This window comes from Mustela nivalis (genome assembly GCF_964662115.1).
Source record: "Mustela nivalis genome assembly, chromosome: 5".
NCBI classification, from domain to species: domain Eukaryota; kingdom Metazoa; phylum Chordata; class Mammalia; order Carnivora; family Mustelidae; genus Mustela; species Mustela nivalis.
The window spans coordinates 104,517,847-104,589,935 of record NC_139024.1 but is presented as its reverse complement, the minus strand read 5'-3'; the positions used below and the strand labels follow the sequence as shown (position 1 = coordinate 104,589,935).

Here is a 72,089-nt window from a genome sequence, read left to right as displayed (position 1 = left end):
AGAGATCACAAGTAGGTGGAGAGGGAGGCAGAGAGAGAGAGGGGGGAGGAAGCAGGCTCCCTGCTGAGCAGAGAGCCCGATGTGGGGCTCGATCCCAGGACCCTGGGACCAGGGCCTGAGCCGAAGGCAGAGGCTTTAACCCACTGAGCCACCCAGGCGCCCACTTTTTGGTAGAGCCTTTGCTATGCTCCTGTTCTTTTGGCCTTGCCCCCATTCCTAGAACCCTGAAGAAGTCAACTACTTATAAGGAAATGTTCTTGTCTCTTTGTTAACAGTGAACTTGCCCAATAGACTTGATGCCTGGGACTCCTGCTTCTGCCGAACAGGTTTTCTCACTTCTCAGGCTTGAAGCTGAGGCTCTTCTTGGTAGAATCAACCCAAATAGTTTTGTCATTATTGATTTGTTTCATGGATTTGATTTGATTAAACTTTTATTCAATATCTTCTCTATGCCAGGTACTCTGCAAGATGCTGGGGGTTAAGAAGTAAATAAGACAAGGGTAATTTTTTAGAATGAATATGAAATCTTTATCAAAATTAAGTAGAAATATATTAGCAGAGAACTACGTCTATGTTGAGAGCAAGAAAATCCTGAAATTAATGAAGCAGTCACAACTTTGGTGCTAGAGAATGAAACCAGCATTGTTGTTTTTATGCATTTTTAAACATTAATATAATTGATTTCTTAAAAGAAGGCATGCACTGGAGAGAAACCATGCATCCCTGTGTGCTTACAATGCCTAAGGTCCTTTTCTGAGAGGTTTCTGTGTTCACAGCCTCATTTTGTGAAGAAACAAAGCAAAGCAAAGCAAAGCAAAACAAAGCAAAACAAAACAAAACAAAACAAAGCAAAGCAAAACCAAACCAAACAACCAGCCAGCTCATCAGATCATCACGCTTTCGTGTCACTTGACTCCTGCTATTATAGGTCAGTTGACTTAGTTGAAAGGATTAACCTGTAAAGCAATCTGGAGAGTGAAATCCCTAGCCATTAGCCGATGAAATGCTCTGTTACTAAACTGTGCCCAATTAGGGTGGTCAGTATTGGGTGGTGACTAGCTCTTTTTGGAGAAAAACTTAAAGGAGCAGAAGCCAAGAGACCCATTTGAGGCTCCAGAAGTCATAGGACAGTAAAAGCCTTAAGACAGGTAACCTGAAGCGAGAAAGGCCAAGTGGGGAGACTATAGGTCGACAGAAATAGTTGAAGCAGAGATTAAGATCAACCTAGTCCAAGTTGGGACAGAGTCCTCGGCACAGACAGCAACAAAAATTTACTACTGAATGGACTTCTGAAGGTTTTCCTGTTGGTTGTAAGAGCTGCTGTTAGTCCTCCAAGGATATTGTATGTCCTGAATGACCTACAGTTCCAACTGCCTGGTTGAGTAGTTGCTAAGGCACAACTTGTTGGTCCTTCCCCTCCTTGCGTTTCTTTAAGCCAAAACCAACTAAGATAACTTGAAAATGTCATGGTTTTTGAAACCTGAATAAGACTGACAATTAAGAGCATCTATATGTTACAAATAAATCATATAAAACAAATATGTCTGACAGTATTTAGTCATGTTACTTGTCTGTTAAACCGAAGCTATCCGTTTATTTTAGATTACCTGTAATCCAAAGGAAAAGTAAAAGTAGTGCATATTCTCCAACTCACATTGTTTGGATTCAAATAACTGCAAGTGAATTAAGAAAGTGAGAGGATATTATCTGAACTCATTCAGTTCTGATTTTCAATAAAACAAATTCAATTTATTTGTAATATGGTCCCTACTTAATAAAAAACTTTAAGTGACATCGAGTGGCAAATTTGGCAGTAAATCATGTACCTTGAGGTAAGAGTGAAACCAGTTTTATGGAATCTTTCTCGTCCTTTTTTCAACTATTCTAAAATCTAGTATTTTTTAAACTTTAGATTTTTGTGCTTCTCTTTTAAAAGAACCCACCTTCAGTAAACACACTTGGTAGCTCAATAAATATTATGTAGCAAAGTCCAAAGAGGGTTATTCACAAAGAAGGGGCCCAAATCCCTCAGCTTTAGAATTATTCTTTATCTTTATGCCGTTTCGGAGACCCTTAGGGTCTTTTCCCTTCCTTTTCCCACAGTCTCCCTACTTAGCATTCACAGAAGGTACCTCTCCTTCAGGCTAGATTAATTTCAACATAAAAAAAATTTCTCTCACTTTTTTTGGCAGGGTGGGGGAGAGAGAAAAAGGGAGTTAAACTTGGAAACGTGTACTTATCACTAATGTGCTTTATTTGCAGAGAGCACTGACCAAATTATTTTTTGCTGCCAAAAATAATTTTAAAATAATTGCACTTTATGATCTTGACAATTTATTTCTTCATGCACCATCTTTGAGTATTCCTGTACTGAAATAGTGGTGCTGACATGATCTTTTCCATTAATGAAGGCAGATTTGCAAAATATTGTTGTTTATTCACTGGTTTGCATACTTACTATTGCAAGAAATCATGTAGCAGTTTCAGAGCACATAGTAGCCACCAAGAGTTCTGTACATAAATAAGATTTGAGGGAACCACAAAGAATCATTGTTCAAAATATAAGCCATGCTTTCAGGAAGGTTAAACCACACAGTTCATTCAAATTTTCCTATTCCTTTCTCTCCCCCTATTATACCAGATTGTGTTTATTTTGCAGTGGGGTCAAGGGTACAAGCCGAAGAAGACAATGGGTTGTTTTGCTGGAACAAGCCTGGCATGTACTAAATTGAATGTGTGTTACATTTGCTTATTTAAAAAATGAGTGCAGAAAAATACAAGAAGATAAGAAATGAATCAGCCAATATCCTTCCCTCTCTATCTGAAAATGTAAAGTAAGATAAAGTTCTTTTCTGTTCTGTCAGTAACAAAATGTGAGAGTAGTACTAGCAAATAGAGGCTTTTTAATTTTATTTTTTGTGATTTTTTTTTTCTTATGGATCTATTTATTCTAGCTTTTCCACTTACTGTGTGATTCCTGGCAATTTAGTAAATCTCTCCATGATTCAGTTTCCCTCTTTGCGAAGTGGGGACAATAATATTAAATTTAGTTACTCATAGGCTGGTCCTAAAAATGGGGTTAACACGGGTAATTTTTAGCTCTTTCCTGTCCCTGAGTCCTCCTCCTCTTCTTTTTCTTCATTCTCTTTGTATTTCATTTTTAGAGACTAAGCAAGAGTTACCACCTCCTGTGCATTGTGCTTAAACATGTGCTTCCCAACATGACTTTTGAGTGAATATACATGGCGCATTAATGCACCAAGGATAAGAACATCTACTTATTGTCTCGCACTGCTGAGTGATCTGATGGCTTTTTTGTCTGTTAGAACCGCATTAGGCTGACCATATATTCTCTTTTGTTTTTCTGAACCCATTACTCCCTATTATTTATATTCTTTCTGTCTAGCTCTAGACCTGTGTTACTTCGTAGGGGCTGCCACAACAAAATACCAGACAGGGCGGCTTGCACTGAAAATGTATTTACTCAGAGTTCAGAAGCCTGAGATCCAGGTGTCAGAAGGGTTGGTTTCTTCAGACGTCCTTGTCCTCGGCTTGTAGATGGCTGGCTGCTCCCTGTGTGTTCACATGTTCTTCCTCTTGGACATGTCTGTGTCCAAATTTCCACTTCTTATAAGGACACTAGTTACCTGCAATAACCTCATTTTAAGTTAATTACCACTTTAAAGGCTCCACCTCCAAACACAGTCACAATTCTGGGGTACTGGGGCTAGGGTTTCTTTCACTGCACGAATTTTGGGGAGAAGATAATTTAGTTCACAATAGAACCTTACCTTGCTTACGAAGAAGCTCAAATCTTGATTTTTCTGACCAACTTGATAACTTGTGAAATTTCTTAATCTTTTTTTTCCATTGGGGCTCCATGCTCAGTGGGGAGTCTGCTTGAATATCCTCTCCCCTTGCCCCTCCCACTGCTTGCGTGTGTGTGCTCTTTCAAAATAAATAATAAATATATTTTATAATAGATTTATTAATAATAATAAGGGAGTTTATAACTCAACACCCCAAAGAGTCATTAAACATCTGGCTATTTGTAAAATTGATGGGAAATTTTTTGCATTTCTATAATCTCACCTTTTAATTCTTTCAAAACTGTTGAATGACTACTCTCTGGTCCCCACATATAAACACCTTATTCATTCATTCATTCTTAGAACAAAGGAGATAATAAAGCATTTAGTAGTTAAGAGAGAAGCTGGTATATGGAAGGGGATTTTAATGGATAACCAGAGAAAATTGAGGTAAAACGAGTTCAAAAGTGTAGCTCAAGAAACAGTCACGCAGATCCTGACTTTCAGGACAGGTGGTAAATTGTGCCCTAACTGGGCTATGTACCTCTTCAGAACTTTATTTACTTGTAAAATGGGTATGGTAAAAACAATTATTTCACAGAGTTGAAGGATTAAATAAGACAACTTAGATGAAAAAAGTTATGAAGCTATGAAGTACTATACAGATATTAGAAGTTATTTTAATGTATAATTACAACGTTTATTCTAGTTCTTTTGACTTGTCTTTGTCAAACTTAGCAGAATTAATATAATCTGTCATGTATCTCATTTTTTTCACAAGGGCATAATATTGCAATCATCAGGTAGTGGGAGATAGCGGGATTAAAAAAAAGCCCCTGTTCAAAATGTCCGTCTTTACGTTTTAGTCTAGTCTGTTCTGGTGTGTTCTTATCCCTAGTGAATATGCAGTTGTCAGTCTGGGCACATGCATGCTTGTGCATGTGTGTGTTAAGCAAGGTGTATGTTCCTTTTCTTCTGGGTATGAACCTATGAGTTGTTGATTCCTCTTTTGCCTCGGGAGAGATAGAAAAAAAATTCATCTTTTTTTAATTAAAACTTTTTTTTTTTTTTAAATTCAAGTATAGTTGACACACAGTGTTATATTAGTTTCAGGTGTACAACAGTGATTCAACTTCTCGGTACACTTTCTATGCTCGCTACAAGTGTATCTACCACCTGTCACCATATTACAGTATATCCCTGTGATGTGTCTTTTATTTCCATGACTTATTCATTCCGTAACTAGAAGCCTGCCTCTCTCTCTCCCCTTCACCCATTTTGCCCATGCCTTACCTCCATCCTTCTGCCAACCATCAGTTTGCTCTCTATAGTTATAGGTCTAATTCTGCTAAGAAATCCATCTTTTTTTAGGTACTTAAAATTTTCATTCTAAGCAAACAAAAGCAGGGAATGTTAAGTGGTCTTTCAAACTTGAAATACATATGTCTATGACTAGCTCATTAATTAGAATGTTTAGAATGTGGGTCTCACACCAACTTATGAGGATCATTGGCTCAAATAATCTCTTCCATTTGTTCAAGGCTAATGATGGTGATGATGTTGATTTTTACTCACCCCAGTACTGCAGAAGCCTAACAGTATGTGACTATTGTAAGTCCTATATGTAACCGTATACTATAGAGTTATGTCTTAGTTTGGGTTCCCCAGGAAGCAGAGCTCGAGACAAAGATTTGTTTGTAAACACTTTATTGAGGAAGATGAGCCTAGGGAACAAAGACGTCTGATAGGTGGAACAGAGCAGGAAATAAGAGGGATGCAAAATGAGAATGTACTGTCAAGCAGATATCCCCACAGACAGCTAGCTGCTCAATCATTTCAGCCACATAAAATGTGTCTTAAGACTGTCTTTCTCTGATAAGGACCTATTTGACCGACTGCTGGTCAAATAATTGGCTTTGCTCTTCTGGGTAGCACATGCATGGATGCAAAGCCTGCTTCTATTTCAGCCCACATAGTGGCAGCAATGCAGAACACCTGGGCAGAAGGCAAGAGGCTTCTGGGACTGGTCTGAGGCAAGGCACTGTCAAGGGCCACATGCACTGAAGTGTTTGAAGATACATGAACTGATTGCCTCACCCATGGATGGAATAAGAGAAGTGAAGTGAGAGAATCTGAAGGGGGGGTGCGTAAGATATATCCAACACACTGTATGTATGTGTGTGTGTGTGCATGTGTATATACATACAAAAAACTGGGGATAACTAAAGATTATTTTTTTCCCCCCAGTATCAAGAGTCACATGCTCTACTGACTGAGCCGGCCAGGTGCTCCCTGGACAACTAAAGTTTACTGTTGAAATCAATATTATTTCTGGGAAGGATTTATAGTGAAGAGATATTCTATATGCATGTATTTAGAAATATGAAGCTCTTTACAACATGGATGGTATTCTATGTATTCTAAAATAATTACCTACCCAATTTAATAGATTTTGCAGAGGAAATATGACATTCATGGGTCCAATTTTATGTTTTCCTTTTCTTTTTGAAAATTAGGAGAAATAGTAATGACTGAAAAATAGTGGCATTTGGGGAATTGCCTTAATAAGTTACCAGACAATTTAACATATGTGCTGGTAGGTCTACCATGAGCGGGAAAACACGATATAATATTTAAAAGGTGTCATGTAGTGAGAAAAGAACATCTTTGGAATTAAAGAAACAATATTATTCCTTAGTGACTTTTTGTTAATGTTCAATTGAATGGCATAGAGAGAGAGATTTCTGTTTTCCTAGAAAGCCCAATGCTTTTGGATATAATGCCATATTCTGGGACCAGTATCTGGGCTCCATTGCTTGCTTGTCTAGGTTTGGACAAGATGGACTGGTAATATCAACTAGTCACCTGCATTTTAACAAAATTTCTTGCTGTAATTATAGTTATCATGGCCATATATTGATACAACTTAAATTTTTTCCAAATGAATATGTGGCTTTGCAAACCTATGGTGAATGAAGTAACTTTTAGTAACCTTTGCTTTTTAGGAACAACAATTTCAAACAGCATCACAAGTTGTATTGAAAAGGCTCTCTATTGGATGAATTTTACTGAGAAAATCCATTTGTTTGATATTAATTACAAAGAAGTTATTTCCCAGATGAGCAGGGTCTAGAGAAGAAGGCAAAGTTTGTCTTGGTATAGATGTCATCTTTCAGTACCAAGGTCAAATATCTAATGATGTAATTTAAGTGTAGTAGTTACATTTTGAACAGAAGAAAGTATTTTCCTAGCCAGAAGAATATAGTGTATTGTGACTACCTATTTGCTACAATAATCTCTGACTCAAACTTCTTCCCATGTGACAGTGGTACACAGGTTATCAGTGAGTTTAAACTAATCCACCTGTTTATTTGCCATTATAAACTTTTTTCTTGAGTTGTAAATAATTTCCAGATGTTTTAGCCTCTCCTACAACTGTATGGCATATTTCCATCTGCCACAGCTACTAACGGACACACATTTAAAGAAGGGTGACTTACTTGCTTTATTATAATTATTACATGCATTTTAAATGATAAAAGTGATCTTACAAAAACTTTAGGAATAGAAAAAAGATTTAAAAATCATCTATAAGCCTGAAACACTTATAAAATCACTGTTACTCTTGTGGGTATTTTCTTGCAATTATTTTCCATATATATATATATATATATATATATATATATATATATATATATGAAAATATAGTTTACATAGCATATAGTTTACAGAACATATTGTTCACATAATTGTTAAGCCTTCTCTTTTCCAGCTAAGGAAATTTATACCTCCTCTCTTAGTGTGAGTAAAATGGGTTACTTTCTAAGGGGAATGTTGATAACATAAGTGACGGAAGACACAACATACTCTTTGGTTTAGCACTACCACGTCTAGAAAAATTTTGAAGGACCTCAAAGATATTATTATTTTCATGAATATTAAGAATATTTGCCAGTGCTTTATAATATTGAAAGTTGAGCATGAGCATAGTGATCTAAAAAAGATGAGATTAATTAAATAAACTGTAGTAAACAACACAATGGAATAACTTAATTATTAAAATTATGTTATAGGAGTGAGTATATTGATTAGGGAAAATGCTTATGGTCTATAGTTAAGGGAAGATTTAGACTAAAAAAACAGTGTACTCTATACCATTCCAGAAAAAACTTGTATGTATCCATATATAAAGGGAGACAATGAAAGGCTAATAGTGATTGCCTCTGGTTTATGAGATTATCATTAAGACAATTTGGGTTTAGTTGCAAGTAAAAAAAGGAAAGCAATGAATGTGAGACTTCAGTGTTCACAAAATCATTGGAAGAGTTAGAGAAGCAGATTCCTGACTGAGTTTCCAAAAATGACTCCTAGACTTGCTAAGTTGGCTGCTTTCTCTGTCATGATCTGAAAACTGCCACCATGATCACTGGCTCCAGGACTAGACGAACTCAGCGGAGATCCATGCCAGCAAAATGGTGCAGCCACGAAGGCAGGGAACACTCACTGTTACCTCTGCTAGCATTACTAACAGAAAAACCAATGCCAGCAGGACTGTGCCTGACAGCAAGAAGTAGAGGCGTAGACACAACCTCTTTCCATCTTCCAAATCTGTGTGGGTATATCTGCTTAGTGGAAGCTAGGACACACATGGACACTGAGCTCCGCATATGTTTTAATCTAGAGCTCTCCATCATCTGAAAGTGGCACGGGGCATTGGAATAGAGTTGTGAACCGATATGCCATAGCGGACCTAAAAACTGATTTCAATGTCATCCCTTTTGATGTGATGTTTTCTAAGGTTATCAGCATTGAGCATATTTTTGTGATGGGAAAGAAAAAAAAGATTTTATATTGGGATGTCTCACTGTTACTACACAGGCTAAATACCCATCACTTTTAATAGCCACTTCTTAGCTTCTCAACTGGAAAAAAAAAAAAAATTCCCATGCTTTCCCTCTGCAAAGTGAGGCCCAATTCTAAATAGTTTCTGTGTGGATGTAAAGTTCCTGAAAATATTTAAATCTGTATGAGACTTAAAACAAAACCACCAATGTAAAAGGAAAAAAAACTTGCGACCTGTAGAATGAGGATCAGGGGCACATGTATTTAGGGGAAAAAAAAGAAAACAATTTTTCATCTTGATGCAACGATGATGCACAGTATTACCTTGTTGGCCAACTTACAACATGACAAATAAAAATGCTTCCTTACAACTTTCCTATGAGGACTGAAAAAAATGTATTTAGAAAGTGACTCTTCTTGAGTCAATCATGTAAGATTCCACCTGTCACGCATGGCAGATTCAGGTTGGTGATGCTTATGATGTCTCCACCCAAAGAGAGCAGCTTGAATGTAAAAATAGTTTTGTGCTCTATGGAGGAATGCTATTTCTTTCCTTGTGATATCCATTTGCAGAGTCACCTCTCTCTAGAAAACCCATTCAGTTTGATTTTATTGCTTTTTAATCTGGATTTTTGAGGTGTTAGCTGGGTGCCTACAAATGTGCAATGTGGCACAGAAACTCAACAGTAGGAATGGGGTCTCTGGTTCTTGGAAAACTTTCTTTTTAAAGCAATGCGTTGAGACACCCACATTTATATAATGGGAAAAAACTGCAGATTTGGTGTAGTCGGGGCAGGAGACATGTAAAGTTGTGCTAGCCAGCAAGCCGTGGGTATATGTGATTGGTGTCTCTTCCAGGCTGAAATACATAAAAGACATTTGGGCATCTCTTTCCCTGTTGGGGTGATGAAGAAAGCCCACTGTTCCTGGTATTGCAGCTAGAAGACAACAGGTGGCCATCATCTTAGACCCCCAAAGTGACGGTGCACCTGACCGCACCACTTCTGACTTGACCCCAGCTTACACTGGACATAGATCGTGAATGAGACGTGACTGTTACTGTGTCACATCATCATTTGATATTTGGGTATTTGTTACTTGAGTATAACCTAGATAATCCTGGCCAATACATAGAACTTGCTTACCCTTCTCATTTCATGTTTTGTCCTCTTCCTTACATTCAAGGCTTCAGCCAGATCGAATTTCAAGTTTCTTGAACTTGCCCACCTCTGATCCTTGATCCTCTGATGCTAGCTCCTTTCTTGATTGCTCTTCCAGTTCTTCTTCATTTGTCTAACTTTTCGTCCTCCTTTCCTCAATCAGGACATCACTTCCTCCGGGAAACTTCTTTTGATCTTTCAAGTCTGCATCAGATTCCCTTTCTATAGCCACTTGAATTTCCCCTCTGCTTACCACACTATGAATTCTCTGCTTATTCTTCTGTCCCATATCTAACCATATATATTTTGATGACTATTATATTTCTCATATGAAGACTAATGCCCACCACAGGGTGAGCGCTCAGTAAATATCTGTTGAAAGAATGGCTGAATGAACAAACTCACCCAGCTGGGGCTAAGCTTGGAGGGCTAGGGCAGAAGGCAGAGTGGCGAGACAGCAGGGCAACAACTGTAAGGCTGCTATATATTTGCCTTCAGGGCACGTGGATTACAGTTCTCCATCTTTGCTCTCCTGCCTGCTTGGCTGCTGGGACCAAAGCACCCTTCCTGAGTTGCTCTCTCCCTGTTGGCTTGCCATAATTTATCGAAGATATTGTTTCGATTGCCAAAGATTAAAAAAAAAAAAAAAATCCAACTGGCTCCCGAATACTAAGTGGCAAATGTTTACTAAAAGCCAGAGGAAGACAGGCTGTTCCCGTGCTATATTTTGCTTCTGTGTAAGAAGAAAATTAATCTAAAATTTGATTACTATAATGTCAAGGAGGATCAGGACATATCTGTCTGTTTCTTTTTGAAGTATCCTTTGCACTCTAAGTAATTTTCTTAAAATGGGAGTGGTCTGCTCCAGATTGGAAAAGCTGAAAGAAGGCATGCCACATAATGTATTTTTCTTTGGTTTCTGTTTTCTTCTGGGTTTGGTAATCCAGGAACACCACTTCCCTCTGCTGAGTGATGTTGGGATAAAAATAGTGGTCATTTGTGAACGTATACCATTGTTAAAATGCACCCTGTATATTTTAGTGAAAGTCATTCACCCAGAAATCTTGTTCCAGCTAGCAAACTGACTCAATCACTGAAAGTAGATGACTTGATAAAAAAAAAAAATCAAATCAAATACCAATTTCCCATTTTCCTCTTCATTTTAAGCCTATTTGTTAATGTTCCTTTCTCATATTTAAAATTCTACTGGGCTCAAGTAAAATGCAGTCTGATAATTAGAAAAGGAACTAAAGAGAAATGCAATGGTTGGATGTTTTTTAGAAGCTCAGAAAAGGTTGAGCGTATCCATTGCCATTTACTTGAGTCTATTTAGGGAGTTAGAGTGCAGAATATTGAACCCAAGCCTTGAGATTTTTCTAGATGTCAGCTTTAGTAGCCAGAAGGCTTGCTCTTCATCAAGACAATCTTCACCCTTCATAAGCTTGGGCCTGAATAAATAGAAAGTATTGATTAAGAGAAGTGAGGATGGGGAATATTTTTGATGTTTCCTATTACTCTTGGGTGTTTTGTTATTTGCATTACTCTCTGTTGAGAGCCTCAAGGGAGTTTCTCCAGAAATGTTCTGTGGTCTGTCTTTAGTAATAAGCCCTTTGGGTAAGTAAAACAGAAAGAGAAAGCTTTTTCCCTGCCTTTGAGGAGTATATTGGAGAGACAATACACAGAGAATTCAAGCCCTGCTGGAAGACAGCAAGGGAATATGGGCAAGACAAACAGGTATAAAATAGGGTCTATGGAATCAAGAATCAGACACTGTGGGGAGAGCACTGCACTGTGTTTGAGAATACAGGATCCGGACTGCTTAGGTTCAAATCTCATCGTTGCTATTTATACTTAAGGTGTGACTTTAGGGAAGTCGCATAACCTCTAGACAAAATAGGGATGAGAGAGTCACCCAATTTGGTTCTCAAGATGAAATGAGACTTAATAGAAGATTCTGTTTTATTCCCAGTATCTCTTTTGCATGAAAACTGTAACAGGAGTAGTAGCATAACCACAGAATTTCAGTCACAAAATTGCCTATTCATCCATATGAATTATGTACACATCATTCCTGAAGTCAACAACTCGAAGATGAAGGTTGGGGAGGATTCTGCAGACATCGATGACCGTAAGCATAGATTAAAGAGCTTTATCTTGAAAAATGATAAAACTTGGAAATACTGTATTTATTCTACAAAAGGAGAGATTAAGGGGAAAATGTGTTTGGTGCTATAAAAATTGGAACTAGGAATAAGCAGTAATCTAACATAACTACTCTTTAACAGCACTACTATTTTGCTTTTGTTACTATTACCCTGGACATGAGAAATTACATTGCCCAACTACTAGAACCTAAAAGGACCAAGTGTCATTATCATTGGCTCATAGCAATCCAAATCATTCCATATTTGGCTACTATGCCTTTAAATTAATAAAACATGTATTGTTTTGAGTGCTGGTTCTCATTTACAGGTGACTGTAGGAAAAAAAAATGGTGACTATTTTGGCAGCTGCAGTGAACAGAGAACAATTACTTCCTTCTCTTTTTGGCTTTTTTGAGTTCTCAAGGAGATACAGCAGAAAAATCAAAACCAGATGGCTCTAAAGGAGATTACATTGATTTTTTTTTCTTATGTCCTATTTCTAATAAAAAGACTTTAAAGTAACTCAAAGTCTCAAATCATTTGCAGAGTAGAAACTTCTTAGTATTCTGGATGGAAGTCTCCCTAGAGGAAAATGTCATTACCATTGTTTTACAAAGCAAATTTTGTGTTCAGTGGTTTAGAGACTTTGTTTGGTTCTTGCATGATGAGGTCCAATGAATTTAATTGCTGTGTCACGAACCCCACCTTAGTCCTGTTCCAAAGCATCTAGAAAATAGAAACTGTCAGAAGAAAAGCATCCAAAACATGTTCTAGATTATCCTCAAAGTTCTTAGATAAAACTGGATAGAGACATGTCCATCAATAATTAACCACTTGCGTTGTTGAAAGGGAACAACACATTGACAGAGATGAAGACAATGAGCTTTTTTGAGAAAGTGGCTAGGCTTTCCACTCTGACAGAGCTAATCTATTTGTCTCATGTTTTCTTTCTGATGTATGCACAGAAATTATCTATGATACAAATCCGGTTCACAAGCAGCTTATGTAATTTTCAGGGCTCAGTGCAAAATGAAAATGTAGGCTCCTCGTTCAAAATGCAGGAAGAATGCTTTTTCTTCTTTTCCCAGGTTTGTTTCCCTACCTGTGATAGTCTTGTGTATTAGTTATGTAGTAACTTACTCCCCCGGCATGGAGTTACTTGTGGGGCAAGTGTAGACCCTTAGAAAAGCCCAGGGCTCTGCCCCGTGACTTGGCAAGCAGGGCATTTTAATCAGACCCCAAACCATGCCCAGGCCCAAGTGGTGTTGGGGGCCACAGTTGTTGCTGGTGAGAGAGGAGAGCATCCTTGAAAAAGTCTTCCAGGGAAGATGGGTACACAGGACCCTATGCGAACCCAGGCTCTAAGCATCTAGTGCCTTGTCCTGTAAGACCTCACTTAACCAAAAAAAAAAAAAAAAAAAAAAAAAAAAAAAATCAAAGATAAAATTATCAAGAATTTTAAGACCGTGACCACAAAGCAATAAAACTGCAAGCAAAAGGCCCATCTGAGTGTGGGACCCTGTGAGATTCTACTGGTCACATGGCCTTGCTCACAAGTCCTTCTGAGGTAGGTTTTGTTATCTTTTTTTTGATAAAGAAGTTAAATCCTGAATGTTCACACCTGCTAAATGACAGAATTAGACAGCCAACCCATGTTGGTTTGACTTCTGTGCCTGTGCCTGGGATACCGTGCCAGCACATCTTGTTCGTTACTCTCTTCTGGAATCTACCTTAGGGTACCCAGTGCAGTTTGTTCCAGCTTTGCAATGTGATTTCTTTCTCTTTCTCCCTCCCTTCCTTCCTTCCTTCCTTCCTTCCTTCCTTCCTTCCTTCCTTCCTTCCTTCCTCCCTTCCTTCCTTCCTTCCTTCCTTCCTTTTCTTCCAAGAGGAAGAGGGGATAGGGACAAAAGAAGAGGGAGAGAGAAAATCTTAAACAGGATCCATGCCCAGCCCAAGTCCTACACAGGGCTCGATCTCACAACCCTTAGACCATGACCTGAGCTGAAATCAAAAGTTGGATGCTGGGGCGCCTGGGTGGCTCAGTGGATTAAGCTGCTGCCTTCGGCTCGGGTCATGATCTCAGGGTCCTGGGATCGAGTCCCGCATTGGGCTCTCTGCTCAGCAGGGAGCCTGCTTCCCTCTCTCTCTCTCTCTCTGGCTGCCTCTCTGTCTACTTGTGATTTCTCTCTGTCAAATGGATAAATCTTTAAAAAAAAAAAAAAAAAGTTGGATGCTTAACTGACTGAGCCACCCAGGCACCCCTGCAGTGCGATTTCTCACTTGAGGGCAATGTCATACACAGTTCAAATATCTTTGTCACAGACTGAAATAATTGCATTTACACTCTCATAAATGATAATGCCTATAAATCTCTGTGTTGTAAATACCTGGAAGAGAAACATGACTTTTGCTTCTTTTCTTGAACCTTTCTGAAGACCCTATTCCTATTAAGACAATGTGTTTCTTGGAACAATTCTGTAAACTCAACTTACAAGTCTAACAGTACCTTGGTCATTTCCCAGAAAATAGTTCTTTACTGTATTGGGTCTCTACCTACATGCGCATTAGAATCACCTTGGAAGCTTAAGAAAATGATTGGCCTTACCTTACCTCTTGGTGGGAGAACTAGGCACCAGTGTCTGCAAATCTTCCCAGGTGATTCTAGTTTGTGAATAGTGTCAAGAACCACCGTTCTACTTAGAGCCCAGCCTGACGTGGACTAAGTTCTTCCACAATAGGAGCCTTTTCATTGTCAGAATAAATTTCAAGTCACCTAGCATCATTTCCAGCTAATATGTAATATTTACAATTATATCTACATAGAAATGTGGTCAAGCTAATGCCAAACAGTTTCTTCCATATGCACTAACTCATCATAGTGGACCTCTACCGACATTTTAAGAAGCAGCATGTACACATGCAAGTCACATGACTTATTCCATCTACAGATCACGCTGGGTGTTTGGTGAAATCACTATAAGACCTCCCTTGGTCAATCTCTCCAAGTTTTATCTGTGTATTAATTAGTTCATCATGAAATAGCTTACTTGAACTGAGCTTCCTTTCTTTATTAAGATTTAAAGACACACCCTCACCCTTTATAGAGAGAAATATGAGCAATATCGATTTGAAGGAATGTCTCTGAATTTTCCACAACTGTAATTGAAGAGAGTGCTCATTGTTAATTCAGATATGGCCTCCCTGCAACAAGCTGATAGCTGTCACTTGACTCTCCCTTAGCACAAATAGAGGGGCTGCTAATCCTAAGTTTAAATGACCGTTCCTTAAACAAACATTCATTTTGCAGTTGTTCTGTGCAAGGCGTACTTCTCATTCCAGAGGACATGGCAGTAAATTAAAACAGATATAAATTTTTGCCTTTATGAAGCTTACATTCCAATGGGGGAGACAGACAATAAAATAAATGAGTTTAAAAAATTAGATGATGATACAAGTTTTGGAGAAAAAATAACGCAAAGAAAGGGAATAAAGAAAGTGAGGTAGCAACATGGCGGGGGTGGTGGTGGTTATTTTTAAATGGGGTAGCCAAGAAAGACTTACCGAGAAGGTGACATTTTAATAAATATTTGAAGGAGCTGAAGCAGCTAGCCAAGAATGTATCTGGAGAACAGCAAGTGAAGAGCCTGGCGTTTCCCAGGAAAAGCAACAATTCTGTTTGGGGAGTAGAGGGCTAGAGAGTGAGAGAAATTCTAGTCGATGGTAAAGTTGGAGGGATTGTGAGCTTCTGTTGCTAAAGGTGTTGGCATACAATTCGAGCCATTTTAAGGAGAATCTTATCAAAGAATCACTATCTGATGAATACTTGGACCAGATAACTTTTATGGGTCCTAATGAGATCCTATGATTCTGGGTTTCTGTTAAGATGCAAGTTATTCTTACGGGGTAGGTTTCTTCAAATTCCCACTGGGCAGAGAAAGGATAAAAAAGTCAAACTTGATCTCCCCTTTATTGAAATGTAAACTCATTGAAGGCAGAGTGTTACAGTTTTGTTCACTGCTTTGTCCCCAGGACCCGAAAGTGTGCAAAATGAATATTTGCAGCAAAATAAATATTTGTTTAAAGAAAAATCATGTAAGCCTATAATCAATCCATATCTCCTCTATTCTTGCTAAAGATAAGTTAACTGAAAACCATCAACTTGTTCAGAGCTAAAAAGAATGATTTATGGTTGTAATATGCATAGACCTTTCTTTTATAATCATGAACATATTTTAAAGAATGAAGACAACTGGTCACATTACAATTTTGGCACTTAAAATCCTGTTTTTTTTTTTTTCAGGAGCAGATATCTCTTCTTTTAGTTCCCTGCACGCTCCAATTTCTCACTTCTTTGTTCAGATCTCACTTTATTCAAATGTCATTTTCCATGACCACCTTTTCCAAACATGCCTCCCCTCCTTTTACTACTTTCTCTTTCCTTTCCTTTTTTATTTTTTTCATCATATAGGTTATGAGCTGAATTGTGTCTCCACCAAAATGTAACTCCTAGCATCCCCCATTGCAAGCTTATTTGTTAATAGGGTCTTTGTAGTTGTAGCCAAGTTAAGATGAGATTATTAGGGTGGGTCTTAGTCTGAAAAGACTGGTGTCCTTTCGAAAAGGAGCAGTTTGGACACAGACATAGACACGGACAGAAAGAAGAGTATGTGAAGAGACAGGAAGAGATCACCTCTGTGAAGACAGAGGATGGAGGTGATGTACCTACAGTCCAAGAAGAGCCAAGGGTTGCTGGGAAAGCACCAGAAGCTAGGAAAGGCAAGGGAGTGTCCCTCCAGGTTTTGGAGGGAGCATGGCCTTGCAGAGAACTCTATCTTGGATTTCTAGCCTCCAGAACTGTGAGACGATAATGTTGGTTGTTTGAACTCGTCTATTGTGTGGCACTTTGTTGTGGCAGCTCTAGGAAATGAATATACCACTTGACATATACCATTTATTTGTTTAACTTCTGCCTGGCCCCGCTAGATTCCAAGTTCCATGAGGAAAGAGATGTGATATATTTTGTTTATTTTGTACCCCAAGTACTTGGAACAGTCCTTGGCACTCAGTAAGTATTTGCCAAATGTAAGGATAAAATATTTTATTTTTTTCCCTATCCTTTTCTTTGCTGTTGTTTGTTTTTTCTTATCTGAAGATAAGTCCAAGTTCAGGATTGGAGAGGTAGGAAAAAGTTTCAATAACTGTAAAAGAGTAGAGTGGAAAGTTTTACTTCATATTCTATTATGGTTCTCTCTAAAAAAAAAAAAAAAAACTCTGTGGTAGAAACTAATTCTTTGGTAGGGAGAGTCTGAAATATTTCTGAGCATGTCCAGGAAGGCCGTAGGACCAGGATGGAGACATTGGCTGTCCAGGAGACACTGTTGGGTATTAGGATTAGGATATCCTGTGTGTTGTCAGCCTCTTGCCTGTTGATTGTGCAACTCAAAGAAAGTGACAAAATTTCTGACCGGATTGCTCCATTTCCTTCCCCTTTGCTGTTACTGACCTCTGCTGTTATAAAGCAGCACCTCTGCTCACCTCTTAGGGCTGCCCTCTGATTTCCCACCAGGAAAATGCTCAGTAACAAATCTCATCGTTCTGGAAAATAAAAAATAACCCCTAAGCCTCAAAGGTCACAGTGACTTCCGCCACTCACCTCCTAAAATGGCTTCTTAGGTTTGGAAACTCATCTGTGAGAACCGCACACAGGGTCACAAGCCTTCGGCCTTCAGTGTTACCAACAGAATCAGATGTGCTCAAAAGAGAAAAGGAAACTTGACGCAGCTTCTGCCCTCCCTTGGCCCCTCGATGTGCCTCCTGTAATAATTTGCTGCAAACTCTAGTTATTGAGCTCACGCTACGGCTGGCTGGCTTTCTTTCTTTCTTTCTTTTCTTAAATGTAAAATAAAGCATCGTGTTTCCCCTAATCTTCACCCTTGTCTAACTCAACCACCTCATCTGACCAAAGCCTGAGGGGGAAAAAATTCTATCCCTTCGTTTAGATGAACAATCTAATATGCCTCACAAATAAAGCATTAAGATTAATGATTTCAGTGAAGTCTTTCTGATAAGGCGGCAGCACAATATTCTAAAATAGAAAGAATAAAAACAAAGAACATGTTCGTGCATAAATAGCCCTTTTAATACACGAGTTTTGGAAAGTCCCGTATTTCATGAATCATTAGCTTGTTTTATCTTGGTGTTATACAAGCATTTCAAAAACAAGACTGTGTAAATGTTGCCACCTACTGTTTGCCTGGAAACATACCCGCGTAATTCACTTTACATAACTATACTCTTCCTTCTAACTGCATTTCTTTTTCTACAAAGACCATTTATCTCAGTTCCTTCTACTTTTAAAATGCTTTATTGAATGACTGACTTTTACGTACTCTACAAAATAATCAGAAGAAATTCTTCCCTTGACATACTGGGAAATCCTGAGGAAGTGACATGATTTTTTCCTTAAATCTTCCCCAGTATATAGAAATGATTTTTAGGTTTGAAAATATATACAGTATGTGCAATTGAAACCCCATATGAAAAATACATTAGTTGCCAATCAAATTCAAAGAAATCAAGATTATGGGATTCCTCTTAGTTTTAAGACTCAAATTTAGGATATTTATAAGACAAATATCTGCTTTTCCCCCTGTAAACATATTTAGATGTCTCTGACAAGGTCTTTTTATCAGGATAAAATGCCAATTAGTCTACCAACCAATATTTACTCCATAGTTTTATGAGGTGTGTGTAGCCTTATTTTAAGTGTGGCGTTGATTCAAACTAGAAATAAAGTAAAAATTTTTAAATCTTTGCAACCCTATTTCAATCTAATTTAGATGCACTGAGATAATCTATGGCTTGCAGACAAATAACTGTTCTAGACCCAATAATAATCATAATTAAAATCTGTGAACTGTTTTACAACATATAATTTTTTGTTTTATTTTAATAAATTTGGTCCTAGTAACAATACTGTGAAGTAATTAGTACAAAAAATTTTTCCATTTTACATATAAAGTAAGACCAAAGGAACTCAACTTACTCATTGAATACTACTTGGCCAAAATAACTATAAATTCAATTCTCTTAACTCTTAAGCTTATTCACTTATTATTCCTTATGAACTAGTTAATTTACATGGTAGGTACTGAAGTCTTTTTCAACTTTTGCCTGTTGAGTGATTAATTTTAAAGTGTTTTAAAAAAATCATGCCATTCACCTCCAAATCTTAGAGCAAGTCTCTAATAACTGAAATTTACTGAAATTATTATTATCCTTTGAAACTGATCTGGAGAAGTGGGTCCCAAAATGCTACCCTCCCTAAGTATGTGCTTAATGCTTGGTTAGTGAAGAACAGATCTTTTAAAATGGTATAAAGTACTACATTTCATTACTTGTACTATTTCTTTTCTTTTCTTTTCTTTTTTTAAGATTTTGTCTATTTATTTGACAAAGAGAGAGAGAGAGCGCATGAGACAGAGGAGGCTTAAAGGGAGAAGCAGACTCCCTGCTGAACAGGAAGCCCACCATGGGGCTCCATCCCAGGACCCCGGGGTCATAACGGGAGCTGAAGGCAGATGCTTGACTGACTGAGCCACCCAGGTGCTCCTACTTGTAATATTTCTATTACTGTTAACAATTTACAAAAAACTTAGAGGCTTAAAATAACACAAATGTATGATATCACCACTTCTGTAGGTCAGACATCTTGACAAGATGGGAGTGTATTTTGGGCTGAAGGTATCAATCAAGACATTGGTCAGACTGAGTTTTTGTGGGGAGACTCTAGGGAACAATACACTTCCAAATTTATTCAGATCAGGGACAGAATTCAGTTCCTTTTCATTGTTAAGACTGAAGTCCCCATTTCTTTTCTGCCTGTTGACCATTGGGGCCCATATGAGTTCCCAGAGGCCACTGATCTTCCTTGCCATATGAATTCCCCTCCATCTTCAATGCAAGTAATGGAAAAATGTTAAACCCCTCTCATGCTTTGACTTTCTCTAACTTCCCTGTCTCTGATTTCTTTCTTTCTTTCTTTTTTTTTTTTAAAGATTTTATTTATTTATTTATTTATTTGACTGACAGAGACCACAAGTAGGCAGAAAGAAGAAGGGAAGCAGGCTCCCTACTGAGCAGAGAGCCAGATGCAGGGCTCGATCTTAGGACCCTGAGATCATGACCTGAGAGGAAGGCAGAGGCTTAACCCACTGAACCACCGTCTTTGATTTCTTAACGCAGATAAATTGAAGGGACTCATGTGATTTGGTGAGGCATTCCTGGATTTCTTTACCTTAAGGTCAGCTGATTTGGGAACTTATTCCATCCCCAAGTCCCTTCACAGCAACACCTTGATTAATGTTTGACTGAATAACTGGGAGAAGGTGTTCGCACACCAAGGGCTGGGAATTTGGGGGCCTTTTCAGAATTTTGCTGACCATGCTTGTCATCTGTGCAGCTACAAGGATTTTCTAATTTGGCCTCTAATCTCCAGTCTCTGCCTTAATACTCCATAAATTCACATTACAAAGTAGGACCCTCAATGAATCTTTCTAAAGCACAGTTCTGATTAAATTTAATATCTTGCTTAAATTGATAATAAAACAAGCAACATTTTGAAGGTCTTTCATGGCATGTAAGTAAGGTCATTGAAAATCAAGATCTGTGCCACCTGTTTCTCTCTACCTCCCTTCACACATCATTAAATCGAGAATTCACCCTGTTTGTCCTGTGTAGGGTAAGCTCAGTAAGCCTTGGCTTCTTCCTCTTTTCCTTACCCTTATCTTTACAAATATAAAATGTTGTTTAAAGGCTGCATCCCCAAACCAACTCTTCAAAAAGCTTTGCATTAACCTCTTCCCCTTCACATGCTTTTGCTTTATTATTTTACTTTATTTTTTATGTAGTGTTCCACCTTGGATTAAGGTAAGTAGTAAATGCCTTGTTGTTCCCATGAATGGTGAATTCTTCTAGGCCAGATCTGGATTTGGTTCATCTTTGTCTCCTTACCACACTGGATAGTACCTTGTAGAGGATTTATGTTGCAAAATGTTTGTTGAACCATTAACTAAAAATTAAAATAGAAACCAGAAGGGGTCAAAAATTCATACATCTTCACTGTAAAAGCTTAATTACATTTCCACATCTTTGGCAGTTTGGACTGATAATCTGTTCTTTCAAGAACATCTGTATTTCAAGGTCATTGACTCCAGAGCTGTGGTCTTTAAGTTAAACTGTATTCTTCAAATGCTTACCTAATAGTGAAAGATCAACTCATTTATGTTTCCTTCTATTTTTTTTTTAACTAGAGAAAAAAATTTTTTTGTTTAAATTTAAGAAAACTTTCAAGAATCAGAAACAGATCTTATTTTCTCATTCACACAGAGTTAACCATTATCTAATATTGGTAATATTTCTCTACAAGTCATTCCTTGACTAGTGGGCTCTGTTGTATGAGTCATGCGTGACTCAGCGATTATTCTGGATTTTTAAATGAGTTTAAAAATTTATTTAAGTGAGTTTCAGAAACATTATTAGTCATTCTGAGATGCAGCTTGCACATTTCCAGTTATGATTAATTAAAAATAAGAACAGAACAGATACATACTTGGTAACATTCTGCATTTTCAAAGGACTTTGGCATAATTATCTAATTTTATTTCATAAAGCATATAACTCATCAGCTGTAAAAAATGGTACCTTGGTTTAGAGATCCCTTTTAGGACATACTGGAATAAGTTATTTTGGAAAAAAAGAATTAGTTTATGAATGAAAAAAGTGAATGAACTTATGGAAAAATGGATTACAGAATAAACTGAAGCAGTTTCAGATGTGCTTCCATCTGAAGCGGTTTCCCTTTGGGCCTTGGGTACATTTGGGAAATTCTGTACCCCTGCCCATGTTTGAGATCCTCTGCTTCTGAACTACATCATTTCTTACTTTTAGTTTACTTTCATTGGGGTAAAGTACATTCTCGGCTAGTCTCTTGAGAAAGAAGGACGATGATGAAGAATGCTATTGCACTCTAAAATTGCATATTTGAACAACATTCAAAACCTTACAACTTAGCTAACCGCCCCGCCCCACCTTATTAAAACATGTTAAAGAGGAAAGAAAGAGGAAAGAGGGATGAGCCTAGGTTTCATCTCTTGACTGCTGATATAATAACTCTTTAAAGGGTTGTCTTTATTTTTGTGGGATAATGGTATATGTTCCAAAAGTTTATTTGCAAGTTTCTTGATTAGGATCTGGAATATATTTTCTCATAGAAGCAAAGTTACAGATGATGGTTGGATTCCCTTTAAGCCAGTTGCTACAGAGGACCATCGTGGGTTTTGATGAACACGCAGGACTTTGAATCGGAATACTGACAGTAGTGTGTACTTTTAGTCTTCTATCTTTCTAATATAATCACATTGGTAAGTTTATAGTATTATGTGTTTTTGTATTATCATGAATGCGAGAGTTATTGATTGCTTAGCCAAATATTATACTATCATCATTTTTCCTTTACCACAACTCTTTGTTTTCACTGGGGTGAATTACAGTTTACTTCTTTTGTTTGCTTATCTCTCTGTGAGCTAATTATTAAATTAACCCTACATTCAATCAATAGTCTGAATCTCTTAATACATTCAGACCCACCAGATATTCTTACAAGGCTTATCCTTTTGAAGACTGTCTCCCAGATCTTCAGATGTGCTTCCATCTGAAACGGTTTCCCTTTGGGTCATGGGTACATTTGGGAACTCTGTTTCCCTGCCCATCTTTGAGATCCTCTGTTTCTGAACTACATTCTTTCTTACTTTTAGTTTACTTTCATTGTGGTAGAGTACATTCTCGGCTAGTCTTTTGAGACAGAAGGACAAAAATGAAGAATGCTATGTTTTTTGAATGTCTTAGTACATCATCACACGTTCTCCATAGTCTGACTGGGTAGGAGATTTTAGATTTCTTTCCCTCAGAACTTCAAAAGCACCATTCCATTTTCTTCTACATTATAGCTTTTCTGTTGAGAAGTTTGAGTCACTCAGAATCCTTCGTCCTTTTTTCGTAACTATATTTGTTTTCTACTGCTGTATACTAAATTACCACAAATTTTAGAGACTAAAACAATGTCTATAATTATCTCATAGTTCTGTAAGTGAGAGGTCAAAATGCTTTTGGCTGGACTCTCTGCTTTTAAGGAGACACACACCAACACCAGCATGTCAGCCAGGCTGGGCCCTCAAATGGAGGCTTTGGAGAAGAATCTACTTCCAAGCTCTTTTAGAATTTTTGGCTAAATTTGACTTTCATTTGTAGGATTCAGGCTCCCATCTTCTTGCTAGAGCTCAGCTGGGGGAAGCTCACATTGCTTGTCAAGTGGTCTCTTCTATCATCAGTGAGCAATGAATGGTGTCTTGAATCTTTCTGGTGCTTTCCATTCTGACTTTCCCTTCTGCTGCTGGTCAGAGAAAATTCTCTGCTTTTAAAGGGCTGATGGGATTCGATTACCCATTTGGATAATCTCCATATCTTAAAAATCTGTGATTTGGAATTTTAATTGCATTAACAAAATTTCTTTATAGCAGTACCTAGATTAGAATTCAATTGAATAACCTGATGATGGAAATCTTGGGGGCCCATCTTTAGAATTCTGCCTACCACAGTAACTCTGTACTTTGGAGTGAATGAATTCTAGAGTTGCCTAAATGAGTATGTATCAGGTAGGGGACTTAGTAATGGAAGTCAACTCTGATACGTTTAAACAGAAAACAAACTTGTAAAGACATCAGACAGCTTTCCGAGTCACCCAGGGAGATGATACTGGCCCCAGGAAATGGAGAGAAACAGGCTATAGCTGGAAGAATGGCACCAAATTGACCCTACAAGGGTATTTGCACCACTGAGCACGGGGTGATGTGGCTTGTCCCTAAATCACTCATGGGACACCAAATCCTGCCCCTTCTGCCTCCGGAAACTGGATCTTTCAGCTGCTGCTATCATGTCCAAAAAGAAGTCTTCCTTGTCCCTGCTCCATTGCCCAGTAACTTTTGACTGAAAATCCTAGTGGCTCTGCTTGATTGGCTGAGTAGAGGACAAATCCCTGGCCCTAGATGAGGTGCATGAAGGTTAACTGTAGGGTAAGAAATGTGAGAATCTGATATTTTCAGCCTCTTTAGTGAGAATTATTCTGTTTCCACAAAGACTCTCAAATACGTCTTTTTCCCCGACACAGGAAGGGTTCTAGATTCTGGGCAGTAAATGAAATGAAACAAAACAGCACTGATATCCATAATGGGCTATGAGTGAACAATGCTTATTAAGAATCTAATGGAATTGATCAAGCAAGAAGCAAATTGAATATTTGTACTTTTAATATTCCCTGATGACAACATTTAAATTGCCCCAGTTTTAATCATTTTTTTTCTTAAAGTTTAATTCCTATATGGGGTCTCACATCATGTTCTGAGATATCTGGGCTACTTCCTTTCTCTTTTGGATTCTGAAAAAATGATTAGGAGAGTGTGAGGGCCTGAGAAGCTGACAGCTGCTCTGGAGGGATGGGAAGGTCCTCTCTACCCCTCCCCCTCAGCTCAGTTACAGTAATATCACAGTGCCCTCAATGCCATCTTGCTTATTTTTTGAGACAATTTAAAACTTACAAAAAAGTTTCAAAAATAGTACAGAGTTCCAGTAGGCTCTTCTACATTCTTCTTAAGTTTGAATCTTATGTAACCATAGAACATTTACCAAAACTAAAAAAATTAATCTTGGCACAATACTATTAATTAGAGAATTTACTTGTATTTCACCAGTTTTTCCAATGTTCTATATTTGTTTTAGATCCCACCTTGTGTTTAGGAATGCCATCATTTAAATTTTTATTCTGTTTTATTATTCCCGATACACTACACACAGAAACTTTACAATTCTTAACTGGGCCAGTTATGCTAGATGCTTAGTTGGAATTAATGTGTGAGGTCAGTTTTCCAGCACAACAATTACAGCCCGGAAGTGAAGGGCTTATATAAAACTTGGAATATACCACAGGGAGCACAAATAAGTGTAGGGCACTCCCCCCCTCAAATAAATGTAGGGTACCCTGGGTGGGTCTCCTTTTGTTTATTGTATTACATAATCATGGAATATTAGAGTTGGGAAGGATCTGAGAAATCATCTTACCCCATCCTCATTTTGCAAAGGAACCGAGATCAAGAAAATTAGGTGATGTGCCTTTAAGGAACAAGGCTTCATCTGGAGCTCTGGTCTTTAATCTGCTGGCTGTTCCACTACAACAGGAGTTCTCAGTGTGGTCCAGGGTCTCCCAGGAGCCCCCAGACCCTTTGAGGAGACTATGAAGTCAAAGTTATTTCCATCCTCAGATGTTATTTGTTCTTTTCACACTCATTCTCTCACAACGTACAGTGGAGTTGCCTGGGCTGCATGGCATACGGTACAGCAACGGAATGAATGCAAAAGCCAAGATGAGATTCTAGTGATTTTTGACTTCTAGATATTAAAAAGATTTGCAAAAATGTAAAATGGTGTCAAGCTTCTGTTACATTTTTATGCTTTGGAGAATAAAATATATTATTTATCTTAACATATACTAGGTTCATTACTATTCTATTGTTAAATATGGTAAATGCTGATTGACATATTTACATAAATGAAAGGTCATGGAATTTCCAATCATTTCTGAGCACTGTCCCAGTATTTGAGCACTCTCCCATTAGTAAGAGAAGAAAACATGGATAACACCAACTAGCAAAGTCATTAAATTAATGGTGTCACAACAGTGTATTCTGTGACACTCCCCTTGTTTTTTTAAATAGAGATCTGGCTGTTTTGGGGTAATTTTTAACTCATTACATGTGACTGCAAGCTCCTTATGCGCCTTGGGACTCAGATTTCATGCTCCTCCTACATTCATGATTCACTTGATTTAACTTTATAGAGTTTGGCTAAATATATGAATAATAATTGAGAATGCTGTATTAAAATGATATTGAACTAGTTTTTTACGTTATCAACTCTATGTAGTTGTCAGGTCCTTTTTTCAGGGAGTAGCATTGTTTTGTACTTATTACTTAATGGAATTTATAGAAGGGTCAGATGATAGGAGAAATTCCCTTTCTAGAACACATGAAAAAGCAACAACAAAAATCCCCCATTCCCTTCCTGTGTGTGCTTTAAGATTTATTTATTTATTTGAGAAAGAGAGAAGGGGGGGGGGGAGGAAGAGAGAGAGAGAGTATAAGCCAGGGAAGGGGCAGAGGGAGAGGGAGGGAGAGATCTTCAAGCAGACTCGTGCTGAGTGTAGATGTGGACACAGTGTGGGGCCCAGTCCCAGGACTCTAAGATCATGAACTGAGCCAAAATCAAGAGTTAGCTGCCCAACTGACTGAGCCCCCCAGGATCCCCCCACCCCATGTGTGTTTCTGCTTATTCATGAAATCACTGATCCCCTACTCAGCCCTACCCAAAGTATTTTTTTAATGATAGACTTAAAATCTCAATCCTGTAAACAGATCTCCTGTTTCCTTAGAAAATGTGCTGTTTCTGGGCAGAACTGGGGAGAGGAGACGTTTGGGTAGGTGGAGGGAATTACCAGAAGCTGTTGTGATCAGGAGTTCCAGAACTACTGAGAGAACCCAAATATTAGTCTTCACAATGTTTGGTCACACTCTCCGCAACTGAGGGTGTCAATGGCAGGTTCTCTGCTTGTCCATCACAACTGGGTACATGTGAACGAGGAGCAAACCCAACCAACTTCTAGAACGACCACAAATCTGGAGAAAGAAAAAGTGGGAGTATCCTTCTGTCCCTGTTGTCAAGGCCTCCCGCTGACCCAAAACTATGATTTTTGTCTGAGGGGAGATGTTTAGAAAAACAATTCTCCTCTTCGTATTCATTTATTATTCTCACAAATCAGTTAGGCCCTTAGTCACTTTGGACATGTTTTATCCTATTTCTTTAGCAGTCAGTGCTGAGAACTTTGGGTTCTCATGCATTATTTTGTAACATATAATACACATAAACATGAAATAAAACCAGAATTCTTGTGGTTTCATTTTCTCCCGCTTTTCTTCTTCAGTGAAAGAATGGGTTTAATCTTGTACTCAATTTGCATCCTTTTCTCTTCCAGTCCTGCTAAATAATTCATCAGAAGGCAGTAACTTAGTGGTGAACAACCCACTGTTTCCCCTTGGTGGTACTTAGTAAACTTGAGCTGCTGCAATCTGTTCTCATACAATGAATCCCATCATTCCGTTAATCATTTTAGCCACTGTCCTCTTGATCCACTCAATTAGATTACCTCTTTTTGGCAAGAGAAGTGCTCGCGTTGAACAGTCTTCCCATATGTAGTCTCAGAAGACGGGCAGCGGAAAGACTTGAATCGTGGATTCATGGCTCAGGGTCTGTAGTCATTTGCCTGATGCAGTCCCTGAATATAGTAGGTATTGAACACGTGCTTGTGAATGAGAAATGTTCAATATGGACTTAGAACAATTCACTGTTTCTTCCCATCGATCTCTTCAACGCTTTCTTAACATTTGGTTTCTGGGACACTGATTTTCACAACAGTAAGACCTTTAACGTATCTCATGCTAATATCACAGATTTGGCTATATACCATTTTTCCAAGCACAACAAGTGATCATGGTAGCTGCCTATGGAGTTGCCTGTGATGGCAGCTCTTCACCACGCAGGTGCTAGGCTGTATCAAATAAGGGGGTGAATAAATGGACGTGCAAAACCCCGAGAATTTCCTAATGTGACTTAAAATATATACACATGAACATGTGTGAGTGAAATAGGGGATACCAGCAGAGTTTCCCTTAAGCTCTATGGCTCCTGATAGGCTTGCATAATTGCAAAGGGACAAAGGTAATTAGAGTTTCCTCACTTTATATATATGCATATATTTATGCTTTCTTGGGTTCTGTGTTTTTTTAAGCTTGAGTGCCTTCCCATCTTGCCTTTGTGGTTAAGAGTGTGGATTTTGGGGTCAGGCTATTAGAGTTCAGATCTAGGTGGCCATGCCACCTAAGCTGCGGGGCTTCAGCAAGATACATGGGATTTCTGTGCCTCAGTTACTTCATCTGTAAAATGGGGGTAATAATAGTACCTCATTAATTTTGGGGAGATCAAATGAGTTAGTATCTGTGAAGTACCTCATTAATTTTGGGGAGATCAAATGAGTTAGTATCTGTGAAGCACTTAGACGTTCACCTGTACACACAGAGAACTATGTAAGGGTACTTATTTTATCTCTTATAATATTGCAACAGTGTTAAACATTTGTAAAATTCCTAAAGGTTTTGTCATAATTACAAGCTTTTACAACTCGAGTAGAGGAAGCACGTGGATACTCCAGCTTCGTCTAGATCACAGTTCCAAAGTAAAGAGATTGAAACCCACTATCTAGGCAAAAAGGCTTTCATTGAAGAAGCTCAATTAGTGGGCCAATGAAAAAGGTATCCTTGGAAGGTTTTTTTTTTTAAATTTTTTTTCTAAAGTATATTTGCCTAATTAAAGACATATTACTTTAAAATGTATGATGCTTTCAGAAATTTGTTTGTGATAATAGCATAAAATACACCCATGGACTTGAGATATATACCATTTAGATTATCACCTACCATCTTTCATAACAGCCAGCACACAATGGAAGTCAAATTTTTCAAATGAGATTGTGTCCTATTAGAGTCTAATTCTTTATTTTTAAAAATATTTTGTACATAGATTACAAATCTAATTTGTAGAAAAAAATTATTCATAAGTCATCTAGATTTAAGTAGAAGGTACAGCTTATCCTTAACTCTGTCTACTATCTAGGAGGCAATGTGGTGGGAATGTGGCATTCAGTTTGTGAATCGTCTTTAACTGAACACCGCTATAATGATTCTCAATAAACCTGAAATAATATATGTTATTTTCTAAAGTAGAAACCTGGTCAGAGAACACTCAAGTGTTTGGCATGTAAACTGTATGAAGGGCTTTGACTTTACCTAAAACATAATCATAATCATGAATACAAATTGTCACTTCTGGGGAAGATGTCTGACAACGGATGTTTTTAGTCCTTTATCTAATGGAAATGAAGCACTCATGATAATTTCAGTAGTTACAGTGAAAGACTGGAGAATGGAGGTTCTTACTTGAGACTAAGTCATCGCAAAATTTTGATTTAGAAAAGCATAAGAGACGGTTTTTTGGCGATATATACTTAATTCTCATAACAGAAGTGTGGTGTTTTTTTTCCGTAGGTAGTAAATTCAGTGTTTCTCATACCCCATTCATTCATTCAACAAAAGTATATTGATCTCTTATTATGAAATAGGCAGTGTTCCAGGTGCTTGAGTTATAAAATAGAATCGAAACCCTCTAGAATTCACAGCTTAGGTGGGAGATATAAAGTCAGGCAAAATACTCGATGATATGATAAACACTCTATAAAGTTATGCAAAAAGATAAAGTGACTAACTGGACATAATGAAATTACATGAGACCTCTTAACCCCCCTCCCCCACCAAAGAAAAAGAAAGAAAGAAAGAAAAAAATCAAGTAAACACAATTGCAAGAACTGCTTTTTGAAGAGAGAATATTAACAATTCATCTCCCCAACACACTAATTTTCAGTTTATTAAAGACACATATGCCATGGTTTAAAGAGTCAAACAGTTCCTCATCCCACTTCTGTTTCCCTTCCCAAGATGTCAAGTCCCAATTTCTTTAGCTGGATCTTTTTGTTTTAACTCAGTATCTCTAAAAATTGCACTTTTCTTACTATTTACTCAGCTTTAGTTTTTTGGCATTAACTATGGACTTCTCACATTGGATAAACGAGCATTTAGCTCTTTTTCCTTGATCCTCCCTAAATACACATGCACACTTCCAATTCCACAGTTGTTGTAATAAAACACTGAGATGTTATTAGGATCAATATTTAGTATTTACATTACCATGAATATGTAAAGCTGTCCACAGTTGAGCCATGTGGTATTATTACAACATTATTTTTTTCTGGCCCATATCATTTTTTCTTTTCTGTGAGATTATTAATTGTCTCCCCCCGCCAACCCCCGGGGTTGCTTATATGTAAAGATTCTATGTATACATTAAAAATTCAGTTTCAATTATTCCCCATTCAGAAACAAGAGGTTTTTAATGAATTTGTCCTTTTTGAAAATTATTTCTTGAGCCTTTGTTGTGAAGATATCTGACAGTACTTTACTCTTGGTATTCAGGTGTCATTCTGAGATTTTACTTTATCAGTTTCCCTTTATTCTCCCCCATGCTGGATCTGCTGTTACTTGGAGTTCGGGTTTTCTTCCGTATTGGTTTCCTGTTTTGGAAAATCATATGCATCATTAGTTTTCCGAGAAAGGGTATATGAGTGGTATGTGAAACATATCTCGATTTTGCTCATTCAATCAATAGTTTTGACTCAGTATAGGACGATGGGTTAGGTATTTTTCCACAGAATTTTGAAGTCTTGTCTTCATTGTTTCCCAGCTTCCAGTGCTGCTATTAAGAAGTCTGGGGTCCCTTGTATGAAGAAATACATTGTATGTGTTAGAGTTTTGAAATTTTATAACGAGCCTTGATCTGTATGAATTTTAATCCATTTAGCTAATTTTCCAGTGTACCCTTTCATTCTGGAAACTCATACCCTTCAATTCTGGGAAATGACTATTTTTGAAGATACCTTCCCCTCTATTTTTCTCTATTTCCTTTTTCTGAAACTCTTATTATTCATATGTCAAACCTCCTAGAATGGTCATTTCTTCTTCTTTTTTTAGTCCCTTTGTTCTTATTCTTTCATTTCCTTGCTTTTTTTTTTCTTCTTTCTGAAAAGTTGTACAATGCACATTGCATTGTTTCTTGACTTTTTTCATTGATTACTTAGGGTTAGCTTTTGGAGGTTTGTTAGAAGTTTGTTACAATTTGTCCATGTGCTTTCTACCACTCATATCTTTTTTCTGTTGTCCCCATCTCTATTTTCTTTTTCGCTTATTACCTTTGGTTAGATTTTCTTTTTCTTTTTGAACAAACAAAAGTAAATGCAAGTATTACATCCGAGATCTCTCTCCAAATGGTCTCATCCACTTTTTAAAGAAAAGTTTATAAAGATACAGATAAAAAGTTATAAAGATAAAGATATCTTTATCTTAAACAATCAAGTAAAAAATTGGTTGGTTAACCAGGAAAGTCAGCTGAAGTAAAGTATCCTTAAAAGGAGTACTTATTTAAAGACATTCTTTTAACCTAAGTCATGTAATTATACACTTATCAACCAATCTATTGCTTCTGGATCAATATTTTGTTTTGGATCAATACATTCATTGATTTGAATCTCATACTGTCTCTCATATAAACTGTTATAATAGTGCATCATGTAAGAATAATATAAGATTATTTTTTTATTTAGTGATTAAGATCTTAAGACAAACCAAAAGAAAACTCTTTAATAAATTATCTTATAATTTATCTTATAAAATACTTTAATAAATTATCTTAACTTTTTACAGGCATATTACTTAAACAGAATTTAGCAACCATTTTTATTAGACATGTACTGCTATTTACTGAATCTTTCATGAATGGGATTTGTACCCTTGTGAAGGAGACTCCAGAAAGCTCTATGTGAGGGCACACTGAAAAGACTGCTATTTTACCAGACACTGAATCTGCTGGTGTCTTGATCTTGGACTTCCTAGCCTCTTGAACTGTAAGAAATATATTTCTATCATTTATAAACTACCTAGTCAATGGTATTTTTGTTAAAACATAGAAAACTAAGACATACCATTTTCAAGTCCTTTTAAAGCATTCGTCTTAGTTTTGAAGCAATGTGAAACATCTTCCTTTGAGTTAGTTTTAATTAAACTGCGCATTTGCAATAACTAGTGCAATTTGGGTAAGTAATTTTGAAAATAACTACAATTAATTTTAGTAAATATAGAATTAGACTGGTGGAAGAAGTTGTAGAGGGGACTTGTTCAAGTAGCTTATCTTGAGGTTTTGAGTGAGGAATGTCTAAAAACTATTTGACTGGATGGGATTGGGAGGGAGACAAACCATAAGTGACTCTTAATCACAAAACAAACTGAGGGTTGCTGGGGGGAGGTGGGTTGCGAAAAGAGGGGTGGGGTTATGGGGATAAAAATAGATGTTTATAAAAAATAAAAAATTAAAAAAAAAACAATTTGACTGGGAGAGTGGAGATGATGTGGTAGAAGTCTAGTGAGTACAATAGAATTGGATAGATGCTCAATGAATAAGTTGTCACCAGAAATTAGAATCTCTGAATTGAGATCTCACTGACTTATGGTATGCAGCTCATGCCATTATTGTGCAGATAAAACTGCTCTGCATGTGACATGAAAACTCTTACAAATGAATAATAAAGGAGTTCTAACAACTTAGTTAGACTTAACTATTGATCTGCCCTATTTTTCAGAAATGTACCAACTCCCTGTTTTATGATACAACAAAATTTTAATTTTATCTTACTTATTAGAATGGGAATTATGAATTAAGGAGGTTAAAGAAAGAGGGTATGGTTATGGGTAAAAACGGTATGTAGGGTGTTGTATTTTATATAAATAATATTGATTACCTGCAAACTTCAGCTATATACTTTTTTTACTTTGTCCTGATTTATTGAACTTTTTAAAGAAAATCAACATTTAGATTTGGATGAAATTACAAAAAATCAACTGAAAGTAATTAAACAGGTCCAATTTGATTTTTTAATCTTTAAGAGAGAAACAAAAAGCTTTTTAGATACTAAGTTTTGTAATTAAGAACAAAGAACAAAATTTCTCAGCAGTATAGTAGTACTGTAAACAGTGTGTTTAATTCTGTATTATGGTTTGATTAGAAGTAGACACAGAGGGTGAACTGAGAAGATACTGAAATTTGTAAGGTAAAAAAGAGACCCAAAGATGGAGACGGGGGAAAGATGAGCAAAGATACAAAGGAAAGAGTGGGGGGCACCTGGGTGGCTCAGTGGATTAAGCCGCTGCCTTCGGCTCAGGTCATGATCTCAGTGTCCTGGGATCGAGCCCCGCATCGGGCTCTTTGCTCAGCGGGAGCCTGCTTCTCTCTCTCTCTCTGCCTGACTCTCCGCCGACTTGTGATCTCTCTCTCTGTCAAATAAATAAATAAAATCTTTAAAAAAACAAACAAACAAACAAAAAAAAAAAACAAAGGAAAGAGTGGAGTTGATTACAACAAACAAAAATAATAACTATGCAACTGTGGAAATAGAACAAGAGAATCAGGCCTGGCTGATGGGCTGGAGTGCTAAGCTGGGCAAAGTCCAGGGTGGACGTGATCAGCTATGGAGAGTGTACACTCATACATGGAAAATACTTAGAGAGGATTTGATTTGATTTAGAAAAACCCTCTACCCTCCCCCACCAATTCCAAGTGACAATTGAAGGCAGCAGAAGCATAATTTCAAATTCTCTTTTAGAAAGCATTCCCTGTTCCTTCCAACTGAGTTGAGGTTGTTCCTGGGACCACGTGGGGCAACCTGTAGATGGTTCTATGATCCTTGTGGCCAGGTGGGGAGGCCTGGGTTTTGTCAGAGACTAAAATTTGTAGAATTAGAAAGGCTAAAGAGAGATGGCTGTGATTATGTAACGAAGGACCAGAATTAATTTAGAGGCGAGAAGGAACCCTAGGAAAAAAAAGGAAAAGAAAAATGTGAATTACAAATGAGTGGGTCTTTGCCATTGGTACAAATCTGGGTCACTGACAGTTGTATTTTTCCATTTGTGTTTTGTCTGTGGACTGTGATTGCATAGTTGTCTAATAAATGTGTCATCATCTAAGTCTAACAATAGATTCATTCTAGAATACAATTGTTACATAACAAAATGCAGTATGTTGGAGAAAAAGTCAAAAGCAACACAGTTTTAAGCATTGTAATGTCCTTTGTTTGTAGGGATTCAGGCATAAATGAGCATTTGTCATTTGACTCTTCTAGTGCATTTCCAGCATACTGTGCCTTGGGCGTGACACATCAGAGTCCAGTGTTTATCTTTTATTACGTGCCAGACCCCTCTGGAAAGAGCCTCCATGGAATTCATCATCCGCAGTGTTTGGTTCAGGTATACATATAAATACATGTTGAATGCATTTGTTGGGGATATTGTGGTTTCCAAAGTCGACTTAAATAAAAAAGTGTGAGATGAATGATGAAGGGGACCTTCTGCAAGAGGTATGAAGTTAATAGTTAAAATGTTATTTACCAAAATACTGACAGCAAAGCTTTTTATTATTCTGTGTCAACTATTTTTGAGTGCCAGTATGAATAAGGACAGCATGATTATACTTGCTTTATGTCTGCTTTGGAGAAGTTTGCGAAGAAACTCTACTAAGCATTGAGTTTATAAATATAATAAAAGTGAAATCCAGAATTTGCGTTAGAACAGCTCACTTAGTTTGAAAGACCATTGAAAATAACTTCATTAGGCACTGGGTTTCAGAAGCATAAGGATGCTATAAAATTCTTTTATGCCTATTTTGGTTGTTATCAAGAGCATGATCTTTGTTTTTCTCAAAGCTTTTGTCTCACTATATTAAAAATGGTTTGAGGTTAAGTGGCTAAAGGTGAGAACCCATTTTCAAATTATAATTGAAACTCACGGCATTTTAAATAGTGATGGCCTCTCATCTGCTCTTGAATATATTAAAACACTCAGTTGTCAACATGTAGCATTTCTTCCTAGTTTTAATGTGTATGTACCCAACATCTACTCTTATATTTCTGGCAGATCATTCTGCAAGACTGAAATGCAGACTGTGAGGCACGCTGTGGTCAAATCTGGGAGGATGTGGGTTTTCTTTAGATGAAATTAAGAAAATAAAATACAAGAAGCAAAACTATTATGTGCAAAGCACAGTGGTAGACCAACGCCCTGTGTTTAAAATAGTGGCAGAAAGAGAACAGACCTGATCCCTACCCCTCCATCTAGTGGAGAAGACATCTAGAAGGTTAAGGAAGAATGGGGTCACTGCTATGTATAATGAGTATGGGTAGCAGGCTTTGGGATGGAGACAACAGATGTACTTTCCATAAGGAAACTGGGTAACAGTAGGTCTAGAAGGGACTCACTGGGAATAGCTGTGGCTCAGCAAGCAGTGTCCTGTCATTGTCAGAGGTATCAAATGACAGATGTGTTTGTTTCATAGAACGAATTTATCTGAAAGTAAATTTGTAGCTTCAAATGATGGCTTAGAGAAAGTAACTAGTATGTACATTAGTACTTTTTTTTTTTTTTTTAGATTTTATTTCTTTATTTGACAGAGATCACAAGTAGGCTGGGAGGCAGGCAGAGAGAGAGGAAGGGAAGCAGACTCTCCACTGAGCAGAGAGCCAGATGTGGGGCTCAATCCCAGGACCCTGGGATCATGACCTGAGCTGAAGGCAGAGTCTTAACCCACTGAGCACCCAGGTGCCCCTGTACATTAGTACCGTCTTGAGATACTGGTGTCTAACTATTCAAAGTCTTCTTGGTCTAGGTTTTACTACTAGTGAGCCTATGTCAAAATTGTGTTTCCTATCTCCACCTCCTATAGTTTTAGCCAAGGATTCCAGGTGACCCAGATTTTGTGAAAATCTTTAAGAGTCACAATCTCCCAAGACCAGTCTAGACCAATGTTGATGGGAGAGTAGAAAAACTAGCAGTATGATTTGAAAGGACACAATTTTCACAGCAAGAGACAAACCCTGTCTCTTGGGAAGAAGTTCCTTGATAACTGGGATGGAACATTATATTTAAGAGATATAATAAAAGTGAGTCTTGATTGACCCAACTCTCCATTGAATAGCTCCTGTGCTGCCCTGTGTAGGGTTGTATTCTCAGGAAGGGAAAGACAATGGGAGGTGGGAGGGAGGTGGTGTGTGACATTCCATTTCCAGTTAACTAATATCTGGAAAGGAGAATGGTTTTGTTCCATGCCAGATGCTCTGGTAACGTGAGCAGCAGCAGCATGAGGTTAATTGCAAAAAACGCAGCAGCTGAGCAAAGGCTTGATGAATCAGAAGGGCAGGTTGTATGGTTGAAAAAATATCCCAGGGTGATTACTTCCCCAACCTGAACAAATTCCTCGGTAGAAGCTTCAGTGAAAATGAATAGTTCCTAGTCTTAGATTTGGCATTTCCCTAAAGAATATTTTACTGAGATTCTCTATTCAAAACAATGTCATAAAGTCATGGATTCAGCCAAATTCTTAGCCGTAGTAAACAGAAAATAGATCAAAACCACATTCCTATTCCCCAAAGTAGACCCTATGCATGTATGAAGTCGCAAATTGAAGGAAATGGCAGCACATCGTGATAATTAAAATCTATTTATCAGTAAAGCCTTGTGTGTGGTACTGAGCTGCGTGAGTCACCAAGCAATTTGGGGAAGATCTGTTCTCTGCCCTGGGGCTGATGCTCGTGCCTCAGTATCTGGGAGGTAGACGCAAAGGAAAACATCTGCACAGGTAGACGCATAGAGGTGATGTTTCCATATTGCAGGAAGAACGGATTCCATCTGGGTGAGACCAGAGGTTCATTCTGCTCTGTAGCCTGTATCATCTGTGTGTGTACGTGTGTGCGCGCGCGCGTACGCATGTGCGTTGTGTTGTTAAGTGCAGCTCTGTGGGAGGCTGGGACTGACTTTCTAGAAGTAGGACTCAAGGCTAGGGTTTTTCCTACCTCAGCTTACCCAAATGGTCCCTGCTTTATGCTTGTCTGTGGAACTCTATAAAGACCTCCTGATTCTATTTTTATATTTTAAATGTGTTTGGTCTCTTAAAATCCAGTTTTGTTTTTAGATTCCAAGGTTTTTAGTTCATTTTATATTTGTTTTTATTTACCTCAAATCTATCTCCCTTTAAGCGCCTCTCTTGATGTTAAAAATTTATTCTGTGCTTCATTCATGTGCAGTGGTTAAGAGTATTTTCCTTGAAACCAGAATGCCTGTATTTTAGTCTTGGCTCTACTACCTACTGGCTGGGTGAGATGGGACAAATCATTGGATTTCTCTGTGCTTCATTTAGACATTAATAGTACTGACCACAAGAGATTTTGTGGAGAGATTAAATGAATTAATGTGTGTTCAGTGCTTAGAACATAGTGATTAACAAGAGTTTCTTGTCATATATACTTCATTATGTTGTGAATACCAGTAATCTCTCCCCTAAGTTTTCATTTTTATAGCCTTGTAGAGTTTTGCACCTTCTTTTACACAGTAGAATTTTATTTGCCTTTCTGTATGGTAATAACTATTCTAGGTGGTGTACATTTATATAAATAAACACATATTGATCCACTTCTAGCCCATTAATGTTTTCCTGGGGACAGTAACTAGAACTATATTTAGTATTCTTAGCCCTAAGCACATCATATTTTTTTAAAAGATGGAACACCTTCTGCTGTCACATTTAAAATATTCTTTTTGATGAGACCCAATTTTTTTTTTAAATTTTTATTTATTTATTTGACAAGAGAGAGAGATCACAAGTAGGCAGAGAGGCAAGCAGGGGTGAGGTGGGAGTAGGCTCCCCACTGAGCAGAACCCAATGTGGGATTCAGTCCCAGGACCCTGAAATCATGACCTGAGCTGAGGGCAGAGGCTTAACTCACTGAGCCACCCAGGCGCCCCGAGGCCCAATATTTTTATCTGCAGCAGCCTATTAGCTGGTATCTTTGCTGACAGTTCTATAATGTTCTTGGATCTTATTTCATACCATATTATAGAAATCATCACCATAAATATATATTATATACTACATGTATATTTAAATTTTTCTACAAATCTTCTCTCACTTTTGAAGCCTATTTGTTGCTTTTCTGCCCATCACAAAGCCTTCAAAAAAATACTTTGATCTTATTTACACAGATATTTTTGAGAGAAAATCTTCATTTCTCTGGAAAATACAGAGATCTCTTTTTCAGTAAAAAAGAAAGCCAGTGCTAGCACCAAGTTCAGGTAATAGCCAAATTCTTGATCCTTTATTATTTTAGCTCTGTTTATTATTTAGCTTCATATTGTGAAAATGACATGGTGTTAGATGTTTATAAAGTCATTTTTCCCTCTCTGAAACTATCGGCTAGGTACACTTGTCTCATATGGAATGTTCTGTTGCAGATTTTGCATTGCCTTACTCCCATAGGCGAGATTTGCTCCAGGCTTGCTGCTGCTGTTGCGTATTTTGCCGTCTTGCTGGGAATGGAAGTGAGATTCAGAGCTTTGGTTCTCTATAATTCGTGGGTAGAGGTGGTTATATAGGTGGAACAATGTTCCATCTAATCTACTAACTTGGATCTAGGTTATTTTATTGCAAAAGTGGTGAGCATATGTGGGGGAAGAAATGGAAACTTTCTGGGTCATTTCTGACATTTGATTATCTAATCCTTCTATCCCTTCCACAAGTAGTTTGAGGATGAGAAACTTGACACAGATCCAAATAGCCCATTCCATTTTTAGCCATGATATTAAGTAAAATTCTGATTCTATGTAACTTCCAAGAAATTTATCTGTGTTTATGTTCTGTGCTTAATTTTACTTCAAAAGACAGGGGTGCTACTGAACTCTATGTTGAATTGTGAAGTTAAAAAAACACACAAAAAAACCCCACTTGATTTTCCTCTGTCTTTTATATAAAACTGCTCAATATTTACTTTCTAGGCAATATTTTTAGTTTTCAATGTTTTGTTGCCTCTAAACTTTGTATGTAGAATGAAAAAACAAAAGAAGTGTTTTCAAGTACACATTTGGCTCCTGCTACTTTCTAGGTGTGAAGTCAGAGGAGTTACTGCAACTTTGAGACTTAGCTGCTTCCTCAGGAAGATGGTTCCACTAGTACTTTCCTCATTCATATAGTATACCTATACCACTTTTTATTATGTATTGTTTTTATGTTCAATGAAACAACAAGTAGCTCATCTTTATTTCTTATAGAGCATCCAGACCTATACCTGGCCTCTTTTAGATATTCACTAAGTACTTGCTGAGTAAATGAATGAATTTCATACAAAGGGTGGCCCCAGTAGGTCACTTGTCAACAATGGGTATGAATGTACTATTCCTACTCTCTTCAATTTCTCTTTTTAGTGTATTTCAATATGTGGCTAGTCCCAATCAATATTGACACATTAAATCATTACTAGGAACAATTATTAAAGAACTTATATTAGAATATGAACCATTATAAGAATTATTTGGAATAGTAGAAACAACTCTTTCTGAAAATATTTGCTTGTCAAAAATATAAAGGTTAGAGGGAAACAGAGGACTTGAATTGTTTTTTAAGTTTTCCATTTTACTTTATGAGCTTCTGACCTTTGAATTTTTATAATGAAGAATATTACATTTGTAATAAAGAACAAATTACAATAAAATCCCCAGAGATTCCATGTATTCAGAGGGAATCTCCTAAAATGCAATAGAGTTTAAGGATTAAAATTCTTTACACATATACCGATGAAGGTCCAGTGTTAGGGATAAGTAGAGCTGTGATTAATGTCTCCCTAAAAGTGTTTCAATTTTTAAGTTGGGAAAGGGTGGTCATTTGGGTTCTTGTCCTTAGTGATCTCAGGGACTCTAATTTAATGTAAGACTCAGGTGACTTTGCAGAAACAGCTTGGTAGAAGGAGTGAATCACTTACTAGGCCATAAAGAAGTGCTCCAAGTTTTCAAATAAGTTTCTAAATGATGCTTATTTATCTTGTTGGTGAACTGAAAAGGAGAATACTTTGGTCTGGTGTCTTGAGTAAGACAAGAAACAGGACAGAATCAAAGAAAACATATTTAACTACCAAGATAATAGCAAATATTTTGTCATTTTGGTTCTTTTAAATTTTAGTTTATATTTTCCTTAGTGTTTAAAAACTTTTTTTGAAATATCACATGTTTTAGTTATGCTATGAAGAAGCATAGGAAATAAGATTTTATTTATGTCTTAAAGGGAGTAATCATAACCTTGAAGATAGGTGTGGCTTTGAGAATAAATACAGTGAAAAAAATCTTCAAAGAAAGGTGGAATTAATGGGGTAACGGGACAGAGTCCTTGTGGAGCAGCTTGTCACCAGCAGAGCTTCTCTTCTCTCAGCTCTTCACAAAACTGAGGGAGTCCATGTAATATTTTGTCTGGGTAAGTGTCTTGATTACATCAGCCTACTGAATTATCATCAGGTTCTATTGGACAGTCAAAGATATTTCATTCTGAATCATTTATGAAGGAGAGATGTAAGTCAAAATTTCTTTCTGGTCTTATATTTCAACATTGGTTGCCTTTCATTTATTAGAAAGTATTTCTTGATTTCTAGTTTATTCTAGCCAATATATTTGGCTCAATGATACATCTAAAATGCTACCTTCTAGGGATCTCCAATCCCTGGTCGGTCTTTCTTGGTCTCGTTTTCTATTCCATCTATCTTGGATTCCATATCTCATTATTTTAGTCTTTCTTGCAAGTATCTTCAACTTATTTTTGCCATTGTCTTCCTAAGTTTGTATCCTTACAAAACCTCTATCCTGTGTTTTTCACTTCTCTGAAAGAGCTTTGCTGGAAGAAAAATAGTTTACCTGTGCAGATTTGATGCCACTATAATTTAAAAATCTCCGGTTTCTGTGGGGCACTGAACAGTTTTGTTCTTTGAGTTCTTTCTTTTTCTTTTCTTTTTTTTTTTCTTTTTAACATTCTCTGCTATGACGATGGCAAACCATTTGCATTCTCTTTAAATATTTAGTCTTCCATATGTAAACTGTCTGAGCATCTCCTAGCAGAGAAAATTGGAAGTTCTGCAACTGGCTAAGAATAGATAAGAAAGATCAAGGGTTTAAAATTAGTTTCACTTTCAGATTCTGCCACTTACTAGGTAAACTTAATTGTCCTGAGGCTTTGTTCTGTCATCTGAAATTCCTTCCGTCATCTCCTTCACCTAATTTTCCTTTCCTCCTTAATTTTTCTCTTCTCTCCTTCTAATATTCCCTCTTTTTTTTCTTCCTCTTGTGGAGGAGGGTACATTAAAGTGAATCCCTTCATTTCAATTCTAGTTTCCGTCTTTTCTACCCTTTCAAGGACCTTTTTAAAAACCTTTTTCTTTTCAACACCTCTATTAACTCCTTTCACTGAGCATTTAAACATGTGTAAGTCTGATCTTCCTAAAAGCAACATAAATTTTTCTTAGGCAGACCCCTGTGCACTTTTCCAGGGGTCGTTGTGTTTGTCTCCATCTCTTCTTACTTTTCAGCTGTATATCCTGACTGTCTCCTTTGACTGTAGAGAACGATTCTAGCGTGCTTATCAGATGCCGACCCTGGACTAAGCACCTCTCGTTTCTCCTCAACTCACAGCCATCTGGCTGCTGCTCACATTCACTGAACCTGCCTTTTCCAATGCCCCTAGGGACCTGGGTTGCAAAACACAACGGACTAGTCTTAATAGCAACCTTGTTTGTAATTTCAGTAGCAGGCCTATTGGTGTTTCTTTCTTTTAATGCAGCTTTTATCTTTTGCTATCAATGAAACCACTCTGTCCAATTTTTTCTTTCACCTTCTGGTCATTTTTTTCTCTGACTGCTTTTTTGGGATTCCATTTCTATGTTTACTTAGCACACATTATTGTTTCTGTCTCAGTCCTCTTATTTTCTCAAGCTCTGCTCTTTCTCTTAATGATTCCAACCACTTTCAGGGTTGTGCTTTTTCCTTTCCATATCATCTTTTGGATTCTGACCCATATGGCCACTGCTTGCTGGATGACTTCAAATGATATAGTTATTGTAGATTCCATGTACTTAGAACAGAAGCCAGCAACTCTTCCCTCAGGTCTCCTCCTCTTTCTGGGTTCCCTAGTCAGACACCTGACTGTTACCTTTGACCCTCTGTCTCTTGCACTTCCTATATCAAGTCAATCACCGAACTGCCAAATCCACCTCCCAAATCTATCTGTAGTAAGCTCATTTCTCCATCCCCAGAGCCGTAACCATAGTCAGATCAACCTCATCTCTATTCTACATTGCCCAAGTGGATATTGGGGCTGTAAGTAGTTTCTTGTATTTTGGGCTGCAATGATTCCTAATTCTAGAAGGATGCCCAAATACATTCTTGGCACTTAAGGAACCATAGTTCTTAGGTTAAAGTAATCATTACCTTTTGGCATAGAGAAAAAAGTATACAAATGAAGAGTTAATGATAAGGATTCTGAGAATTATTTTACAAAGCACTAAGTAAGATCTCTTGGAGGAGGCTAAACGTTCATCACTTGTGATGAAGAAGACAATAATTATGAGTTATTTTGAATAGATTACAAAATTCAATAAGGGATCTACTTTCACTGGGAATTTGAGAATATTGAACTTCTTTGAATGGAGTGGCTATAGCAAATTGTCTAAGGGGTTAATTTTGAGCTGTGACAAGAAGAGTAGATAACTGTTTCCCTGGGACAGACTAGAAAATTGATAAGAACCTAGGAAAGAAGAGTGTGGGTCTTCTTGCACACTAGTTTTTCATGGATGGAGATGAAGTTTGTGCATGAAAGTGTGCAGGGATTGGTGAGACTGGCCTTGGCAGGGCCTCAGAGAATACTAATTTGAATTTTTCCTGAAGGTGATGCAAAATTGTGGAAGCATCCCAAGCAGAGAAATTATAAGACCCAAACTGTGATTTAGAGAAGCACTGTGGGCAGTAGTCTGGAGGATGGGGAGAAGTGGGGAACAGAGGGAGGACAGTTTGGTGTAACCATCCTGGTAATCCAGGTGACATGGATAGGGAATGGAATCACTCATTTTTAAATGGTGAATTCATTGGACAGAATTACCACAATGCATTTAGCCCTTCCCACTTCGATGTGTGCTGCTTTCAAGTTTTTACTATAACAAAGGCGGTAGTGGACATGCATACAACTTTATATATTTTGTATTATAATCTTAGAACAAATTGCCAGAAGTAGAACTAGTAGTTAACAGGTATGGATGTTTTTAGATTAGTCAATGGGAGTTTGCGATGTGTTCTTTCAAGGATCTCTTCTGTTAATATTTTGAATACGTTTTCCTCCATTTTTCTTTGAAGAGCACACATTAGGGAAACTGAAGGCACGTTCATATTCTTTTACACCTGGTAATCATTGATCATTTTTTACCATTATTTCTAACAGAGGTTAAAACTTTATGAGATTTTTTTGGGTTGCCTTCTCTGTCAAGCACCCAATCAGAATGTTTGGTAAATGCTGTAATGATTATATTTCAGACTGTAGCCAACATACAGAAGTCAAAACAAAGGTTTTTAAAGTATTGATAGTAAAAAGGTAGCTGTTAGAGAAAATTAAAAACAAATGAATAAAATCAGTGATATTTAGATTCTGAATAACACCAGTTGATACATTGAAAGGAAACTTATTAGGTCAAATTAGCCTTTTTTAGTTAATTTGATCAAACCACTGCATTAAAATGCAAAATGACAAACTTGTATTAAACCATAAAACAACTTTCAAAAGAAACAATGTGATGAGAAAAACTTGAATAATGAAAACTCTTGTGATATGAAACATTCTTTAAGGCCAGGCCCATGTATGAGACAAAGGAGTCATCTAATGGAATGAGAGCAGAAACATTTCTGAAGCAGGAAAAGCTTCTCTGTTGGAAATGTCAAATCAAGTCGGGATCAACCTGCTGTAGTAGAATTTTGAGATTGTCTAAATTAAGCATGAATTAGATTTGCATATTTATGCCATGCGATCAAAATAAAATTGCATAACTGTGCTTATGCTTCCGGTTCTTCCAACCTGGTTTACTTCACCTCTATCTTCAGCTTAAGTGTCCCTTCTTCTTTTTAAGCTTGCCCTAGTTTCCCTGGCTGTGTAAAGACTCTTTATAAAATACTGTGCCTGTTTAATAATAATACTAGGGTCCGAGCATGAGCATATCGGTCACAGTACCCTCTCTGAGAACCCTCAGACTGCTTGATATACCCTAACCTCTCTGAGAGGTTCTCCTAGTTTATTGTTCAAAATCTAGAGCTGTTCAGGTAAAGGATTAGGTCCTGACTCAGTAAGAGTCATTGCCCAAGAGTCAGGGGCCCATGTGGTAACCTAGAATGAGGTATGTCCCCAACAGAGATCCCCAGTAATGCATGGTGCTTAGGTAATAATAATCAGGATGAACATTTGTTTAGTACTTACTATACATAAGGCACTGCTTGTCCAACATAATGATGCAAGCAAGAGATTTGTAAATTGGAACTATATTACTGAATGTGTGAGACATGGTGAAAACTTTTTTTTTTTTTTTAAAGATTTTATTTATTTATTTGACAGAGAGAGATCACAAGTAGGCAGAGAGAGAGAGAGAGAGAGGAAAGCAGGCTCTCTGCTGAGCAGAGAGCCCGATGCGGGACTCAATCCCAGGACCCTGAGATCATGACCTGAACCGAAGGCAGCAGCTTAACCTACTGAGCCACCCCGGCGCCCCTGGTGAAAACTTTCTAGTCAGTAAGCAGGTGCTGATAAGAGTTCTTTAAGGTTCCTCCCAACTCTCTTAACTTCTATGACTATCCTACTAATCCTCTTGGGCATTTGGGCCTTTCCCGGATCCATCAACTAACAGAAGTGAAATTTCCTCCGATTTTGGTAATAATGATGTGGGAACCTCCTTAAAGAATTCCCATTCTTCCTTGGCAGTCATATAACCTTAAATAAATCACTTAACCTCTGTGGACCTATATCTACTTTGGCAAAATGTAGGTAATTATAAATGTTCTCTTGATGTTGTTATATTAAATGACATATAAAGTATTGCCTGGTAATGAAAATACTTATAAAATGTGAATATATTTGCTGGGTATATTTATATTTATAGCAGTGTCTACAGATAAAAAGAACAGGGCTCCAGAAGTACTTGCTACTTAGTGGAAAAGTCAGAACCCAAACTTCGTGAATCTTGGCTAGTAGGCTTTTTTACTGAAACATTATCATATTGTAACCAAATATAACTGAAAGATTTAGGAGAATGAAAACATTCTACTGGGGGCAGGGTAACTCAGGGATACAATAAATTAGGTTCCGCTGTTAGAACTGTGTCTATACTTTGATCATTCTTGTATATAAAAAAAATTCAAAGGACTGAACTAAATGTTTTCTTCGTTTGAAAAAAAAATTCTTTTGAACATCTATTACAGAGTCAGAGGCAATGTATTAAGACTTAGTTCTTGGGCTTTTATTGACGAACATCTCAGGTTAGTAACTAGGTGAATTTGAATTGTCTTTGTTTTTTTCTTAAACTTTCCCTTTTGATCTGGTTTCTATGAAAGCAGGTGAATGTTATTAAAATGAATCTCTGGCATTTAGGAAGTAGAACAGCATTTTGAAACCGGAAGACCTATTTGTAAACTGCATCTCTCCTTCACGCTTGTGGCCTTGGGCAAGTCATTCTGGGTCTCACTTTTCTCATTTGTAAAATAGAGATTCTATTTAGGGTTATGCTGAGAAATGTGCCTGACAAAGTGCTCAGTTTTAGCACATTGTTATTCAATTACAGGTTAGACTTTAAAGCTGAGAGAAATCTTCAAGTCTGTTTCATTTGATTCCTTTAATCTGTAGGTGAGAGGATCCCCAAGGAGTAAAACAAACACAAATGTTAATCTGTTTAATTGCCTTTCATTTTTATATACCTGACCAAGTATTTCATTTCTAAACAAGACTTCTTCTTTTTCTTTTTTAAAGACTTTTTTTTTTTTTTTTTTTTTTTTGAGAAAGAGTGAGAGAGCACAAGCGTGCGTGCAAGAGGTGGGGAGACTAGACGGAGAGAATCTTCAAGTAGACTCCCTGCTGAGCCCAGTGCTGTGCTCCATCTCAGGACCCATGAGACCCAAGCCAAAACCAAGAGTCAGAATCTTAACTGACTGCACCACCTAGGCACCCTTAAACAAGACTTCTTAATAAAGTTAGAGTCATGTATTTGTAAAGACACAAAAAATGCAATTACTTAATGTATATTTCTGGCAAGGTCATTTTAGAAATGGTAACTATGTACAATAGGTGAGCAAATCAATTTCAGAATTCTATCAGAAGTGTATTGGAAAAATATTTATTTTTTTAAAAAAGATTTTATTTATTTATTTGACACACACAGAAAGAGAGATCACAAGTAGGCAGAGAGGCAGGCAGAGAGAGAAAGGGAAGCAGGCTCCCTGCTGAGCAGAGAGCCTGAGGTGGGGCTCCATCCCAGGACCCTGAGACCATGACCTGAGCTGAAGGCAGAGGCTTAACCCACTGAGCCACCCAGGTGCCCCTGGAAAAATATTTAAATAAAATAATAAACTGCTTGAAAAAAATGAACTACTATATCTCACAATAAGTATCACATCATCCAAATATAAAATTATTTGGAGTAAAAAGGACCACAATTTTCTAAGATGTGAGATTTTAAAATGACAAAAAAGATTTTGTCCTATGAAATATATCTTTTTAAGCATAGTAACAATAATAACAAAGTGTCCTAATTACACATAAATGCCAGTTAAATTATTTTTTCTCCTTTTAGCTTTCGGAGGCTGAATTGGTATTGACAAATGAGTACAGCTGTTCCCCAGAAACCACTCTGGACATGTATTTAGAAGTTGCTCTAAGATATGGAGTCTTTCAGAATCTGCTCTTCAAAAAGATAATAGCTCAAAACATTTTAGACTATAGTTTTGACCCTGCCCCTTCCCCTTTCTTCTGCTGTCTTCAAACTACAATGAGAGTTTGTAAAAAAAAACATAAAAATACCAGTGTCAGCTTTTCTTCTTCTTCTTATTTTTTTTCAGTGTTAGCTTTTGTGTTCTGGGACGTCAGGGGTGATTCTGCCCACTGTTGGTGCAGAGATGTCTCTGCTCTTCACTCTCCGCTACTGCTTCACTGCCCAGCTCCTTGCTGGGAATAGTCCTTGACAGGTCCGTCTACCAGGGAATTTTGTCAAGGATTAGAAGTAGATTTTAAAAGTTAGATTGTTTTGTTTTAAAATATCTTTTAGATTTTCCTAGGCTATAAAACTGTTTGAGTATAACACTTGTTTTACATATGCAAAATAATATTTTATGAATGCAACTGCTTTTTTGAAGTAAAGTAAATATTGATATACTAAGGATGGGGTAAGAAAAAAGAATAAAATTAAATTCTTCAGGTACTGGTGCTTCTGGTCAAAAGGTTAGAGATTCTAAAAAAGATGGAACTCATAAAAAAAGGACTTTGCAGCTGAAATGGATTTGTTAAAATATTTTTAGGAATTGATAATATAAAATATCCCAGAGTAAAAAAAAAAGAACAGAAATCTTTACTTATTGGACAAGATCTTAATTTATTTAATGACACTACTATACCATATATAAGAGGAATGCAAAATATCCTGACTATAGGCAGAATATTGGGCTTCTTAATTTTGAATTATTCAAGAGCACGTGAAGGTGACAAAATTTACCTCATTATCAAAGTCTTTATTTTTGTTGTTCATTTTCAAAGTCTTTCATATGCACTTGAAAACTTAGCTCTCCAATTGTCATACTTTCTTGACATGCAAATTTAGTTGCATGCAAGATCTGTTATTTGCCTTTTTGTCTATGAATTATTACAGGATACGAGAGATGAAAGTAATGAGACTGAAGCCAGCAGGATGAGTAAATTAAGAAGAACAAGAAAGAAAGTCACGAAACATGTTTTCTCAACTGAAGTAGGAGAAATGGATATATCCAACTCAAAAGGTATCTTAGCTATTATGATCTCTCAGGAATATGATGCCAATAACAATCTCTATTTTGTTCTCCTTTTCATAAAACATTTTCTTTTCATCAAAGGGAGAAGCAAAAACAAAGACCTAAAATTTATTTCTACATAGACAACATAAAAGATAGCAAATGTCAAGGTATAATATAAATATATAAAATTAGCCAATCAAAATATTCAGAATTGAAAGGGAGCAGAAGTAGGATGGTGGTGAGGGGGGGGGGGGGAAAGAAAGAATACAACAGAAGGAACATATATGGAAGAAGAGAAGCATATTTCTGCTCCAAGACCGAGTGTAAAGATCATTACTAAGGATTTGGGAGACCATAGTAAAGATGTGGAACAAGTTTTCGTATCACATGTTGGAATTCCAACTAAACTTAATAGATTCTGAAACAGTGCTGAAACTAGGAGATAATCAAACAACAAGAGACTTAATCCAGGAACAGTGGTGTTCCAAGGCAGGGATAATAGGAATGGCCAGTGCATGGTAATGGTAAAAAGCAACCAGAGTTTAAATTTTCTACAGACAACACACCACTTTATGGCCCACGACCAGTGCAGGTCATTCCCACTGCCCTTCATTTGGTATGTCACTGCCCAGGAATAAATTATTTTCTCATGTTAAAAGACAGTTGAAAACAAAGGCAGTGTGCTTTAACATTTTTCCATTCTTTATTAAAGAAAGGATCAGAAACCAAATGGTGTGCCACAAGTTGGAGGATGTGAGCAAACCAGTTGTGGGAGCTGGCTCCGCAGACTCCTATCGGCCACAAGATGACAAGGACTCCGAGAATCAGACAACAGGGATAAAACCATCACCCCTCAAAACTGCAGCCAGTGCTCCTTGTCGTGAATTTAACACAAACTCCAACCATACCGGTAAGGGTACAAAAACAAACTGACATGAGATTCTAGCCACTAATCCTAAATTTGTATTTAAATTAATGTTAATGTGGCATGGATTGAGGAATGGTCATCTGGGAGTCAGAAGAATTTATACACCTATTGTTTATAAGTGGCTATATAGTTTTCTTTAACTACTAGGCTGCTTATCTAGAAAATGGAAGGGTTGCCATGGATGATCTTTCCAGTCTTTTCTAAAAGTGAAATTTTGTTATTTCAAGTTTCTGGCTTATTAACAGTAATACAACGATTTTGGCCTATCAGTGTATTGGTCAAAAATCTCTGGGATCCAAGTTAAGAGAAACTAGTTAAAATGAGGTATTTATTCCATAAGGGAATCCATCATGAAAGGGTTGAATAAACAAGGTTTGGAAAGACAGAAATATAGCAGCGTGTGAACTTACAAGGACAGTGTCCGCCAGGCTCCCCTCACTAGTGACACCAATTGCAAGTTAGGGGACTCCCCAAGACTAAGCCTAGTTTTGATAATTTGCTATAAGGACTCACAGAAGTCACTGAAAGGTCTTATACTCAAGGTTATGGTTTATTACAGTGAAAGAATACAGATGAAAATCAGCCAAGGGAAGAGACCCAGCAGGGAGAGTACAGGAAAGTTCTAAGCACAGAGCTTCCATTTATCTTCTCCCAGTGGTGTCATGGACAGCACCACTCTTTTGGCAGTGATATGTCACAATATATGTGGAGTATTGACAACCATGGGATGTTTGTCTGAGACTTGGCGTCCAGAGTGGGTTTTTTTGGGGGGGGTGGGGGGACTCCATAGTGGGGTTTCATGTGCCTGACCTCAGTGTCTGGCTTCCTTGGGAGTCAAGCTAATATCATATGACTCAAAGCTCCCAGAATAAATGACATTATTAGATTTTCTATGTGGCCCAGAAGCCCCAGGTAAACTAAGGCTCTCTTGTCAGGCAGGACATTCCAGATTATCTTCCAGGAGCCAAGGGTAAAGAGGTCTCCTTTGGCAAGGTTAACTTCTTTATGACACCCAGGGCTTCAGGAGGAGCTAGAGCCTGGGAAGTGAATGCTGTCAGGATTCCATATGTCAACTGGGATGTCTCAGCTGGTTTCTCTGATTCAGATTTTGCAAGGCTGAAGTCAAGGTGTTGGCCATCTGGGTTCTTATTCAGAGACTCTAGGGAGTGCTCAGATTGTTGGGAGGATCCAGTTCGTTGGGGTTGTAGGATTGCTGACTGTTCACTGGGGTGGCGCTTAGCTCCTGGAAACCTTGCTCTGGTCTGGTGTCTCAGGACCAAGACAATCCCTCAAATACTTAATGTTTGGAACCTCTTGAAATTCTCCTCCCTTCACACCTCTTTTCTGCCTACAGCTGGAGAAAGTTTGCTGCGTTTAAGAACTCTGGATAATCCAAGAATATATCCCTATTTTAAGGGTTATAGCCTTATTTGCATTTGCGAAGTCCCTTAGGGCCTGCAGTTTGACATATTCTACAGGTTTCAGGGTTTAGGATGTGAACATCTTTGTGGGCTGTTGTGTCTACCACAGCGTCTCTCATCTGTGCGCTTCGGTGTGCGTTGGCTTTGTGAAATTCTCCATGAAATGGAGATGAGCACTGACAGCCTAGCATCAGACGCTCCCAATCCAAATGGGGGCCAGGTAAATAATGCGAATGATGCACGGAGATGGCTCGTCTAAGGAACCAGTCAATGAGGCTGGCTTGTGAGAAACTATCGCGGAGGTTGATGACTGGCCCACAGGCTGGATTCTGTCTGCTGGCTGTTTTTGGTAAATAAAGTTTATGTATTGTCTATGACTGCTTTCGTGTCACAATGGCACAGTTGAGAAGATGCGACAGATACCAAATGGCTTACAAAAGTGCAAATATTTATTATCTGGCTCTTTAGAGAAAACGTTTGCCAATCCGTGGATTAGAGGATATATGCCCCATTTCAGGCCACCTCAGACCTCTAGCCAGTGGTCACTCTGGAGAAACAACCACCCAGGGTTACCAAATTTAGTTTCTTTAAGAGAAGCTTGAACTCAAGATTTTTGTACAAAATTTTCAGATATCTAGGTGTTGACTATTATAAATGTTTTCAAACACTGGGACAACTGGTAAGAAAGTATCTCCAGAGCACCTTGGTTCTTCTGCCATTTCTGACCCTTGTTTTATATAGACTCACCATAAAATAGATGAAATTGACTATTTCTTAGTTTTATATCAAAAGAATCTGAAGAACGAACTCATGTGGTGAGCTCTCTTTGCACCGACTGACTGTGACTAAGATAATGGGTATCATTATTAACCTGACTTGGTTCGTTCAGAAGCTTCCTCCTTTGGCCCCAGGTTAGATTAAGCTTTTTACAGGCCCACAGCACCAACAGGTTGATAGCTTCAAAAAAGTTACCAATACAGAATTTAAAGATAAATATGAAAATATACTCCTCAATCAGTGTTAAAATTTTGACATTGTGTTTTCTTCTTTGTGATACCACTTTGACTTAAAAAAAATTTTTTTTTCAAAGAAAAGCTCCCCCTCCCCACTTTTTTTTTTTTTTTTTTTTTTATTGTTTTTGCTTTTGTTACTGCTTTTACTTGGTTCTTCTGCCACCTGGGCGAACATGATATGGCTGGAGGCTGGGGTCACACTTGCTCTAAGAGGGTGTCTCTCAGACTAGCCACGTGGATGAAGGAAGGCAGGCTCTGGGAGAGGAGTTTGGCGGATCATCCCAGGCATTCCATAAACTCAGTGTGTTGCAGAGTATATTCTTGAATGCACTTTTCTCTTTTTGAGTTGATATTTCTGAAAGCTCAAATACCTATTTAATCTGCCTTTTATAAGTGACCATGGCTTGTTCTCTATGACTGAAATAGGTCCTATTGTCACTTGAACACAGACAACATTTCTCCAAGGCCTTCTAATTGCTATAGAGCTTTGAGGTTTTATTTTAACTTTTAACTTTTTTTGGTTAGTGTTTTCTTATTTTTTTCCCCATAAACACTCACAGTAGGAAAATTTTCTCTGTAAAAGCAGACGGATTTAATTTATTGGTTCTCTGAGGGGATGGGGAAGGAGAACACCTCCCAGGAACCATACTGTAAGAAAAACAAATGAGTCCCTGAACTAGCAATTATCTGCCCGCTATTCATCATGTGCATCTGGGAAGGTCTGACCCAAAGGTTTAATTGTAACTAACAAGTATGATTTATTTGAAGAAAAGAAATTCAGACAATGATTCAGTAAGATTAGTTGATTCCTTGAAAATGAAATTAGATTGGATTCTCATATTTGGTGAAAGAATTTGGTGAAAGATGGTACTTAATATACTCACTGAAATATGTGATACCAATTCCACTTGTTAATTAGACAAGGTCAAATCACCCAGGGTGTATTAACTAATTAATTTACCCACACACCCCTTTGTTAAAGAAATAGTCATTGAGCATCTATGATATGTCTATATGGCTGCAGGTACTGGGGATATAGCCGCGAGTAAAGTTGAGCTCCTTTTCTCCTGACATCCTTGAACTGACATGCGAGTGGGGAAGCCCAGAAAATAAGCACATGATTTTACAATATGGTGGGTGGTGATGAGAACTCTGAAGAAAATGGAAATGGGATGCTATATTATTATGGGTTGAATTGTGTCTCTCCTAAATTCGAGTCTTATTCCCTCATGCCTCACATGGTGTTTGTATTTGGAGGTAAGTTTTAAAAGAAGTAATTAATGTTAAATGAAGTCTATAGCATGGGCCCAAATCCAGCATGACTGGTATTCTTTTATGAAGAGAAGGTTAGAACACGCACAGAGGGAAGATCACGTGAAGAAGAAAGCAATTTACTAGCCAATGAGAGAAACTCTCAGAAGAAACCAACACTGCTGACACTTGGACCTTTGACTTCTACCCTCTGGAACTGTAAGAAGATAAATTTCTGTTTAAGTCACCCGGTCTGTGGTATTTATTATGGCAGCCCTAGCAAACTAATTCATGTACGTACTGTCCAGCTATAGTGCAACTTGACAATCTTCAAGTGAATCAGAGGTTAGACCTGTTTATATTGTGATTAAGTCTCATAGAATCAATACTCCAGATGATTATATTTATTTATTTTCAGCACTTTTAACAATGGCAAAATATACTGCCTTTGCATTTGATGGTGTATGTATTGTCTATAGCTCTTCCATTCAATAATATAAAGCTCTATGAGGAAAGGGCTTTTTCTGGCTTCTTCCTAGATATATGTCTGATATAAATAGTACATAGTAACTAAACAATCCATCTTGAGTGGACGCATATTTTCCTTATTTTAAAAGAATGCATATTTATTGTAGAAACATTAGAAGATACAGATAAAGCAAAGAACTAATGAGACTGTCTGTGATCGTATTACTAGTGAGCCAATAAAATGACTTTGTTCCTTTAGTAGGAGACGCTTACTGATTTTTTTTTATGTTGTTAAAATATTTATAGCTTGTATGTAATTCCTTATTATTTTTAGAATACTGCCTGTCTGAAATCTTTCATATTTTAAAATGCGTATAAATTGTATTTTCTTTAAAGAAAATTGTTCAACTTCAGTAGAACACCCAATACTTCAGGATAGGTTGGGAAGACAGCAACTGCTAATTTAGCATGAAACATTGAAATTGCTACAGCTTAATTGTTTGTGTTAAATGGAAGGTAGTTATAAAGCCTCAGGAGTCTCAGAGTAGCCAAATGTATCAGTGACAGGACATTATCTCTAATATATTTGTATAGGTGGAACCAGTAATTTGTTTTCCTCATGCTTCATGTACTTAAAATCTACTTAATCTCTGTTTTTAAACTGTCAATCTTTATGTTTATTTTTAAAGCCAATTATATCTCAGAAAAGGATATTCAGGTATCACTTTAAAATTATAGGTGCTCAGCATCAGTAATGTGACAGATTGATGGATATTCAGATTCAGGCATGATCATGGTACCATTACCAAGGCTAGAGTAATTGTGTTCACTTTACGTATTTAAGAAGCACTTACATGGTGCTCAATGTCTGCCAGGAACTGTTAAATAACTTGTTTAATCATCACAACAAGCCTATAAAGTGGATAATATTGTATCAATGAGAAAACCCAGGCTCAGAGAAGTAAGGAAGTGTCTAGGGCACAGGCAGGATTCTGAGGGAGGCAGATGGCTTTGGTGTTTATGCTGAATCTCTACAGTCTGCTACCTCTTCTGAAAGTTTGGATGGTAGCTAACATTTGTGGTGTGTACTACGTGCCTGACCTTTTAAATGCTTTGGATATATTCATTCATTTTCTGGTAATGAGCCACCCACTGGGAGTTAAGAGGTTTGGTTTGTAACTTCGATTTTTGACAATGAACTGAGAGTGATTTGGACTACCTCACTGCACCTCTTTGGGTGCAATTTGCTTGCAAGCTAGAAAACTGGTTGGCTTAGGTGATTTATTGCCAAACTCTCTTCTAGCTCTGAAGTTTTAGAATTTACAGTCTATCTTAAATATATATATATATATATATATATATATATATATATATATATATTTAGGTTTCTGGTTTTCAGTCTAGATTTTTCATCTCTTACAGTCTCATCCTTGAAAAACAATTTCGTTTGCTCATTTATACTGATTTTTAAGTTTAAATTTGACAGAGACATGTAGATGTCTTAGATTCAGATGCCATAAATCCCTTTTGGCAAACAAAACAAAAACAAAAAAATGCAAATCTGCACAAGGTAAACAAAACCAAACAATTTTGCCTTGAATCATACAGGAACCTTTAAGTAGTACCAGTTAGTGCAAGAAGCTTAGTCTTTTCAGTGATAGTTATCTGTACACAGACTTGTATGGTGCCTAAGCTGTCACGTTATGCAAATGTATCCTAATTTCCATAAGCAAAGACATTTTCAGTAAGTATTTGCATATGATATTGCTCTATGCTTATTCAAATAATGTTAATTTTTGCTTAACCCCAAGTGCTTTATAAATAATCGCTTAGGCTGTTTAGAGACTGTGTTCTTGGGACTATGGTAAAGGCAGGGTAAGAAAGGTAAGATCTCTACCTGTAAGTCAAGGACGAGTATAGGATGATTTTGTTAACAATCATGATGACAGAGTCACTCTCTGTAGTCTCCTTTTGCTTTTCCATTCATCATGATGTCATGACTTAGGGCCATCTTCTGTCCTACAGATAACACCAGGGACGGCACTCAAATTCCGACCACACCTCATCTCTCCTCTAGAATGAAGCACATTAAACAAGAGATGGCCAAAAATCACCTTCAGTTTGTGCGATTTGAAGCAACAGACCTCCATGGTGTGTCCAGATCTAAGAGTATCCCTGCACACTTTTTCCAAGTGAGTTTTACAGGTAGAGTTATGAGTGAATGTCATTTCATGACCATGAGCAAGCAAATGGTCCTTACTACTCTTTCTTATTTTCTTATAATCTATACAGTAATTAAAGCTGAAAACCAGTAATTTATTTTGTTTTTTTCCCTTGTCCCTCCCAAAACGCATTACTGCTCCCTAAGGGGCTGAACATACACACTTTCAGGGCCCAGATAGCAATTCCTTTACCCAATAGAAATATAAAACTAATTAAGACTGGTAATTTTAGTCTTTCTGCCTTGAATAGTTTCCCTCCATAGAATTATCTTTTCTCTCCTATTGCAATTATGGAGATTATATTTGAGTTGATGTGAGAAAATTGCAACGGAAGACCCAAGAGCAGATATAAAATGAAAAAAAAAAAAAAAAAAAGATTAAATAGAAAGAATTTGCTAGATAAAAAACATACCCCTTTCAGGTTCTAATTCTGATAGGAAAATATCCTATTCTTGTTGGATGACTTAATAAATACCATTAAATTCTTGAAAAGAGTGATATTGAGAATATTGTATTTTTGGATATGTTTTGAGACTTTCTGAATTTTTTTTCCAGTTTATGTCATGTATTTGTTTTAATGACCGATTTATTGTGTCACTGAAACATTTCTTAGAAGGAAGGGACATCAGTCAGTATGATATATGAAAGTACAAAAATTAAGCTACCTCTAACTTTATTTCTAAGGTATAGATTATTTTTACCACTTTAATATAAAATTGTAATTTTCTCATTTATGTTGAGAAAAAGTGGGCACCTTCAAAAACACTTTTTAAAAGAATTCTAACAGGTTCAAATTTGTTTTTTAAAAATGCTCAACTTCACTCATCATCAGAGAAATGCAAATCAAAATGACAATGAGGTATTACCTCACACTAGTCAGAATGGCTGGTAGCAAAAAGACAAGAAATAGCAAGTGTTAGCAAGGATGTGGAGAGAAGGAAACCCTTGTGTACTATTGATGAGAATGTAAATTGGTGGAAACACTATGGAAAATCACAGGATGAGGGCTTCTCAAAAAATTATAAGTAGAAATACTATACCATCCAGTAATTCTATAACTGGGTATTTACTCTGCAAAAATGAAAACACCAATTTCGAAAGATATATGTACCCCTATGTTTATTGCAGCATTATTTATAATAGCTAAGATATGATAGCAGCCCAAATGTCCATTGATAATTGAATAGATAAAGAAGGCGTGGTGTATATATGCAATGGAAAATTTCTCAGCCATTAAAAGGATGAGATCTTGCTATTTGTGACAACATGGATGGAGCTAGAGGGTACTAGGTTAAGTGAAGTAATTCAGACAAAGAAAGACAAATACTATATGATTTCACTTACATGTGAAACCGAACAAAACAAAACAAACCAAATGAACAAACAAACTGAAACAGACTCATGAATGCAGAGAACAAACTGGTCATTTCCAGAATGGGTGAAGGCAATTAAACGGTACAAAACTTCCAGTTAGAATTAAATCACAGGGATGAAGAGTACAGCAAAGGGAATAGAACCAATAATATTGTATTAACATTGTATGGTGATATACGTTGAATACACTTATCTTGGTGAGCACGGTATAACATGTACAATTTTCAAATCACTGTGGTGTACACCTGAAACTGATAAAATATTTATGTCAACTCTACTTAATAATAATAATGAAAAAAAAGGAAATGGACCCCCCCCCAAATTTGTCTCTTAAGAAATCCTTTAGACCTGCTTGCAGACATTATTTTCTCTTCATCCATGTAAGAATACATGTTGGTTAATTTTGACAAGAAAATGTGAAATTTCCTGTGAACAGGCCGAGAATCTAATTTATATGAATTTCTTTCAATCAATAAGAAAACACAACTGACACCTCAGGCACTTGCCAGAGACCTCAATATAAAACTGCTTGCTATTCAGTTTTTGTCAAATCCTAATCATTTATTCCACTAATGGCATCTCAAAGCTACATATTTAGAGTATTATTCTAGTTCCTCAAAGAAACTCTTTAATGAAAATATAATTTAATATGCTCCCTCCACTTGCTGGGGATTGATAAAATTGACATAAAAAGAAAATGTCTGCAATTCTTTTTAGAAATACTATTGAAAATACCTTCCATTATCTCATTCAATGTCCAATGTATTAGAATCAATTTTTTTCTTCTGGAGTTTATGCAGGGAAAAAGTTTGTCTACCATAAGAATTTTAATATAACTTATCATACTTCTCATTCGCTGTATTTATTTTTTGTCTTAATTTGCAAATACAAACTCACTTTCTCCTTTCATTACCTAGTCATTATTTTATTCTTATTTAATGATTATAGAGTATCTATTTATTTTTTAACAAAACACTTTGAATTCATTTTGGAACTTGTGAAGGTATAGGTAATATTGAATATTTACATCATGAGTATTTGTAATTAAAAATTAAATAATTCATTTTGTGAAATTCATTGCAAATGGACATAAAAAGTAAGTTCAACTGTGCAAAACAATATAAACAACATGAGTCTGATATAAATATAATTCTGTATGGGGAACTCATTAAATGAAGAGTGGATCCATGATTTGAATTTGCCTATAACAGTGAAAGTAATTTCAATCTTTCTAAAGTAATTTTAAAACTTTTTCTATTTGTGGAAAATAAAATGTCAATTTAAAAATTATTGTTATTGTTAGACCATGCAGGGAAATACAGGAGGTAACATAACCTATCTTCATTTATACATGAGTGAAGGGAGGCCCAGAAAAGTTAAGGAAGGTGTTCTCAAACTACACAGGAATTACAGGCAGAGTTGGGATGTCCACCTCTGATTCTTCACTTCCAGTTACAGTATTCCTCCTTCCCCTTCTCCTCCTCCTCCTTTTTTTCCTTTTTCTTTTTTTTAAAATTTATTTATTTAACAGAGAGAGAGATCACAAGTGGGCAGAAAGGCAGGCAGAGAGAGAGGGGAAGCAGGCTCCCTGCTGAGCAGAGAGCCCGATGCAATATGGGGCTTGATCCCAGGACCCTGAGATCATGACCTGAGCTGAAGGCAGAGGCTCAACCCACTGAACCACCCAGGCGCCCCAGATGGTATCTACTTTTTAAAGAAAACTTATCATATGCCTGGCACTGTGCTAAATGCCTTCCAAACATTAGCTGATTAAACCTTACAACCAACTGTCTCTGTTCTAGCAAAAGACTAGTTTTTATTTAAATTATATGCAGATAATGTAGATTCTTTCTATCTTTGATCTAATCAAAACATGATGTATTGCAACAGAATTTATAACTAATTCTTCGGTGGCCTTTACAGTGATCCAAATTTCAGTTATCATAGAGATTTAAGCTATTTTGCTAGAGTTTTTATTGAATCCCTGGTGATCTATATTAGAGTGTGAAGTTGTTCCAATACTTTGTATTTAATAAACACTTGTGAAGATAACTTCATTAGTTGTTATGAGCAAGACATGTTTATGTATATTTATATATTTCCCACTACTAATAAAGAGTCGTTTGAATTCAGAATGTTCAAAAAAGAACAAAGAAAATGACAGTGTTAGAAAAGAGTGCTCAGAAAAATACAGATTAAATCGTTTGAAGAACAAAGTGCAACTTTTTCCTATTGTTTAAATCTGTGAAGGCCTAGTAGAATGACATGTAATAAGTTCTTCCCTATTGTTCACAACCAGGTGAATACAAACACAGATTTCAGTTGCAGGAACTCTTGGAAATCTCCTGGATAAAATATGTTACCCTTTGTTTTAGGGATATACAGAACTAACATATGGATTTTCAAACTAAAAAATTGAAAAGTAAGGACATATCATTATTTCTTATAGTAAAAATTCAAACGAAAGGATTTCATACTAAAGTACTCTGAAATTCCACAATGCCTCTGTGTGTGTGTGTGTGTGTGTGTGTGTAAGTGTATGTGTGTGTGTGTTTGTGTGTATACAGGTCATTGAGGGAACTGAAAAAATTAAGCAGGCACTGAATAGTGCTTGACTTTCTCAACTTTATTACTGGCAAAAGCAGATTTGGGTCAGTCAAGTCAAACGACATTTGAAAGTATATGTACAGATGTGAGGAGGTGCGGGGGCTCATGGTCAAAGGCAGAAGAGGGACCAATAGTGTGGTCCCTGTTAGCACCTATCTTTGGTAGCCATATTCTTTGGGACTGGAGGTAATAGAAGAAACAATTTGGCTTATAGAATGTTAGCATGTGCTATCAACCTCATGATACGCACTGACATAATGGAAACCAAACCTTACAGTTAGCTTCTCCCCTACCATTAATGTAACCTTCAACGCATGAAGCTTTGTTATATCACTATGACAAAATTTCTAGAAACTGTTTTAACGTGTCTGCTCAACTTTATAACCTCATCATGTCCCTGTTGTCTGGAACATAGCAAAAGTTAAATGAATGACCAAATATACTGACCCCAAGAGGTCTATGGCTAGAAAGTGCCTTAGCAACCATCGAGCCTAACACGTTTGTTACACAGACATGGAGGCCGACTCACTCGGTCCAGTGATTTGCCTAACTTCACCCAAGTGATGAATGAAAGAGTTAGGCCTAGAAGTCAGACTTGTTGACACTCAGTTCGTGGCTGACTTGAAGGCGGTAACACGTTTTGGAACTATAGCTTTGGAGATCTAGGTCCACGCTCACAGGCCAAGTTTCGGGGACTGTGAAGCTGTTATGTATTCATTCTTAGTGGGTTGTATAAGTGGATGAAGAGAGGAGTGCAGCTGTCAGCAGACCTGGGACCTCTGGATGACAGACCAGGTTCCTTAGGATGACTGTTGTGTGTGTCCTAGGACTAACCACTGTTAAGTTCCTAGAAGGACTGAAGATTCTCAATTAACTATAGGGATTACAACAAAATAAGCCATAAATAAAACCTTAGCTGAGATATTAGCAACTATGCCATAAAATAAAAAGTGCTTTAAAAAGGACTAGGTTATGATCATTTCAAACAATTTCACAAGGCTTTACCTTTGTCATTTGCTATAAAGACATTTCCTTTATTATTGTACCTTTTATTTAATGACTGCTATTTTCAGATCTCAAACATATAAAGCCTTCCAGGCTAAAAATATTAAGAGTTGTTTATAAAAGTAACTCGGGATTTATTTTAAAATATTTTAAATTTGGGGGCCCCTGGGTGGCTCAGTTGGTTAAGCAGGCAACTCTTGGTTTCAGCTCAGGTCATGATGTCAGAGTCCTGGGATCAAGTCTGAGTGGGGGGCTCCCCATCAGCAGGGAGTCTGCTTGAGGAAGCTCTCTCTCCCATTCCCTCTGCCCTGGCCCTCACCGTCTCTCTGTTTCTCTCAAATAAATAAATACATTTTTTTTTAAAGATTATATTTGTTTATTTAACAGACAGAGATCACAAGCAGGCAGAGAGGCAGGCAGAGAGGAAGGGAAGCAGGCTCCCTGCTGAGCAGAGAGCCTGATGCGGGGCTTGATCCCAGGACCATGAGATCATGACCTGAGCCGAAGGTGGAGGCTTAACCCACTGAGCCACCCAGGCTCCCCTAAATAAATACATCTGAAAAAAATAAAATATTTAGAATGTATTTGATATTAAGCTAATGTTAACCAATGGATGTTAAAGACATTTTTTTTTTTTCCTCATGAGCAATGTGTCTCCCCACCCCCACCCTTTCCTTTGCTTTCAAGGGTCAAAACCTGATTGCTCTGATCTTTAATTTCCTCAGGAAAAAGTGATCCACGGCGTCTGCATGCCCCGAGGTTATCTGGAACTGATACCGAATCCTAAGGATGATGAAGTGGATCACATAAGAGCAACGTGTTTTAATAGTGACATCGTCCTGATGCCAGAGCTCTCAACCTTCCGGGTTCTGCCATGGGCTGAGAGAACTGCCAGAGTGATATGTGACACGTTCACTGTGACTGGTGAGCCTCTTTTGACTTCCCCACGGTACATCGCCAAAAGGCAGCTGAGCCAGCTGCAGGACGCTGGCTTTTCCCTGCTCTCCGCCTTCATCTATGATTTTTGCATTTTTGCTGTGCCCGAAATTATCAATTCAAAGACCATCTCTTTCCCTGCATCAACACTGCTAAATAATCATGACCAGCCTTTCATCCAGGAGCTCGTTGATGGTTTGTATCACACTGGAGCCAATGTCGAGAGTTTTTCCTCCTCTACCAGGCCCGGTCAGATGGAAATCTGTTTTTTGCCTGAATTTGGCATCAGTGCAGCTGATAATGCATTCACCCTCAGAACAGGTGTCAAAGAAGTGGCAAGGAAATATAATTACATCGCCAGCTTTTTCATCGAGACCGGATTCTGCAATTCAGGAATTTTGTCTCACAGTCTCTGGGATGTCGGGGGGAAGAAAAATATGTTTTGCAGCAATTCTGGAGTCGAGGAGCTCACGATCACTGGGAAAAAATGGTTGGCAGGGCTCTTGAAGCACTCTGCTGCTCTCAGCTGCCTGATGGCTCCTGCTGTTAGCTGCCGGAAGCGATATTCCAAGGAGAGTAAAGACCTCAAGGAGAGTGTGCCTACAACATGGGGATACAATGACAACAGCTGTGCTTTTAATATCAAGTGTCACGGTGAGAAAGGCAGCCGAATAGAAAATAAACTGGGCTCCGCGACTGCAAATCCATACCTGGTGCTGGCGGCGACGGTTGCTGCGGGCTTGGATGGACTTCAAAGCAGTGATGGTGTCCTGGCCGGTCCCAATGACAGCACGGACTTCTGTCAGGCCAAATCTGCAGAGATCCCTTTGAAACTGGAAGATGCTCTTGTAGCACTGGAGGAAGATCAGTGTCTGAGACAGGCCCTGGGGGAAACTTTCATTCGCTACTTTGTTGCCATGAAAAAATATGAGCTGGAAAATGAAGAAACAGATGCTGAGAGAAATAAATTCTTAGAATATTTTATTTAGACTAGAACCCTTAACTATTCTTTTGGAGATGTGTTTTTTAAGTAGCTGATCTCCCAGGGAGAAAAGAGTGGATTTTTATAATCAACGACAAAAGGACTACATAGGCTTTCGCTCTTTTTTTGTCCCCATGGAATATTTGATGGATGAAGTGGGACTGCCGAGAGGATTCTGATAGTAGAAGCAAACAATAAAGTTGTGGTGCAGCTGTAATATGCAGATTTCCCAGGTCTTGTTGGTCAGTCATCGTTTCCGCTATGTATGTTGACCTAGAGAGAAATATTCAGTTATTTCAGGCAACAGATACATTCATACAATCAAAAAGTCTTAAGAATTACAAAGCAAAATGTAAACGACTGAAAGAAAAAAAGAATTTCAATTATACACATACATTGTGACAGCCAGGGAGACAAAAATGCTTACTTATACAGTATCAGTAATCTAGATAAATAGAGGGCAGCCACTCTGTTACCTGCCCTTTCCCCATCCTTCTGCCATTACCCCTCCCATTGGCTCACCTGAGGAATGTGGCTAGGGGAACGCTGTTGGGAATGGAGCTCATGCAAGATGGAATAACAAGGAGGAAGCTCTGCTTTATGGAGCAAAATTTGCCAGAATCATTGTGATCTTTCTAAATACGTAAGGTTCCAAAAATATGTCACGATGACAAGTGAGCGGAAGGTTTCCCAGTACATCAACTTCTTTGTGCCCTTCTTTACTAGCTCCTGAAAGTCCTGGGAAGTTCAAGGCTACAATGTGCACAAGAAACAAATCCATAAGAAATAAAATTTGATGGAGAACAGTGAGGTCAAATATTTGAAAGTCATGAAATTTTTTCTTTAAACAATAGCCCATATAAAGCCCCAGATATAAAACACAGGTGGAACGGGTGTGTGCTTGGGGATACGTGGGCTCTTCATGCTTTGTTCTGTTCTTCAGAGCTATGATTTCAAAGGCACCTGTAGTGCTTTGTGAAGTGTGAGAACAACAGTCTACATAACCAGGGCTATGTTTGCAGTTTAAATATATATATTTAAATGACTGGTTCTGCTGCCCACAGAGGTCGCTATGTCCCCAAGAATATTAAATGTTCCAGACCTGCATTTGAATGAGATAATATTGTAATTATCACTAAAGTTTAGCCTCTTTGGGGAAGAAATCCAAAATCCACTGACTAGCAAATGAAAACCCTATTCTCCTGCTTAGGATCAAACAGGAGATTTTATGTTCAATTAAAACTGACAGTGGTCTCAATTTAGATAGCAAACACAAAAGCAGAGGATTAGACTTGGCTCAGATCCTCCTATTTGAATTTGTAGTACCCAGTAGCTTAAATAGGAAAAGTAATCTGTCCTTCACTAATTGCTCCCCTCTTTGCTCCTCTGAGCAGAAGTGTGTCTGGATACATAAGAATAATGTTCTTGGTGGATTAAAAGGTAGAGGAAAAGGTAGAGCAGGGAGGGTGGAGAAGGAAAGGAATTTGCCCTGAGTGGTCTGAGTATGAAATTCCATTCATTCTGTCATGGGAAGGATAGTTGGGAGGAACCAAGCCCATGACGGCTTGCTAGTTATTTGCCAATACCCATTCTCCCTCTGTTCTCAGGAATACCATCTAAATGTGTCAGTTGGGAACACACTATGGAAAATAAAATCACATTTCTGAGTTCCCACTGTGGCTGAGCGTGGCTGTGTTATTAGAGTCAGGCCAAAGAGCTGTAAGTAGAAGTGTTGTATGGAAGCTCTGGGAAACTTCTTTGAAGGACAGATACTCTGTTTCCTGCCCTTTCTCTATCCTTCTGCATTTGCCCTTCCAGTTGGCTAATCTGCAGGTGTTGTGGCTAGAGAAATGCCCTTGGGAACGGAGCCCATCTACAGTGGAGTAACAAGGAAAAAGCTCTGCCTTGTGAAGCAGAACTCGATTTGCCTACATTCAGATTTTTACCTGGGAGAGAAATAAACTATCTGCTTTAAGGCACAGTGATTTTGTGTCTTTGTTACTGTGACAAAACTTACCTTCCTTCCTGCTTCTGTGACTGTGTGTATATGCATGTGTGTGTCTGCGTGTACACGTGTGTCTGGGTGTGTGTGTATGTATGTGTGTGGGGAAACATTTGAGGCATTTGGAGATGAAGGAATAAAGATAGAATAAACAGGGAAAGACCATTTCCTCAATCTTTCCACATTTTTTTTTTCTTTTTGAGAAAGACAGAGAGCAAAGATGCTCTCGTGTGCAGGAGGGTGGGCAGAAGGAGAAGGGGGGGCAGTCTTCAGCAGGCTCTTGCTGGGCATGGAGCCTGACGATGCGGGGCTTGATCTCAGGATCTGGAGATCATGACCTGAGCCGAAATCAAGAGGCAGTCACTTAACTGATTGAGCCACCCAGGTGCCTCTCAGTCTTTCTGCCTTTTTTTTTTTTTTTTTAAAGATTTTTATTTATTTATTTGACAGAGAGAGATCACAAGTAGGCAGAGAGGCAGGCAGAGAGAGAGAGAGGGAAGCAGGCTCCCCGCTGAGCAGAGAGCCCGATGTGGGACTCGATCCCAGGACCCTGAGATCATGACCTGAGCCGAAGGCAGCGGCTTAACCCACTGAGCCACCCAGGCGCCCAGTCTTTCTGCTTTTTGAGAGAGAATCTGAATTAGAGGGATCATACACATTAAAAAAAAAAAGAACAAAAAACAAAACTGTACTGTCTCCCAGCCTAACAGAGCTGTATAGGCAACTTGGTCATGCATGGGCCTTCATGAAACATGGCTAGTGCTTTGGTTTGTTTTTTTCACAACAAATAGAAGATGTTATAAAAATTCTGCTAATCAAGTTGTTTGTAACCCCCTCCCCCTTACATCCTATTGGCATAACTTAAAACAACACAATACTCAGGATGGCGGTGTGTGGGATTTATGTAACTAGGAATAATACCTTCAGTGTTAATTGTGCCGTAGTGAGTTGACAGAAAATATTCAGTCATGTGTTATCAATCAATAAGTTGGTATGGCCATCTTTGCAGAGATTTCCCTTGCGTGCTGATGCACATTGTGTTGTAAGGTAAACCCAAAGTAAACATGGGCCAAAGTTAGGGGGCTAAAGAAATATTGTGTAGATGTAAAACATTCCATAACCTGTCTTTTCTATTTCATTTATCTGTTCACAAGCTTTCTATTTCAGAGGGGAGTTTAAAAAAAATTTTTTATTTATTCATTTGAGAGAGAATGAGAGAACGCCAGCGATGGAGGGGAGGGTGTGCAAGCAGGGGTAAGGTGGGGGGAGAGGGACGAGGAAGAAGGGCTTGATCCCAGGACCCTGATCATGTCTTGAGCCAAAGGCAGACACTTAGTCAACTGAGCCACCCACGCGCCCCTCGAAGGGGGACTTTCTACTGATGCTTCTACCTTTTTAGCCTCAGCAAGAAAGCCAGATACTCACTCAACAGCATTTATTGGGTACATTTTGTGTGCTAAGCCTTCATACCAGGCTAGACTCAGAAAAAGATGAGCAGACAATGAAAGCGTTTTGGATCTGTTTATCTTCAGCAGAATAAAGTCTTTTTTTTTTTTTTTTTTTTCTTGGTAGACCTAATGCTGAAAAAAACTATTTATTTGGAAGGCTGCTTTATGGCTTGAAAAGGACGCTTTATGAATCTCTTTACAGAAATTACTTTCTTATTTTCATTTGCTATAATTGTTCTAATCAAAGCTTAGGGGAAAATGTGATTACTGAATTTAAAGTTGGTTATTAAATGAGTATACATAAGAAATGTAAATGAAAAACTATAATGTTTTAAGACTAGAAACTAAAACAGTATCATAGTGAGAAGTTTCTATTTTCAAGGACACTTTATGATCTTAAATTTCATTTTACAGTGTCTGAATAATAACGAAGCTTGAAATGATGATTTGAAGGCAATGAAAGATCTGAAAACTTTAATATGAATAAAAATTGAAAGTGCACCGTTAAGGTCTGAACTTATCAGCAATGAACAACAGTTTATTGACTCACCTCCAGTCTCCTGTTTCACAAAATAGACTTCCCAATATGTTTTCAATATAGGTATTATTGGACAGTACCTTTAATCTTGGATTTCCTATTCAAAGTGTCTCCAAACATTACATACGTACACAATGGGCTACATATTCTGTTATAGTGTTTCTCAGATTGCCTGGAGTTGGCAGGATGGATTTCCCAAGTAGGATGTGAGTTCCAAGAATGAAGGGCACAGATCTGATTATTATTTGTGTTTGTATTTCTTATTCCTTGCAAATGTTCTGGAATTCAATACATGTTTAATCAACCAACCAACCAATCAATCAATGTATATGGGATAAGCAGAATATAGTTCTATGTTTGTACAGTATAATACGGTCACACATATTCTTGTGCCCAGAGAGAGTAGCAAGTAGAAATGGGGACATGGGGACAGCTGAGAGTCGATGATGTGTGTGTGTGTGTGTGTGTGTGTGTGTGTGTGTGTGTGTTTAAAGATTTTATTTATTTAACAGAGAGACGGAGAGAGAGACAGCAAGAGAGGGAATACAGGCAGGGGGAATGGGAGAGGGAGAAGCAGGCTTCCTGCAGAGCAGGGAGCCTGATATGGGCCTCGATCCCAGGACCCTGGGATCAGGACCTGAGCCAAAGGCAGACGCTTAACGACTGAGCCACCTAGTGCCCCCTGATTTGTGATTTGTTATTAGCTCTGAAATTTCTGCCATTAGATGAACTTCCTCAGCTTCTCCATTTCTAGGAACTCTTGAGTAAACAATTAGATCATAAAAACAGAGAGCAGAGTGGAGTAGTAATCATGCTTTTTGGCCACACTGAATCCTTCAGTAACTGCGTTTTATTTTGAGAATTCCTCTCCTTTTGTCTCCTGTCACCCAAGGTAGAAGTTAGAACTTCAGTTTTCCAGGTTTTCTTGCAGTCGTGGTGCAGACTCTGCCAACCAGATGCAATCATTCAACCCTCATGGACTCTACTTCGGGTAAATCCGAGGAGGGAGCAGTGGCCAGAATTCCTGTGGTAGCATCCTGGGGTGGCGTTGGTGGGACAGTTTTGGGTGACAGTGCCTTAGGGTCTCGTGCAATGGTCAGCGTAGCTTCTAAACCTGACTTTCTGACCCTCCCAGATTTTGTGACTTACCTAATATCTCTTAATAAATTCATTTTTCTGCTTAAAATAGAATTTGCAAAAAGACCCAGAGACAGTACATAAGGGGAAAACTTGGATGAGGGGAAAAGGGATAAAAGGCAGAGAGTACGTCTTAATCTGAAGAGTAGAACAAGTTGATGTTTATAAAACAAAGTTTTATTAGGCTTCGTGTACCAAGCATCATCGGGTTCTCTTGTACTTGCTGCCTCATTTGACGGTCTCTACAATTTCAGGAGCATCGTATGCTCATTGATGTAGGTGTAAGAGAGGTAAGAATCAGGAGTTAAGTGTTGGCAGAACTGAGGATCCAATCCAGCCTTCCATCCTTGGAGCATCACGGTCTCTGTGTTCTACCCAAATGTCATTCCCTACACAGTTCCAGCTGAGAACAACCCTGAAAATGAAGCTGCCCATCATATTTTAATGTTAAGGCTTTGGGGCACCAAAGTGCAGGTAGACCCTTAAATAAACGTGCCTTCCCTTTTCGTTAATATGGGTTCAATTTAACGTCATTGCACCAAGTTTTAGTCAATATGTTCGACAACAAATAAATCCCAGCAAACCAGATGTGGAATTGTTCAGGTAACAGATAGCAGATACCTCTACCCAGGCCAGAAGATCTCATCACAAAGGAGTATCAGGTCATAACAGCATCTATTTCAGAACTATTCTTAAAGAAGAATAGTAATCAAAGCCTTAAATAGTTTTATAGTTTTTTGAACGTAAATAACAGGTTTCGCACAGTCCTTAGAATTTGAACTGAAATTATTTTGTTCCATCTTCAGGAATATCCTTTGACAGACAAGTGTTCAGCATTCACCGAGAGCACAGAAGATTTGATACTTCTCTCTGGCTGCTTAAGGAATAAAGGATAAGAAAGCACATTGATTTTTAAAACAGTCAGCTCACCTGAAGGGAAAAGGTGTAAATTAAGGTGAAAAGAGAATCCACTGAGGATGTGGCACATGATAAGAAGGTTTCTTTTTTTCCTTTAAGACTTTTCTTTCTTTTATAATTTGATCCAGTTGATTAACTGAACATTTATCTGGAAAGGAAAGAAATGAATGGCTTTAATTAATAGCTGTACAAAGAACTTCCAATATGCAATTCATTGAAAATGAATGAGTGTGTGTGGATTGGACATATACAAGGGATTTGCTGAATAAATTGTTACATGTGGAGAACTTCGCAAAATTAAGCTAGAGGGCGGCAGCGTACCGTCAAACATTCAGAACCGGTGGCTTGGAATTCATCACGAAACCTAATATTAAACATGAAAGTAACCAGACCTTAAATGAATGGAAATTGAAAAAAAAATGTATTAGACATACTAACAGTAGAAATGCATTTCCAATCACATGACTTGCATTTGAATATATTCAGGTTAACAGATATTAAGTACAGGCTCAGTATCGGGGCTGGGGGGAGAGAAGAAAAGAGCACTGGAAGGATATAATATTCCTGACACTGAAGGGTAGATTCAAGAGCCATTAGAAATATGAAACCATGGAAACATTAGCTTCATTATGTGATGCCTGAAATTAATCCAGGTTTTTAAAATTCTGGATGACTCTGCAATGGATTTGGAATAAATAGTTCTGAAAAGGACTAAAGAAGAAATGTTTAATATTTAATAAGCTATGAAAGGAATGATAAAAAAAAAAACCTAGCTATAATTTGTTACTTATTTGGAGGTTCATTTCCATGAATCAGACTATAAAAGCCTCTAAAACATCTATAAATTAAATAAATTCCCCAAAGTGAGAGTTTTCTTTCTGAGATTACTAGAAAACACATGCCAACTCACCTTTTATGATTAAACTTAAGTGTCAGAAGTGAAAAAAAGGTGGCTCGATTTTAGATTGTTATTGACTTAGATCCTAAACAGCCTTTCTATTTAACTCATTAAAAAATTGTTTTGGAGAGATCTTTGTCCATGAATTACTGAAGAGAAAGGTGCAAAACTGAATAATACATGTTTCATTCTCACAAAGAATTTTCAGCTTCACTGAAGGAGTAAGACGTATTTTTCAATGTCTATGAATTGAGGACAGTGTTGCAGAAGAGAACAAAACAGCATAGAGGAGAACGCCATTGATCTAGTAATACTAAAGTCTGTCTGTATCTTGTTTGTATGTCCCTGACTCCAATCTTTCTCTCACCAAGATAGACTGGGTTATCAGGATCCATGTCTCCAGGACATGAAGAAGTGTGGCTGGGAAGGAGAGAAGAAACAGCACCTGCTTTGGGCTCTTCCCCTTCCTTCATTCCCTGACAGGGAACTGGCTTTTCACCTCTGCTTTGTCACCTAATGTAAGAGACATCTCTTAGATATTCTAAAGGCCCTGATCTTCTGGCCTTCTCAGACTCCAGTGCTACCAATTACCCTTCTTTACTGTATCTCCTGTGTGGCCCATTCTTGATGTTTCTTTCCCACCAGAATTTAAACATGTTGACACATTTCTAACGGGTGTAATACATGCACACACATCCCAGGAGTGGGAAGAAACTCAATCAATCCCAAGTATCATTCCTACTTTCCAATTTTAAATCAACTTTTTGATTAGGTTACATACCCTCGCTCTTTTAAAAAAAATTTTTTTTTAAAGATTTTATTTATTTATTTGACAGACAGAGATCACAAGTAGGCAGAGAGGCAGGCAGAGAGAGAGAGAGGAGGAAGCAGGCTCCCTGCTGAGCAGAGAGCCCGATGCCGGGCTTGATCCCAGGAACCCGGGATCATGACCTGAGCAGAAGGCAGAGGCTTTAACCCACTGAGCCACCCAGGCGCCCCTAAAAATTTTTTTAAAAAATTATTTTAGATTTTATTAATTTGTCAGAGAGAGAGAGAGGATGCGGGTGGGGTGAAGGGCAGAGGGAGAAGCAGATTCCCTGCTGAGCAGGGAGCCCCATGAGGGGATGGATCTTGAGACTCCAGGGTCATGACCCAAGGTGAAGGCTGAGGACTGAGCCACTCAGGTGCCCCGCCCTTGCTCTTTCTACCTCCTATTATCATTTACTCCTGACAGGTCCGTACCAACGGACTGCTCTCACCCACGTCAACAGTGACCTCCCTCCCTCTTGTTAAACCTGATGGCCATGTCTCCTTTATGTTTCAAGCCTGCAAGGCAGGTAGAATTTGATACAGTTGACCTCTGCCTTTTCGTTGAAATGGTTTTCTCTTGACTTGTAAGAGGCTCCAGGTTTTCTTCTCTCTCCTCACTTCTCAATCTCCTATGAACTTCTGTCTGTCTGATATTTATTGTTGGCTATTATTCAGGATCCTTCTCCTCTCTCTCAAAAGTCCTCTCCTCATTCTAAAATGTGTCCCTGTAACATCTTATCTATTATTAGTTTTACTTTTCATTGATTAACAGTCTTGGTTTGAAGTAATGGCAACCACATTGAACTTGATTAAATAAAAGAGGAGTTTTGGTTTTTTTTTCTGGTAGATGTAGAAGTATACCTCATGGGTCATAAAAACTTGGATGCAGTGAGGTCCCAGAAATGGGTCTAATCAGGGACCAAAACACTGCAGGACAGCTGTTCTCATCTGTGTTTCTCTTCATGCCAGCATTGTGCTTTCTCTCTTGCCATAGCCTGGCTTTCTGTGTTTCTTTCTCTGTGCAATGGAAAATGGCTCTGGGACCACAGACCAGATTCTTATCTCTTATGTTCAATAAGCCCCTGCCTGAAGCTGAACTTTCCAGTTCCGACTCCAAATTGTCTGGTTCAGTTTGGCCAATGTGCCCACACATGCAATTAACTGTGGCCTGCAAGGGAGAAGTGACAGTGTACAATCATGACTGTTTTCTCTATTACAACATGGAGGGGGCACAGAGAAGGGGGAATCCTTGCAGGATGATGGGAAAAACCCAGTGATTGTCCATGGTAAGTTACATCACTTCCGTTGTCATCTACAAGCAGATGGCTGGCAAATTGATTCCTCAAAAGGCACTTCCACTCGAATGCCTCCCCACCAACCCCCCAACTTAAACTCAAAATCCAGTATTTAACTCATGACCTTTGGCCTAAAAATCTCCATATCAGACCTCTATTATTCTTTCAGTCTTCACTGGTCTCCTTCTAGAAGAGCTCCTTGTCACACCAGGTTACTGGTCATTTGCTGCCATCCATAGTTTAAGCCCAGGAGACCTGGTGAGACATATGGTCTCTTCTCTTCAAATAGTCAGGGCTCCCCCTCCCCGCTGATCCCTCTCATCTGTCCACATTAGCATTGCTTCACCTTTTTCTGGTCTAAAGGGTCTTCTGAGTCTGTCATGTCCTCCATCCCCGATGGGCCTACACAGTCCACTGGGCAGAGTCAGCTATGGTTTCACCCCATCCCACACACTGGTTCACAGCTGGTCTGCCATTTCTTTCTATGCTTTTGGCATGTGATCCTGGGCAAGTAACCTAATTTCTTTGAGCCATGTTTCTTTGGTTGATAAAATAAGGATATCCTCCTTCACCACAGCAGGAGGCCTGTTACAATAATTCCTCCTCTTGCCCACCTTTTTAACGTAAAAAGACTATAGGAGCGCCTAGGCGGCTCAGGTGGTGAAGCATCTGACTCTTGATTTCAACCCACATCATGAATCTCAGGGTTGTGTGATGGAGCCCTGTGTCTGGTCCCATGTTGGACTCTGCATTGGGCATGGAGCCTGCTTAAGATTCTCTCTCTCCCTCTGCCCACCCCCCCCAGTCATGCTCTCTCTAAAAGAGAAAAAAGCATCCGACTCTTGATCTCCGGATTTCTTTGTATATTCCTTTAAAAATGTTTCTTTTATTTATTTATTTATTATTTATTATAAAGCATGTTATAATAAATAATAAATAAATATTTATTTATTATAAATAAAAATTATTCTTTTTAAAATGTTCCTTTAAAAATTCCTTTAAAGAAAAACACTAAATGAATGATCATATGACTTGGTCTTCTAACAGTTAACTGAAAATTTTGCTAAGACTTAGATGAACAGAAACCTAAAGCTGAGTGGAGAATAAAGAAATGTCTTGACTGAAATCTGCAGAGAGCATCTGAATTGGACC

The 72,089-nt window shown here is 37.9% G+C and overlaps 1 protein-coding gene across 4 annotated transcripts; it reads left to right on the top strand.

Moving 5' to 3' along the window:
* The first annotated feature begins 33,984 nt into the window (after positions 1-33,984).
* On the top strand, positions 33,985-63,876 carry LGSN (lengsin, lens protein with glutamine synthetase domain). Of its 4 annotated transcripts, XM_082729598.1 has the most exons (6): positions 33,985-34,073; positions 46,761-46,886; positions 47,564-47,690; positions 48,397-48,594; positions 54,791-54,957; positions 60,699-63,876. In XM_082729598.1, exons 3-6 carry the CDS (start codon positions 47,603-47,605, stop codon positions 61,896-61,898), a joined length of 1,653 nt encoding a protein of 550 aa, XP_082585724.1. In that variant the 5' UTR covers positions 33,985-34,073; positions 46,761-46,886; positions 47,564-47,602; the 3' UTR covers positions 61,899-63,876. The 4 variants fall into 4 exon arrangements, with proteins under 4 accessions (XP_082585724.1, XP_082585723.1, XP_082585726.1 ...); XM_082729597.1 differs by lacking the exons at positions 33,985-34,073; positions 46,761-46,886 and adding an exon at positions 34,096-34,183; XM_082729600.1 differs by lacking the exons at positions 33,985-34,073; positions 46,761-46,886 and adding an exon at positions 36,455-36,510.
* The last annotated feature ends 8,213 nt before the right edge of the window (positions 63,877-72,089 follow it).

Coding starts and splice junctions, on each gene's coding strand:
- LGSN (XM_082729597.1), top strand. CDS start 34,154: ATGAATGATGAAGGGGACCTTCTGCAAGAG. Junction 48,595..54,790: donor CACAAACTCCAACCATACCG/GTAAGGGTACAA, acceptor TCTGTCCTACAG/ATAACACCAGGGACGGCACT. Junction 54,958..60,698: donor TCCCTGCACACTTTTTCCAA/GTGAGTTTTACA, acceptor TAATTTCCTCAG/GAAAAAGTGATCCACGGCGT.